We start from the raw sequence: 72,089 nt of genomic DNA, 5'->3' as shown, positions 1-72,089 counted from the left end.
AAGCAGTTACAGTAATGTAGGGACATGTTTTCTGTGGCTAACTAGCCTCCAGTCAAAGCAGAGACTTCATCAGGATTATTATTCAACATCAGTTCATCACCCAAGAGGATCTCATTAACAGAAAAATGATGGGTGGTGGGAGCTATACTCTGTCCTTGTCAAAGCCTGGCCTGGAAGATAAGGATTTAATAAGCAATGGCTAGATTCTGTGCCCACCAATTACTGTGCTACTCATTGTCAGTTTTTGTTCTCTCATTGAATTCTCCATTCTTATTAATGCATATACTGCTTTCAGATGGAGACTGTATCTCAGCAGAGTGGATGGCATATGGATGAAGTCTGTTCTCTAGACATTAATAATGATTCAATCTATATATATAAAAGAGTGATGGCATCACGGCAGCGGACAAAACAACAAAAGTAAACACCCCACAACCTCGAAAATTGACATCACAACCCCTCATCCATGCCTCTAGGTTGATACAACAAAAAGAAAAGAAAAACAAGGTCCTAATTAGAGGGAGAGGAATAATTGTTTTTATCCAATTGCTGCCAGTTAGAAGGCTAAGCTCTGCTCACTTGGTCTCCTAGCAACCCACTCAGCCCAGGGGACCCTTTACCTTAACTACCACCAATTCCTCAATACTTTATTTCCCACAACACCATACTTCGCCACAGCAACGCGTGGCTGGGCACAGCTAGTAATCAATAAAAATGTAAGAATTGCCTTACTGCATTAGACAAAAAAATCCATACAGGCCATGAGTTTGGCCTGTATGGATTTACTTAAGCACAATACTTAAATACAATTCAATTTTTGTCATAGCTAAATCTCATAATGATCTATTTGAATTATAATTTCTTACTATTATAATTAAAAGCATATGGCCTCTCAACAATGATGCCTCATCCTACAAACCAGTGATTTATAGGACTCTGATTTTAGAGTAACTAACTACAAAGTAACTAAAACAAGTGATTATGCCGTGAGATTTATGCAGAGAGATGTCATTTAAGTAAGATACCCTTTGCAACTCTTCTTGGGAATAACAAGAAAGCATACTGTTACTGTACTGTTGAAGGCTTTCATGGCTGGAATAAATGGGTTGCTGTGAATTTTTTGGGCTGTATGGCCAGAAGCATTGTCTCCTGACGTTTCGCCTACATCTATGGCAGGCATCCTGAGAGGTTGTGAGGTCTGTTGGAAACTAGTCAAGTGGGTGCTAATCAAGGTGGCCAATTGCAACATTCACACTTGCCTCCACCAGACATGAGTTCTTTCTCCCACCCTGGACATTCCTCAGATATATAAACCCCTCTTGCCTAGTTTCCAACAGACCTCACAACCTCTGAGGATGCCTGCCATAAATGTGGGTGAAACATCAGGAGAGAATGCTTCTGGAACATGGCCATACAGCATGGAAAATTCACAGCAAATCATAGGTTTACTGTTTCATAAATGCTTAACTGTAATAGAAAGAAGGTACCAGAATGGGGAAGTGAAATTGTAGCTATAATTTCTGAAAAAATAACATCCAGATTTAGTGTCTAGTCTACTATCTTGTTTACTGGCATTCGGCTTGCTACATAATCCCTAACTGATTTATTCATTAAAAGTTATCTTATCTTTGTAGGGAAGAACTCATGGTAACAAATCTCTAAATGAGGTTTCAGACAGAGGACATGATGACATATTTATTAAAATCCTACTCCCAGTAAGTTGTAGTCCGATGTTCTGGTTTGATAGATGCCAATTGGTTCCCTAGGCTGAATTTGTTAACGACCTTCAAAAAACCAAGCGTAAATGCAACGTCTCTGACTATCCCCCAAGGGAAGGTAGAAAGGTAGCCAGTTAAGGTCCTTCATTCCAACCCAAATGAAAATGATTTATTAGTACTATCTGTGTCTTCCTTTTTGGAGATTCTGTTCATTAACAGGCAACATGAAATTTTGTTACAGGTTTATTAGCTTTCCATTTCTTGGTACTGAAAAATAGAAACCCTCCAGGTACCCAAAGAGTTTCCTTCCCTTTTTCTGAGAAATACTTATCCAAAGCTGTGTTGATTAAGTGTTTTAAAATGAAGTGACATTTATCAAAACATACATATGAAAAGATTTCACATAGTCTTGAAAGACTTACAGTATCACAGGAACAACTCTCCCTAGAGTAGTTAATTGAATGGCATAAACACCGTAAAAAGTGTCAAATCAAATAAGCTAGATTGAAGAGTTAAACCATAAACAAGTCCTTATATCCTTCTAGTTTAGGTTGTTCAAGCTTGGGAAGAGCCTCGTTGTTAACAGAATACAGTTAACATTGCATTGTGCCATTAAATTAAACTTCCCTTTTTGTTTCTAATTGCTTAACGCCCTTTGGTCTGTGATCTCATTCTTTCTGCATTTCATGCAGTGGCTAAGATATAGATCCAGGAAAGTCATGCTATCCCGTTATTCTGCCTTGGTCAGATCACACCTGGAATACTGGATCCAGTTCTGGGCACCACAATTGAATGGAGATGTTGAAAAGCTGAAAGGTGTCCAGAGGAGGGTGACTAAAATGATCAAGGGTGTGGAGAACAAGCCTTGTGAGGAGTGGCTTAAAGAGCTGGGCATATTTAGCCTGCAGAAAAGAAAGCTGAGAGGAGACATTATGTCCATGTATAAATATGTGAGGGGAAGTCATGGGGAGGAGGGAGCAAGCTTGTTTTCTGCTGCCTTGGAGTCTAGGATGAGGAACAATGCCTTCAAATACAGGAAAGGAGATTCCACCTGAACATTAAGAAGAACTTCCTCACTCTGAGAGCTGTTCAGCAGTGGAACTCTCTGCTCCAGAGTGTGGTGGAGGCTTCTTCTTTGGAGGCTTTTAAATAGAGGCTGGATAGCCATCTATCAGGGGTACTTTGAATGCAGTTTTCCTGCTTCTTGGCAGGGGGTTTGACTGGATGGCCCATGATATTCAATCAGTGTTGCTTCCAAAAAATCCTGCAAATTTCTTGAGAAGGCAGGTGGACAAATGTCAGCGTGCTGGAACAAGCAAAGACCAAAGCGTTGAAGCAATGCTCCTACTCCATCAACTCCACTGGACTGGCCACTTTGTCCAAATGCCCGTCTCCCAAAGCAGTTTCTATACTCCCAACTCACGAATGGAAAACGGAATGTTTGTGGACAGGAAAAGCAATTTTATGATAGGCTTAAAGCCAACCTTAAAAACTGTGGCATAGACACCAAAAACTGGGAAGCCCTGGCCCTTGAGCACTCTAACTGGAGGCCAGCTGTGACCAGCAGTGCCGTGGAATTTGAAGAGGCACAACTGGAGGGCGAAAGGGAGAAACATGTCAAGCCAACCCCGACCAGGACCACCTTCTACCTGGAAACCGATATCTTCACTGTTGAAGAACATGCGGGTCAAGAATAGGGCTCCACTACGTCAACTACGTATCCACCGCCAGGACACTGCACTTGGAAGACAATCATATTCGGACAACGAGGGATTGCCTAAGTAAGTAAGTAAAGCAATGGTTGAAAGGACCTTGTGTTTTGTTTGAAGTAAAGGGGAATTGTTTAAATGCTTTTCGTAACTGATTCCCCAATTAATGCTGAACCTTAAAAAGATGCTTTAGTTACTAAGTTGTTAGAATATAATAAGGTGAGTGTCTCTCGCATAATTTCAATTCAGAAAAACAAAACAAAAAATAAAGCTCTATTGTTAGGCAGGCTAATCTGTGTGATTTATTTGAGATAACAGCAAGAAAATGAGGAAACAGAACTTTCTGGGAACTCTGGACATAGCAGAAGATCTCAGTTTTTTAAGCAGAAGCACAGCAGAACTGAATTTAGGAAAAAGAATAAAGAAGAAGAGGGAAAAGAAAAATGTAAGTCTTGGAATGGCATGTGTGTAGAAGACGTGGCTTGAGCAGGAGAAGGATTCAAGATTGCTTAAATCCAAAAAGCTAGTGCTTATATGGAAATGAGCTATTTGGATTTTTTCTGATACATGGGAATGCCTTGTAACGCTCTTCATTAACCTCTCATCTGCTTATTCTAGTTTCTACTCTATAGCCTGTAATCTTATATAATTATATTTGGTGTGAGTTGCAATTAATCCCTTCATAATCTTGCTCATATATTGGTATGACCTTGGGCAATTAGGTGAAACATTTTCCTCCATACCGTCCCGCATTTCATTCCCCCTTGGATCTTCTGTTCTGTTCCCATTCAGCTTTTTACCCATTCCTCGTTCTTCAGCCCATGTCCTTTTCATTATACAAATTGATAACATGGGTACAAAGAATTGTGAGCTTGTTAGAAACATGATCATTAAAACTGAAAATGCCACCAAGTGAATTTGGGTTTCCTGGCTACAACATGCAATATAAATGTTCTACCAATGTTTACATCACACTTCTGGAGCAGGAGTCAGAAGGCAGAAAGGGTGCAGAAACTTAATTGTCCAAGGTAAAAATCTCAAAAAATTCAGAATAAGAGATCTCTATTCTTATTTTGATCTTTGTAGTTATCCACTTACTATTGTATTTGTGATGGATTATTTCCCTCTAATTGAAATATACGACTCCTTATTTTAAAAAAACAAGGGTTTTGAAGAGTTAATGAACTATATGATTTTGTGGCTGTCAAAACTCAAGATGCAAATGAGTTACAAACAGAATCAAAGAGATCGTAAGATGAAATTCCACGCTTTGGGAAAGCCTCTCTCAAAGTTTCCAGATGTGTCTGCAATGCCAGAAATACAGCTTAATGGTATAATGTTAGAAAATGTTAACTATTTCCATTACCTTGGCAGCCACCTCTCCACAAAAGTCAACATCAACATTGACACTGAAATACAACACTGCCTGAGCTCTGCGAGTGCAGCATTTCTCCAAATGAAGCAGAGAGTGTTTGAGGATTGGGACATTCATAGGGAGACTAATGTGTTTGTAATATGATTGCGAAACGTGGACTGTCTACAGACATCACACTCAACTCCTGGTACGATTCAATCAGTGTTGCTTCCTAAAAATCCTGAAAATTTCTTGGGAAGACAGGTGGACTAATGTCAGTGTGCTGGAAGAAGCAAATACCACTAGCATTGAAGCAATGCTCCTACGCCATCAACTCCACTGGACTGGCCACATTATCCGAATGCCCGATCACCATCTTCCAAAGCAGTTACTATTCTCCCAACTCAAGAACAGAAAACAGAATGTTGGTGGACAGGAAAAGAGATTTAAAGATGGACTTAAAGCTAACCTTAAAAACTGTGGCATAGATATTGAGAACTGGGAAGCCCTGGCCCTTGAGCATTCTAGCTGGAGGTCAGCTGTGACCAGCAGTGCTGTGGAATTTTAAGAGGCATGAATGGAGGGTGAAGGGGAGAAACATGTCAAGAGGAAGGCACATCAAGCCAACCTTGACCGGGACCACCTTCTACCTGGAAAACAATGTCCTCATTGTGGAAGAACATGCTAGTCAAAAATAGGGCTCTGCAGTCACCTACTTATCCATCACCAGGATACTACACTTGGAAGGTCATCATACTCAGACAACGAAGGATCACCTAAGTAAAGTAAGTAATGTAAAACCCATATAATGTGAGAGGTTCAAAGAGAGTCCTTTTAAAGGAGCCAATAGGGAATTGTGACCCTGGAGTCAAAAATGACAGTTCCTATACCATTCTCTATAAATCCCCTGGGCTGACTTCACACAAATGTTCCCAACAATGGGTTAATGATAACTCAATTAAATGATTTCAATCATTAGTGTTCATGGTAGTGAATTAATTTTTCAATTTGCAATATTTAATATTACAATGTATATAATTATTTTTAATCCGATACTAAATACTCTGAAATGGCGTTGATATAAATATGAAGTTATCATTCAGAGATGGCAAAATAGTGGCAGATGTTCTTTCAGTGGCATGACTTAACCCTAAAATTGTGTATATTTATTTTTGGTTGCCGAAGAGGTTTGTATTCCCTTCCTCCCTTTACAATGGCCACAATCCCCCTCCTTGACCTACCACAGAACTAGCAGTACTTCTTGCACAGACATCAATTTTTCCTTCATCCTGTGAAGGCTGCCTTGAACTCACCATAACTTTGAAAACAGAAATGTGAAATGATATATTAGGTATACTATAGGAGTATGACTAAAGACACTGGGTTCAGCACTTTAATTCTCAATCAGATGCAAACAGGGCCGGCCGGAGATAATTTTTAATGGGAAGCGGGGGTGCTGAAAAGCGCCCCCGCCACCGGCCCCGCCTCCCGCGCCCTGGCCCCGCCTCCCACGCTGCGTGGGAGGCGGGGCCATGGCGATTAGTGAGGGGGCGGGGCCACAGTTGGCCCCGCCCCCGCCCAGCGTGCCCTGGCCCCGCCTCCCACGCTGCGTGGGAGGCGGGGCCAGGGCACGCTGGGCGGGGGGGGAGCGGCGTCAGAGCTGGCTCCGCCTCCCACGCTACTCCCGCTCGCCCGTCTGGCCTTCCTAGAAGGCCAGAAAGCAGCGGAGGTCCCTCCAGGCCGCGATTGCGGCCTGGAGGGACCTCCGCTGCTTTCTGGCCTGGTAGGAAAGGCCAGACGGGCGAGCGGGAGTAGCGGAGGCGGAGCCAGCTCTGACGCCGCTCCCCCCCCCGCCCAGCGTGCCTTGGCCCCGCCTCCCGAGGCAGGGCCAAGGCACGCTGGGCGGGGGGGAGCGGCGTCAGAGCTGGCTCCGCCTCCGCTACTCCCGCTCGCCCGTCTGGCCTTTCCTACCAGGCCAGAAAGCAGCGGAGGTCCCTCCAGGCCGCAATCGCGGCCTGGAGGGACCTCCGCTGCTTTCTGGCCTTCTAGGAAGGCCAGACGGGCGAGCGGGAGTAGCGTGGGAGGCGGAGCCAGCTCTGACGCCGCTCCCCCCCCGCCCAGCGTGCCTTGGCCCTGCCTCCCACGCAGCGTGGGAGGCGGGGCCAAGGCACGCTGGGCGGGGGGGGGAGCGGCGTCAGAGCTGGCCCCGCCTCCCACGCTACTCCCGCTCGCCCGTCTGGCCTTTTCAAGCAGGCCAGACGGGCCAGGGCGCACTGGGCGGGAGGCGGGGCACCGTCAGGGCGGTGCCCCGCCTCCCGCCCAGCCTGACGGCGCCCCCCCGGGCCTGCGCCCGAGGCGGCGGCGTCAGCTGCCGCATGAGTGGGGCCGGCCCTGGATGCAAAGGAAAGGCAGTGTCTCAGGGGAGAAAGAACAAGGCAATGTGTCAGATTTGTACTCTGGCAGTATTTCTTGTCTTTGTGGAATGTGATATCTGCATCTGGCTCTGAACTCCCTGTGAGAATCCATTTAGCATGTAGTCAGCACTAATGCTTGTGCTCAGTTACTGAGCAATTCATGGGCCACTGTTGGTACCCCAGAGACCTGTGACTCCCTGTCTCCTGGAAATATGTGTTCTCTTATCTAACCTTTGTTGTGGGACATTTTAACCCACATAATTACTTAAATAGAAAGCTCTGTCAGGTGAATCTGCAAAGAAATGTAGGAGGTTGGAGTTCTAAATTCTGCTACTAATCCAAAGCTGGGTATTTCACATGGTCAGTTTGCTACCGATCCTTCCATGATTACCTTATTCTCATAAGTATTAATGAAGGCTCCATAGGATTTGTTCAACACTGAGCTATTGACTATTGAAAATGTGGTTCTTTTTAACCCACAATAAATAAAACTTCTTTTGGAGGAGGAAAGATTAATAGCATTTATGTATGAAGTGGAATGCACTTTGATACTACTTTAACTGCCATTGCTCAATGCTATGGAATCATGGGAGCTGTAGTTTAGTGAGGCACTAGCACTATTTGGCAGAGAAGGCTAATGACCTTGTAAAACTCTGACTCCCACAACTGAATGGTGTCAAATTATGTTAATTTCATTGTGTAATACAGGAGGGCCCAAACTAAGGGCCGTGGGCCGGATGCAGCCCTCCAAGATCATGTACCTGGCCCCCGCCATCAGTTTTAGACTTAGGCTCGCCCAAAGTCTGAAATGACTTGAAGACACACAACAACAACAACAATCTTAATTAACTCGACTATCTCATTGGCCAGAAGCAGGCCCACACTTCCCATTGAAATCTTGATAGGCTTATGTTGGTTAAAGTTATTATTATTTTTAAATATTGTATTGTTCTTTCATTGCTGTTGTTGTTGTTTTTACACTACAAATAAGACATGTGCAGTGTGCATAGGAATTTGTTTGTATTTTTTTTTCAAATGATAATTCGGCCCCTCAACAGTCTGAAGGATTTTGGACTGGCCCTCTGCTTAAAAAGTGTGAGGACCCCTGGTGTAATACATCCTAAAAAATTCTTCACCTGGAAATGAGGCTGACATAGACAAAGGTCAAAACTAGGGACCATCAGAGAGAGCTGGGGAAAACAGGGGAAAGTGGGGGAAATCATCTTCTTTGCATCTAGAATCATCTTCTTTGTGTGGGATTCCATCTTTGAAGAAGATGTAGAATTTACATAGGATCGCTTCCCCCATCACACAGGTTCACCTCCTCTTGCATCTAGCTCAACCATCCATAGGCATCGTTCTGAAGGCAGACACCATTTCTCTGGGCTCCTAGAATCATAGAGTCATAGAGTTGGAAGAGACCTCATGGACAATCCAATCCAACCCCTTGCCAAGAAGCAGGAAAATCTCATTCAAAGCACCCCCAACAGATGGTCATCCAGCCTCTGTTTAAAAGCCTCTAAAGAAGGAGCCTCCACCACACTCTGGGGCAGAGAGTTCCACTGCCAAACAGCTCTTTTCCTGTAGTTTGAAGCTATTGTTCCGCATCCTAGTCTCCAGGGCAGGAGAAAACAAGTGTACTCCCTCCTCCCTATTGCTTCCCCTCACATATTTATAAATGGCTACTATGTCTCCTCTCAGTCTTCTTTTCTGCAGGCTAAACATGCTCAGCTCTTTATACTGCTCCTCATAGGCCTTGTTTTCCAGACCCTTAATGATTTTAGTCGCCCTTCTCTGGACACATTCCAACTTGTCAACATTTCCCTTCAATTGCGGTGCTCAGAATTGGACACAGTATTCCAGGTGTGGTCTGACCAAGGCAGAATAGAGGGGGAGTATGACTTCCCTGGATCTAGACACTATACTTCTATTTATGCAGGCCAAAATCCCATTGGCTTTTTTAGCTGCCACATTACATTGTTGGCTCAAATTTAACTTGTTGTTCACAAGGACTCCAAGGTCTTTTTCACACATACTGCTGTCGAGCTAGGTGTCCACCATTCTGTATCTTTGCATTTCTTTTTTCTGCCTAAGTGGAGTATCTTGCATTTGTCTCTGTTGAGATTCATTTTGTTAGTTTTGGCCCTAATCTGTCCCTAGTCTCTAATCTGTTAAAATCGTTTTGAATTCTGCTCCTGTCTTCTGGAGTATTGGCTATCCCTCCCAATTTGGTCTGCAAACCTGATGAGCATGTCTTCTAATCCTTCCTCGCCTTTCCCTTCCAATCTCCTTACTCTCAATGTGACAGAAGGAATTCAACACAGGCAAATTTGACAGATCCTATCCCACATGTTTCCCCCCACTTTCTCCTGTTTCCATGCACATTGGGAGCTCAGACAATGCTTTATACCTGCTTCAGTTCCCTGTTTCCATTCACATCAGAGTCAGTTCATGAACAAAGCAACACAGGCAAGACGCAGAAGTCCCTTGCGTCGTATGATGGGATACATGTTGCTTCATGTTTTAGAAGTGTGTGGAAATGAGGGGAGGGGGATTGCATGTGATGAGATCTTAGAAATCAGTTCATATCTTTATGTATTTTTCAAATACATGCTTAAGATAGAGTTTGAAAAAGTTACTGTTTGGGTCTAAATCAACCAGAATAAAAGGTTGTTCAATCTGGTTCTTCAGGGATGGAAGAGTATATGTATTTTATGCATTTGCCCACTCATGTTCACTACTTCTCAAAATAATACTGATTCTGCTGACAAGTGGCTGTTGATAATTTATGCTTCCTGAAACTAACTTATTCTCTTTATAGCCTGTGGAGTTGGTGGTGTCATAGCACCCTTCAAAGATGGCCTTGTAAAAGAAAGCAACAATTAGGGGCTCCTGAAGACTGGCTCAAGGCCTCAGGATTTTATAGGAGTTATATCTGTACTTACCGTGGGAAGGGGTGGCCTGCTATCCATACAAATTCAGATCATTCTATGTACCCATAGTGCTTTTTCTGATGAAGCCCACAGAGAATGGAAGGTGCCAACTCTCACTAATGAATCACTTTCCGCCAAGCAGAACAGTCAGAATGCTTACAGCCTAAAAGAAGAACATTAACCTCAGGAACTGGTTCACATGTTTCTATCTGAAGATTGTGCATCACAGGGCATGGCTGCATAAATTATACATACCTTATACTTGCAAGCATTAATAACACATCCGTTGCTTCAGATGCTCCATTATAGAGCGCTTTCTGGATTTGTTCATGCTGGGGGAAATGCAGAAGATGCACAAATGCATCTTCTGAGGGTTTTGATAACTGCATATTATTGATATGGGAGGCAGGGACTGCTCAAACAAGCATAGTATTTCTTCTGTTCCTCAAAAGGTAATTTTCTTTTCCATGCAAAGCTCTCCTGAACTTTAAGTTGGAGGGACTTCTCTCATTTCTCTTCATATTGCACATTTCTTTTTCAACTACTCTCATGGGCATGTTGGAAGGCTAGATTAATCTCCTGTTATCTCACTATCTTTTATTATTTGTGTCACATACATGCCCTAAGTATCACCAAAGGAGAAATTCATAGAAAACTGGGATGTCAATACTACCTAGGATATCTTGTGCTAGCTCAAAGTAGCAAAATGGTTTGGGAAATTGAATGCCTGCTTGACATAATATAAAGCATGGAACTGGAACAACGTTCTAAAAATATGCAACAGAATTGGCTGAGATTCAATATATAGCTTTGTGCAGAAGACTAACCCACACATGGAGGAAACAGCACAACTGTGGAAGAGGATGAGGTGCATATCCCAACTTCAGTTGCCAGCCTTTACAAATAGAGCTGAAACCTGAGAGAGCTGATCCCAAGCCATGTAGATAATCTAATAGCTTGGCTTGATACATGGCAGGTTCCTGGTTTCTAAGGCCAAGTGTAGAGTAGTTTCTTCTATCTTGAGGATATCACTTTCCACACATTTACACTCATGCATCCCAAACACGTGAAAGGGCTCAGTAGAATGTATTGGCTAGCTGCTTCTCCTAAATACCAAGAAATCTGCCTTCATCATTCTGTGTTCATCAGTCTGAAGGGAGTTTATGTAAATAAATATGTCCCTCATCCCCCTTCTTTCAGAATGATGCTTATCTCAGCATGTGGCAGACACACATTGATATTCAAGAAATGGGGCAAGTTGTGTGCTCTAAAAACATTATTTACACATTCTGTACTTATGCATACCAAACATATGAATCATGTCCAGGCCTTCATATCACCTACTCAGTGCATTTTTACAGGATGCAATGTTCCGAACTCATAGGCTCCGAACAACAAAAGGCAACACATTATTTTGCTTTTTACTTTCTGTGCTTGGATTTTGCTTGCCTGCATGGAATTACAGTGTTCATTCTAAATAAGATATGAATGGTGTAAACATGTTTTGAAACAGAAAATATATGTTCTAAATACTTTCACTATATTTTACAATAAGTAGCTGTCCACATTCTCAATCCTTGGGCATTTGGGATTTTGGAATATTGGATAATTAGTTCTGAACAACTGCATTCTTTGCATTTTTGTTGGTTCAGCGAGACACAGCTCCATTCTCCCAGCACTTCATCTCTTTCTTTTTACCATCATTGTAATTTGTTAACCCTCACTGTCCTCAGTGGGCTCAATAAATGATGAGAATTCCCCAGCTTATGCCATCCTAGAAAATAAATTCAGTGTGGCAATCAGAGGCGGTCCAACCATAAGGCGAAATAGGCATTTGCCTGTGGCGCCATCGTCCCGGGGGCACCATCGTCCTGGGAGGAGGGCACCACTCTCCACCTCCTTCTCTTTCGGGCCTTCCAGCGGCCACGCTGGGCCTTCCGGCCAGCGCAGACCCACCTTCGCACCACGCAAGCCCACCTTTGGGGCCTTCAGAGATTGTGAGGTCTGTAGGAACTTGGAAGCTAGGTATGTGGGGTTTATATATCTGTAGAAGGTCCAGGGTGGGAGAAAGAACTTTTCTTTGAAGCAGGTGTGAATGTTGTAATTAATCACCTTGATTAGCATTTAATGGCCCTGTGGCTTCAAGGCCTGGCTTCTTCTTGCCTGGGAGAATCTTTTTTTGGGAGGAGTTAGCTGTCCCTGATTGTTTACTGTCTGGATTTCTTCTGTTTTCAGAGTGTTGTTCTTTATTTATTGTCCTGATTTTAGAGGTTTTTTTTTTAATACTGAGGGCTATCTGGGTTATCTAAGTCCACACTGCCCTATATCCCTGTTAAATGTTTAGTGCTAAATTTGCAAATATAGTAATTCCTACATAACATTACCATGTATTGAACTGCTTTTTCTATTGATTTGTTGTAAAACATGATGTTTTGGTGCTTAATTTTTAAAATCATAATGTAATTTGATGTTTTATAGGCTTTTCCTTTATACTTCCTTATTATCCAACATTTTCGCTTATCCAACGCTTTTATTTTTCAGTGATTGGTTTGGGGGGGGCGCCAAAATTCTGTTCGCCTACACTTGAAAAATACCTAGGGCCGGCTCTGGTGGCAATGAAGTGGAAATTCAAAATTGGCATACAAAAAGCATGCTGCACTCCTTAAAGTTAAAATCTTCTTTGCAAACAGAAACTGAAACCATTGTCACTTCATAAGTTCTGTGCAAAGCTCATTGCTCATGCTAAATAAGTGTTTAATTAATTAGTTGAAGGCTTTAGGCAATAATAACCAGAGCTTGAAACATTACTTGAAAAGAGTAATTTGTTGTGCTAGTTGCTGTGGTTCCCTTTCAATCACTCCCTGTTGTTTCGCTGCAATTACTGTAACACATTTCATCATATGCCACTAATGCATTTGTTTGTTGGTAGATGATTGAGAAAACTACCACCCTGGCTCTCAGTCCAGCAGCTAAGTCTTTTTCGATGGCAAAGAAAATCTAATCCTTTTGTCTTCCTTTTTTTTCATGTCAGAAGTGAATTGCGAATATACTGCAAGTCACTTCTGTTGTGAGAGAATCGACTGTCTACAAAGACGTTGCCCAGAGGGTGCCCAGATATTTTGCTATCCTGCTGGGAGGGTTCTCTCATGTTCCCACATGGGAAACTAGGACTGACAGACAGGGGCTCACTCTGTCTAGTGGATTCAAACTGCCAACCTTCAGGTCAGCAGTTCAGCCAGCACAAGGGTTTAACCCATTGTGTCACTGCATTATTAACTACATCTGAAATCATGTGTAGCAATGCTAACAGTGCTCCAGAAAGTCATTCAGAAGCATTAATCATAGAAAATGGTCATGTCCACATGCCATAGTAGACTACCAAAAAAACTGTGCCTGCTCTACCCCATTTCTGGCTTTCCTCTCAGCTCCTGTTTCATTGTGGGAGAATAAGAGAAAATTTCACAATTGTAGGTTCCCAAAAAGTTATAGTTTAAACCATTGCTTCTTAAATTGTAGATCTCAATGCCAAATGTTCCCCATAGCTTAATGTTGGGGTGGCAAAAAATGGCAATAGTAAAAAAAATTTTGAATGTCACCTAGTGGCTGTTTTAGACATTGACATGTCACAGTTCCATAATTGTTCAGGGAGCCATAAAGAACATTTCAATTTATGAGATAAACCCATATTTTAGTAAAGGAAAGGTTTTCCCCGACATTAAATCTAGCCGAGTCCGACTCTAGGGTTGGTGCTAATCTCCATTTCTAAGGCAAAGAACTAGCTTTGTCTGTAGACACCTCCAAAGTCATGTTGCCAGCATGACTGCATAGAGCGCCGTTATCTTCCTGTCAGAGCGGTATCTATTGATCTACTTAAATTAGCATGCTTTGAGCTGCTAGGCTGGCAGAAGCTGGGACTAACAGCAGGAGCTCACCCTGCTCTCCGGATTCGAACTGCCAACCTTTCAGTCAGCAAGTTCAACAGCTCAGTGGTTTAACCCACTGTGCCCCCAGGTTAAAAGAGAGATAATTTGACTGTATCTGTGACTGCAAAATGAAGAGAAGTATGAGAATACCCCTTGGTTTTGATGGATCTCATGAGTCACTATCCCCTCCCTGAAAGGAAATAAAAAAAAGCAAGCAAAAGACACCAGAGAACTGTGCATTATCATTTATAGCTGTGGATTTACAAGAGAATCAGTTCTTATACCTGAGCATAAGGGAGACAACATGCATGCAAACATCATTTGTTAGTGTACAATGACAAAGCAGCACAGTGTTGTCTGTTTACATTCCATTTGGATGTTTTTTAGTCACAGAGAGTGTGATGGTGGGTGAAGATCGAAGGCAAGATGTGCAACACAGGAGCATAGACGGCAAAAACACATAGCCACAGAACTAGATGATCAGCCTTCAGCAGCTTTTCTGCAAAATCACATACTGTCTCCTTTTAGTATACTGCAATAAACTAGGAACAGTTTCAAACCTGGTGAGTTAGTTATGCCAGTAGCTCATTCTGCAACCCATGTGAGATAAACATTCAGATCTGAGTCAATTTAACACCGCCGGGAATCAAGTGGCTTACCTCCAAACGTTTAAGAATGGATCAGGCTATAAAAACAATCTAAAAGTTCAAACACTTGGCATTTCCTCACTATACACCCATGCCAATATTGACTGGAGGGTAAAACAGTGTGTACAGTGGCATATTTATGTTGCTTTTTCATTTTTATTTTGTTCCTCACTTTTCTGCAACTAATATATCCATACAAACAAGCTTAAACTCCAACCACTTCTTTTTTCAATCATGAAATTCCCTTTGTACATCTCTCAATAAATTGTATGCAGTTTTTCTGAAATCAGGGAGGACAAACTGTGGCTATGAAGTACCTAGGCTTGGGGAATGTGAACATATAGATTAGGCATTACTCCTACATCCACTAACTGGGGAATAAGCCCCACTGTAGGCAGAGTATTCTGAGTAAACATGTGCAGCTCAGGTGGGAAACTTCCAGAGGTCTTGAGGTTGCATGTGTCTTCCCCTGGAACCCAAGGGAATATATATGCTCCCAGAAAGTCAAATTGTAAAAGTGTTTGCTTTGAAAGACCTTTAGGACTTTCTAGTCCTGTTTAGAAAATGGGTTTAGCACCTTGGACAGCTCTTTTCAAATCTAGTGTGGCTTCACCATGGCCAACATGAAAGCCACCAGATACTAATTGGGAGGAAAATTGTGATAAAGCTCAAACTCAAATTAAAACAAGTTGGGGACACATGGATAAATTTCCTTCCTCAGGTCCTGGAAGATACAAAGGGGCTTTTAAAATCAAACTTTAAAATTGATATATTGAGGACACAAAGGTATCCTATCTTTGCAGTATACTTTCCGCACTCCTGGTGTATATAGGCATGTCTTTGTTCTCCCAGGGATAGAGAAATGTTAGCTTTGCTTTTGCCAGTGTTTGGAGTTTCAAGGTCTACCTCTTGAATGTATAAAGAAAATAGCAAATTTTGGATCAGATCAAAATTAACAGAATGAAATTTGCAGCCATCTGCACTGGCCATAGTCAATTGTCATAGGTATTCTATAGTATGGAACAGATCAAGTTGTATTTACCATCTATATTGTGTTAAAGATGAAGAGCCTGTCAAGGGGGAAAAGAGGTAGCCTAAACCAACCACTGACTACAGAGAGAAGCAAAGCTTGACATTTTAAGAGCTAAACATCCAAAGTGTTGTTTGTCTGGATGGGCAAATCTGTGAATTTCATTTTCTCCAGCAAGCCAGTTTTTAAAATCTCAAATATTTTCAGTCAGAATTATGGAGCCCCCGATGGCACAATGGGTTAAACACTTGTGCCGGCAGGATTGCTGACCAACAGGTTGGCTGTTTGAATTTGGGGAGAGCAGATGAGCTCTTTCTGTCAGCTCCAGCTCCCATGCAGGGAAATGAGAGAAGCCTCCCACAAGGATGGCAAAGCATCCAACATCCAGGCGTCCCCTGGGCAATGACCTTGCAGACGGCCAATTCTCTCCCACTAGAAGTGACTTGCAGTTTCTCAAGTCACTGTTGACACAAAATAAATAAATAATAAATAAATAAAGTCAGAATTATGAAGAAGTTTACATATTTTGGAACGTTCTTATCTAAAGAACTAACTGACCACTCATCTACATAATCCTGGTGCCTATAGAAAATAGCACAAAATCATTGTAAAGGGAGACAGAAGGACTATTTGCAGGACAATGGCCAAGTGGGTTGACACTTTTTTTTAGATCAGGAACATCAATGGTTGAATGTTACTTTTAAGACTAGGAAATGTAACAAGATATTGATACCATCCATAACTGAACAGTTGACTAGACATTAAGACTAGTCGTCCGACTCTGGGAGTTGGTGCTCATCTCCATTTCTAAGCTGAAGAGCTGACGTTATCTATAGTCACCTCCTAGGTCATGTGGTCGGCATGACTGCATGGAGAGCCGTTACTTTCCTGCCGGAGAAGTACCTATTGAGCTACTCACATTTACATGTTTTTGAACTGCTAGGTTGGCAGAAGCTGGAGCTGACAGTGGGAGCTCACTCTGATCCCCAGATCTGAACCACCGACCTTTCGGTCAGCAAGTTCAGCAGCTCAACAGTTTATCCCGCTGTGTCATCAGGGACTCCATGAACAGTGTTAGGATGGTGCAATGGCTACCAGAGCATCTTGCCATTACTGCTTGGGGATAGATGGTTTTATCTCAGAAATAATTTTTCAAGCTCTGGATCTTGTATGCAGACCTTTCCTTCTACTTTTCCTTCTACAAGAAGCCTGAAAACAACCATAGGATGTTGGGTACTTCCTTATTAAATTGCCTGTAACAGATTGTGAAATAATAAACACTCTGGATTCATCATAACTACAAATGTCAAGTATGTATAATGCAAACTAAAGCCTATGTTTGTAATTAGTAGTTTGTCCTCTAGATTTCTGTTGCAAAGGGCTTGTAAGTAGATGTTTGCATTTTGTTAACCTTGGGTCCCACTTCAACAGGAAAACAGCAACGCCTTTCTAAAAGCACACAACACAAACCCTTGTGCACCTTGATTTCTGGGGTCCTCTTTTCTCAGAAATAGAATAAGCAAGCTTAAGTTTCAAAAGCAATTTCCATCTTTACCACAAGAGGGTACTTTGATCTTTTAGCCAAAAGGGCTACACTATGTGTTCCCAGCATTCATCTGTTTGTCATCCTCCAACTACCAATGCCTTTTCCCTTCACTACTGTTTTATTTATAGAAACACTGTTAAAACCATCTCAGCTGTGTCCCTACCATATGTGCTTCTGATTTCTTTTTAGGCAACGAGAAATCAGACCGCTCTGTCCTATTTCTTTGGAATTGACCTTCTCCTTGAATAGAAATGGCTGTCTTTTCAAAATGCAGAGAAAAATTCTTCAGCCTTCTCAAAATTTTCTCCAGTTCATAAAAGTTCTTATGTGTCAATAGAGAACCTGCACCAAACTGTTTCCTTTGTCCATATTCATTTCTTTCAGAAGCCACAAAAAAAACATGCAACGGAGATGTGTCAATTCCCCGTTTTGTGCAAATCCAAGCTAGGTGAAAGCGAAATATGAATCAGGACTACATGGAAGTAAGTGCTTAATCCTCTCCTTGTGCACTTATTTCCTAACCTTGCTATATGTCCCCAAACTGGCAAGGGCGTATATATGGGTTTTTTTCCAGCTGGAATAAACACCATCAGGAAAACGGCACAAGAGAAGAGTTACAATACCCTCTCCCTGTAGTTCCAGTATATATTCCCCTGCCCTCACAGTATCTGGTATTCACCAAAAGTTAAAGATGCATTCATGTTTTTCAGCACATATAGCTTATCTACAGAAAAGAATGAAAAGGTGCATTCGTGCATCTCCACCAGCCCATTCAATCTGGCTCTCAAACACTTGTAGGCTGTGAAAACGGTGATCCGTTGCAGAGATTCTCTTTTGCTTCCAGGTTCTTCTTGGCTTTGAGTGCAGGTGACGCCTCGGGGTGGATGGAATCCAGCCGCTGTTCGCAACGGAAAGCTGTCAAGAAAGCTGTTCTGTAGTTGTTATTCATCCAGCCATAGAGGAGGGGATTGGCAAAGGTGGAGCACATTGCGATGACATGAAAGAGCGTGTAGATCAGTTTGTACTCCTGCAGATCCAACACTTTGCTGTCAATATCGCTGACAAGCTGAAAGATGTGAAAAGGCAGCCAGCAGACTGCAAACACCACCACGACACAGACCAGCATCTTGGTAGTTTTCCGACGCCTTTGGTGGTAGTGATCATTCCCTGCCCCCGGACTGACATGATTCTTTAGTTTACACCAAATGCGGATGTAGGCATATGAGATGATCACCAGAGGCAAGACGTACTGGATCAGAAGCATTGAGATGCTATAGATGGTGCCATAACTGACCACGGCTTCTTTTGGCCAGGCTTCAGCACAAACCACCATCTTGAAATCATGATTCAGCTCAATGGAGAAATACTCCCGAAAGATGGCCAGGGGGCTAGCTAAGAGAGCACTGCCAACCCAGGCCACACCAATGATTAGGAAGCTGATTCTTTTGGAGATTTTGCTCTCCAAGTGATACACAATGCAGCGGTGCCGGTCCAAGGCGATGACAGTCAACGTAACTATAGATACCTGCACTGCAAGGCCTTGGGCATAAGGCACTAGGTAGCACAGTACTGGGCCAAGCTTCCATTCTCCCAGTAATGTGTAAACTAATGTGAAAGGGAGGCAAAGAGTGTTCACCAACAGATCGGCCACTGCCAAATTGGCAATGAAAAAGTTAGTCACAGTGCGCATGCTCTTGAATTTGATCACCACATGAATCACCAAAGAGTTGCCCACTAACCCTAGCAGGATAATAACACAGTAGGCACAGATAAGAATGATCTGTACCTCAACCAAATTGGTGCTGTCTTTCAGATCTTGTTTTGGATCAGTTAGCAGATCACCGTCAAAGCCTGGCAAATTCAGTCTCGAATACAGGTCCATTTTAGCTAGGCTGGTCCAGTTCCCTATTGTTTTTGATCCTCCTGTTAACCCCATTTTTCTTCTTTCAATTCAAAACATGGATTAAGGTCTCACCTATGGGGAAAAGCAAGAAAATTGATATGTTAACAAGATGAACATGCAAAACTATAGACAGAAAAAAAATATTCAAAATGAGAAAAATTAAGAGAACCAGTTTGAATTATATAGTGTGTGTGTTGGTGGTGTGGGGCTAGATAGAAATTCATTGCAGAGGAGTGTTTCTCTTTGCAGACAGTGGGATTCGACACATAAGGATTAATGCAGCAAGGATAGATGAGGGGTAAGTCTTAAAAGCTCATCCATGCTTCCTTACTTCATGTGTACAGATTAGGTAAAGGTAAAGGTTTTCCCCTGACATTAAGTCTAGTCATGTCCGACTCTGGGGGTTGGTGCTTATCTCCATTTGTAAGCCGAAGAGTCAGGGTTGTCCATCGACACCTCCAAGGTCGTGTGGCTGGCATGACTGAATGGAGCACCATTACATTCCCGCCGAAGTGGTACCTATACCTATTGATCTACTCACATTTTTTAACTGTTAAGTTGGCAGAAGCTGGAGCCAACATCGGGAGCTCACCCTGCTCCTTGAATTCGATCTGCCAATCTTTTGGTCAGCAATTCAGCAGTTTAACCAGTTGTGCCTCCGGGGCTCCAAAGTGTGTACAGATTACATATGTCTAAAATGTTTACACATATTGTCATTTAATGATTCAGTCTTAAGCTTCTAAGGAGGGCACCAAGATACTGTGAACCTTCCGGTCCCAGGCAAAAAGTTCTACTGCTGTGTCACTTTAAAAGCAGTGAGGCTTGAAACAAGACATTCCAATAATATTTCATTCTGCTGAATCTAAAGCCCTTGCACTCACCCGCCCATACAGAAATACCAAGACACAAAAAAAATAGTAGGGAAAGGGCTCACCAGCCAGTATATATTTCTGTATCTCAGATAATGGTTCTATTGTCTAAAATGATGAGGCCCTCCTTTGCCTCCCAGCATCCTTATTTTGGACCTGGCCCTGAAGCTATTATTTTGGTTGTGTGTCTGCAAGTCATTTCCAACCTACAGTAACCCTAAGGTGACCCTATTATCAAGTTTTCTCTGCAAGATTTGGTCAAAGGGGATTGTTGATGCCTTCCTCTGAGACCAGGATAGTGCGATTTGACCAGGGTCACCCCGTGGGTTTTACTTGCTGACTAAATATTCAAACTCTTTTCTCAGAATTGTAGTCAAATGTTCAAACTGCTATACTATACTGCCTCTCTTTCAGAATATATCAAAATTATATTTCACAAACCTGAAGTCTGCCGACTTCTAATGTTCAATGATGCCTCATAAAAAAATAATGTGGTCACATAATATGCATATACTCATATTTATTTGAGTCTAATGCACTGTGGAATCTAATGCATACCTCAATTTTTAAAATCCTGAAAAAAATTGCTGGCAAATGTAATGTGCAGTGCAGTGGCAAAACGTGCACTCTTTGTAATTTGGCTGCATGCTTACAATTCCTTCTTTAAAAACAAGAGTGTTAGAACACCAAAGCTTTCAGCAATGGAAATGAAAACCTTGGGGTGTATCTATGCTATAGTGTAGAATGAATCCACTTTAACTGCCTCAATATTATGGGGCCATGGGAGCTGTAGTTTGGGATCATTGGGGCTGCCAAAGAATGCTGGTGCCTCACCAAACTACAAATCCCAGCAGTGCATAGCAGTGAGCCATGGAAATTAAATTAGAGGTGACATCCCTCAAGGAGGAGCTCCAGGTGTTCCTGAAGCAGCTTCCCCTTTTACTTTGGCTCAGCACTAAGATTACCATATTATATTGCTCTAATGCATACCCTAATTTTAAGGTGATTTAGCCAAGAAAAGGTGAGCATTAGGTTCAATTAAATACGACATTTACTTCAAAGTGTTTATCAAATCATAAGCATCCTGACATCGACCTCCAATGTTTTATGTTACAGTTCAACTTATACAACTTATTAATACAATGTATAAAGTGTATGGGCAAATAAGTGTCACAGTTGCATCAGGTGGTTTGCACAGTTGTCTTTCCAGTATTTCATTGTCATTTGCTATACTCTAATGCAGCAAAGCCATTCTCTGAGGGTCCTGTCTGCATTCCAAAAATGACTTTTATAACCTGAAAACAGGCATAGGAGAATAAATTACAATGGCAAGCCATGCCTCCAAATGGTTGTGTAGCTTATGGTTTGGTACCAGGTAGCTTTTTCTTTTTACAGGGTTTGAAGAAAGTCAAAAAATAAATAGACAGCCCATGCTTTTACCATTCTTGTCCAACAGTAGGAGGAAAAATCATGCTGTCGCCAAGGTACTGTTGGACTGTTGATGCTCTCTGCATCATCTGCTTTGATGACTCTGGGAATTTTAGTCCAATACCACCTGGAAAATCACAAGACTGCCAACATAATTTGAAGAAATATTCCCAAAATACTCTGCTTTTCACACTGGCATCTCAAGCTTAAGCAATCTTGCTCCTGGAAGATTCCCTGTCCCCAATTCCTCCATCTCCTCCTGTCTCTCTCCGATGGCGGAGTTTATCTCGACAGTCTCCAGATCTTATCACTAATGGAAACTGCATCTTGCTTTTCTTATAAAACAACAGTACATTATCTTCAAATGTATTTGTGCAACTATGAAAGCATCATCCACTTATCTATATTTTGCTGCATGTCCATGCACTGTGGAACAGTTGCCAAACTGTGTAAACACAGCAAAAGAGCTACATATGGCTTCGTCGCATGACACAGAAATTACTTTCCTTGGTTGAAGGACTCTTCATGCATAAAGGGAAATATTGCATCTGAAACATCTCTCAGCCCCTGGGAATGAAGTTGGCCTTTGTGACCAGCAACATACTGTCTTGTCACTGAATATTCAAAAATGATATCCCCGGTCAGAGAGGATTTTAAAAGCAATGTCTCAAGTAGGGGAAAACCAAGAAAATAGTCCTGCTTCAGCCCCCACAGTCAAGGCCCTTTTGACTGACTATACGAATGTTTAAGAGTGATATTTCTGACTATTCAGACAGATATAATATACAAAAGGGCTTTATTTTCCTCCTTCAAATTGCTAGTGTAACAGAGCAGCTTGCTTCAAACAGCAGAAACTGTACCCTCAAATAACCAGTATTTAAAAAGAGAATCAGTGATTTCATAACACATTACCCTTGAAATTAAATTTCAAATATATTTTAAAATAGCCTGAGTTAACTTCAGTGTTAGAATACACTTGAGTTGGTATTTGAAGAACACGACAGAGAAAGGAGAAGAGGTGCTATCTTATTATATTTGTATCCAACAGAACCCTTCAGGTAATGGCCAAAGAAAAGGAAGTCCCAGTTCTTAGTTCTACACACCTTTAATCACATTGTCTGCTGTTTTGTTCACATAATTCAAAAGATGAACAACCTGTGGTTTTCCAAATGTTGTTAAACTGCAATGCCCAGCAACTCCAGCCTAGCATTAGGGACTGGTGGGCCAATGTAAACAGAGAAGTGGATGTCCTCCGTATTTCTCTATGAAATATAAAGGAGCTGTCCAAAGTAGTGAACTGACATTAAGTCTAGTCGTGCCCGACTTGGGGGTTGGTGCTCATCTTCATTTCTAAGGAGAAGACCCAGCATTGTCCATAGATACCTCCAAGGTAATGTGGCCAGCATGACTGCATGGAGCGCCGTTACCTTCCCACCAGAGTGGTACCTATTGATCTACTTACATTTGCATGTTTTTGAACTGCTAGGTTGGCAGAAGCTGGGGTTAACAACAGGAGCTCACCCCACTTCCCAGATTTGAACATTTCCACATTACATCAGGGGAAACTGGGCAACTATTTCTAATATGTCAGAACTCCTTCAACTTTTCAATTTCTGCATGAATCATTTTATCTGGAACTCCCATCATGCTTTCACTCACTCTTTTTTAAAAAGCACCATCATCTGGTGTCACTATTAACCTGTCGCTTCCCAGTGGCTTCTGGTAAAATGTTATAGCAGTGCTTCTAAGAATAGCTTAGGTGGAGAACCAGCAACAATTTTTGTTCAATATGACAGGCACCAGTAGCCAATGGGCAAGAAATTGGAACAGATCTGGGAACCACCATTTTGAGGAGCAGGGTCCTATTGTGTTGGGTTTCTCAAAAAAAAAGAAAACAAAACAAAACAAAAAAGCCTTGAATCATAACAATGCTGTTAAGCATGTATAGCTTGGTTGGGGGATTCTGGGGGATTGAGGTTGGAGGATTTGGGCATTGAATGTTTCCCTTTTATGTTTGGAATCCCTCCAAAGTCCCTCCGGGGAGATAGGGTGGAATATAAATAAAGTTTATTATTATCTAGTTGTTGTTGTTGTTGTTGTTGTTGTTGTTATTATTATTATTATTATTATTATTATTATTATTATTATTTCTTATACCACACCACCATCTCCCTGAAGGGACTCGGGAAGGCTTACATATGGGGCAAAATGCCCACAAAACGCGAATACAAATACAAGCAATCCATCAAAGCAAGTAAGAACATAATAAAATATAACAATCCAGATAAAACACAGTTAAATAAAACATCAGAATATAAAATAGCAGCATGAAGCTCAATAAAAACAATACTCAACAAACCCATTGCCAGTAGTACATAGAGGAAAGGATATCTATAGGTGGCATGAAACTAAACAGCAGAGTATGGCTATTACTCTTATGCCACATACACAATGGAGGACCTTCTTATAGCAACACCAGAGGCACTCCAGGTGGCCAGCTACTGGTCAAAGGACATTTAGGATAATGCCAGGTGTTTTTAAATACATTACAACTGTACCCTCGGTTTCACTTCTGATACATAAATAAAAATAACTCCTACTTGGTGATAATAAAAATAACTCTTACCTGGTATGAAACTTGGTTGAGCTAACAAGCCAACATGGGATGCTTATAGTGGCTGACAACCTGGCACCCTCCAGAGATTTGGGACTCCAATTCCAATAAATGCAGTCAGTACAAGAAGCAAGAATTAGGGATTGTGAGTTCAGAACATCTAGTGCACCATATGCTGGCTACCCCCAACATAAAAGCTGCAACTTTCATCTTCATCTCAGGGCCTGTCACTGAAGATGTCTAGATCATCCAGTTGATGTAGATCCTGTTGATACACTGGGCAGGACTATGTTACCAGAATCCACCCTTTGTGGCAAACAAACATCCCCTGAGCGTTGTTTCTTCAGAGGCAATTTTGCATGCAGGAAGGCAAGTTCTAGTCCAAGTCAATGATAACCTAATGAGCCATCCTAGCCTTATTGAAATTCTATAGCACTTCTCGCTAAGGCAATGGCCTTGGTACAGTGCATTCCCATAATTTACATCTTCTGTTCTTTATGGATACCATATGTGGGAAGCATAGATATTTTACCCACCAAAATAAACGGAACTGCAAAGCATCCCAGTAGCTGTTTGCATTCAGCTGCCTAAGGCAAAAGACACCCATAGTGTTAATAAGAATGGCAGCTGGTTCTTATTTCAACCCTGGCAATAGATTGGCACCTCCCACAACAACTGAAGTTACCAGGGCAACTTAAGAAGAGTAATAAGATGTGAAATGAAATGGGGTGAACTGTTGGCACTTCTTGCTTTGTCTTCCAACTGGCTCAGAAGTGGGAGGGCATGAATCTGCTCCAGATTTCAGTCTTGGTTTGGAAGCAGCTAGCCAAGATTGTGAACCCTTTTGAAGGGCAAAATTTGGCAGGGGTAGCTCCTCCAAAATCTATACACACAATAAAAGTGAAAATATGTATGTATGTGTGTGGCTGGGGTGTCCACTTACACAGACAAGTTCCTGCCTCCACAAACAGCTATAGCTCCCACTATGCAGGAGACACCAATGGCCCTCCCTTCAATGACATTGCAGGTTATAGTGAGCACCATGAATTTGTCTAAGAGCCCTGTCAATGTCCTCCACAAACATCATATTGCCCACTACCCAAATGAAGTCTTTCCTACGGGGACAATTTCATCTTACATTTTATGTTTTCCCTCCACCAAGGGCATCCCAAGGTTTCTTGCTCCCTCCACTGGTGTGGAATTTGCATGACCCCGCCCACTGCCTCTTCTTTAACCCTTTCCTATTCTTTTCTATGGCACACAGCAAGCAGAGGAATTGATCAGCAACAGAACATACTGGAAAGGTTTCAGGAGAATTCACCATGATTTATAGGAGTTGTAGGTACTGGGATGTATAGTTCACCTGCAATCTAAGAGCACTCTGAACTCAACCAACGATGGACCTGGACCAAACTTGGCACACAGAGTCCCCATGACCAGCAAAAAATACTGGAAGTCTTTGGTGGAGATTCACCTTGATTTGGGAGAGTTGTAGTTCACCTACATCCAGAGAGCACTGTGAACACAAACACCGATGAATCTGGATCCAACTTGGCACACAAATCTGATATGCTGAAACGTGATTACTGGAGGGGTTTCGAGGGAACTGACCTTTCTTTTTGGGAGTTGTAGTTCACCCACAACCAGAGAAACTGTGACATCCACTAATAATGGACCTGTACCAAACTTGGCACACAGAACTCACATGACTGACTCAATCTACTGGAGGGGTTTGAGGGGAATGACTCACCATAGTGGAAGTTGTAGTTTACCCTAGCACACTGAGCTTCATTAGCTGTAAATAAAATCCAGAGTAGATTTGGCATGCCACTAGTATGGATGTTCCCCATTGCCTCCCAAAATAAACCATCTGTGTTTGATTTAAGCTACCTACTTTATCTCAAGTTGAAGCAAACAGGACACAGATACTTCCAAAAAGTTTTCACAAGTGATTCAAATGACATTTTAATATAGACCTGTGAAATCTATGTTCAAGTCTCCACTGAACCATAATATTCACTGACCTGACTACTGTCAGTCCCATTTTCACTTAGCCTAACTTATCTTGTAAGGCTATCATGGGAAGGAGGAGAACCATGTACGCTGCTTTAAATCTTCTTGATTATAAAACAGGATCCAAACATAATGAATATACCAATAAATAATTAAAAAGAAGTTCTCTTAGGAATATCACACCCCATCACTGCAGATTTACTATACCTTTCTTGAGACTTTTCAAGCTGGAAATATTACATCTTGACACATGCGGAAACATTTGGAGATCTGTGGCAAGGATGTTATAGGTGCCAAAGCTAACAGTGCACTTGAAGTCATTCACATCTATTGAGAATTGGAAGGAGAGGAAAGCAAATGACAGTTGAAATGCAAATGCAAATCCATCTTTTTACACAACTCAGATAGAGACCGACACCCTGGTATTTAGATAATGGTTATTCTCGTGTGCACCCAAATACAAAGTTTCAAAAGTGACTTATAGGACCAATAAATATAATGGAATACCAATGTCCTTCATAACTTTGTAGCAGGAGGATGCTGATCTGGGTGCCAGAATACTAACTATCTTAACACTTCTCACAATAGATGCTTTCCGCTTGCTATTATATTCATCATCCTTAAAGCTCAGGAATAGAAGCACAATAAACACTAAAAGGATACTAAAATTGTTCTTAACCATTTTTATTCAGGACTTAGCCCCAGTCAGAAGGGCATTATTAAAATAGGAACCAATAATGGTTAGACTGTTGGACTTGTTTAAAAGATGTCCAGATTTCTGTTCGATTGTTGTAAGGATAAGCGAGGCAAAACATCACTCTAGAAGATTGAAAATTTAAAAAATGCAAAACTAATAAAAATATTTTTTCCATGTACTTACATGAAACCTTTCCCAAGATATCAGCTTCAATCTTTTGCACATATTGACAATAAAAAAACATAGAATTGAAAGTTACATTGGCAATTCTTCTGTTTCTGCTGTTGCTATGATTTGATTCCGAATTACGACAACCCTTTCCTTAGGTCTTCTTGGCATGATTAATTGTGGGGAGATTTGTCATTGCTCTCCTCTCAGCCTGAGAAAGCAAAACCTGCCCAAGATAACCCAATAGGTTTTCATTTTTTTTATGTGTATGTGTCAGGAGAGACTTGAGGAACTGCAAGTCTCTTCTGGTCTGCAAGGACATTGTCCAAGGGACGCCCAAATGTTTTGACATTTTTATCATTCTTGTCTCTCATGTCCCCACATGGAGCTGGAGCTGATAGAGGGAGCTCATCCACTCTCTCCCCAGGTTGGATTCAAACTGGCAACTTTCAGGTCAGCAACACAACTTTCAAGTCATCAGTCCTGTCAGCACAAGGGTTTAATCCACTGCACCACCATGGGCTCCTATGGTTTCCATGATGGAGCAGAGATTCAGACTTTAGGTCCCTCGCTGTCTAAATCTAACACTCCAGCAACTATATCACCCTGGATTTACCAGCAATGCACACAAATACATATTGAAATATAGGTTAAATATATAGATTAGATGACCATATACTGTTTCAATACCATCTAGCACAGCGGTTCTCAAATTGTACTCCACGGAGCTCTTGGGGCTCCACAAACCATACTCAGTTTCCTCCTCCTTCCCCTCCAAGCTGGTCCTTCTCTTTCCTGCTCTTTCTTTTCCCCTCTCACCAAAAAGCCTTTTTTTCCTCACCTTTCTCATTACTCAGATCCTCCCCCCCCCCCCCCCGCACCTTTGTTGTTTCCAAAACCCTATTTCCCTCCTACCACTCAGGCTGCTTTGATTGTGCTTGGCAGAAGATGGTTGGACTGGATGGCCCCTGGGGTCTTCCACTGAAATACTGTTAAGTTTATGTTAGTAAAAAGGTTTGTCCATGTCTGGTATATATACATTATAGGTAAAAGTAAAGTCTAGTTGTGTCCAACCCTGGGGGTTAGTGCTCATCTCCATTTCTAAACTGAAAAGCTGGATTTGTCTGTAGACACCGCCAAGGTCATATGGCCGGCATGACTACATGGAGCGCCGTTACCTTTCTGCCGGAATGGTAGCTATTGATCTACTCACATTTGCATGTTTTCGAACTGCTAGGTTGGCAGAAGCTGGGGCTAACAGCAGGAGCTCACTCCGCTCCCCGGATTTGAACTGCTGACCTTTTAGTCAGCAAGTTCAGCAGCTGAGCAGTTTAATCTGCTGTACCACCGGGGGCTCCATATATACATTATGTATTATACTGTATGTAAACATATACATACACACACACACACACATACATATACACACACATACATTATATAGACATTATATATAATATATAAACATTTCTTGGGACTCAACAAGAAACTTTTGCTTCAAAGGGAAGAAGAAACATCCAAGATCTGACAGGAACGAACCGCCCATTCACCAAATCAAGAAGAAGAAATCGGACAGGACCCGGAAAAGAAACAAATGAAGATAACTAAAAAGATATTATGTGACAAAATAATATCCACTGAAGTTGACCCAAAATAATACTTTTCTTCCCCTTCCCCTTCTTCACCTTGCTTACCTACCCTAACCCTCCCCCCTTCTACCCTCTTACCTGCCCCCCCAACCCCTTCTTCCTTCTTTTTTTTATACATGTATATACTAAAATTTAAAATAAAGACTATTTTATACATAAAAAAGAAACTTTTGCTTCAACAAGGGCTACACGGCTGAAAAAGTTTGAGAACCCCTGATCTATTGTGAGGAAGAATGGACATATCATAGTCTAGTCTCAAAAAGTTAACTGGATGTAGCTTTAAGGAACACATTATTTTTTCTAGGTACAATATCATATGTTCCACTGTGCTGCAAGGGTTCTAGAGTAGCGTGGGTTAAAACTCAATGAAAAATTGAGACTTGTAAAGAACTACTAGAACTGTTTTATTAACATTTGTTGATGCATTATTTTGTGTACTCTCCTTGAAAGTTTACCACCATACTGTTGATATTTGGACTGGCCTTTACAAAATGCGACTGTCCAACTGAGTAACTAGAGACTTTGCTTTCCCTTCATGGATGGAGGTCAAAGAGCCCTACATTCATTTCCAATTAGAGAGATAGAAATGTCAACTGTGACCTTTAAAATAAAGCAATGGGATGACATCAAACTTAAAGTCTTCCTTTATTCATTATTTGTTTTTATTTTAGTTTTTCTCCATTGCTTCTTCAAGCTTTCCAAACCCATCAATAAAAAGCGACTGAGTAAGGTCCTCTCTGTTGCCATGAAATTTTTATATCCTTGTTAAAGTGTTCTGTCGAGTTAGCTTCCTCTGAGAAATCTTGGCAGTATAAATTAGGAAGAGAAATACACGTACTTTGGAATCTGAGAAGCACAAGCAGAAGACAAATGGCATTTGCTGAAATGAGCACAGATTGGGATTTTTGGGGCATCCTCAGAACAACACTCAGAAAACAGGGGAATTCCAGACATGAAACAATCAGGGCCACCTAACACATCCCAACAAAGGATTCCCCCAGACAGGAAGCAGCCAGACTTTGAAGCTGTGAGGCCATTCAAAGTTAATCAAGGTGGCCAATTGCATCATTCACACCTGCCTCAAACAGACAAGAGTTCTTTCTCTCACCCTGGACTTGCCTAGTTTCCAACAGACCTCACAACCTCTGAGAATGCCAGCCATAGAGGTGGGCGAAACATCAGGAGAGAATGCTTCTGGAACATGGCCATACAGCCCAGAAAACTCACAGCAACCCATCCTATTTTTTTTGCTAAGAAATCTTATTCTGGGTGGAGCTTTTGCTCAGAACCACAGTGCATTGTGTCCACGATCTATTATATATACTTTTCTCTTTCTTCCGAAACATCCCACGTTTTCAATCATCCTGTTTCTGGAGAAAATTGTGTCTCCTTCACACCTCACCATTCTTATCTATTCAAATATATTTTAATGTCTCATTCCAGCAATTTAAAATATCCCCAATACTTTTCAACTAGTCATTTCTCTATGCCAATGTTTGGGAAGCAGACAAAACTGTCAAGAAAGAGAAGGGATAACAAAAAAAGACTTCAGTTTTGACACTCACAACATTCTGATCCATTATTCATAGTACACAACCCATTTTTTAAAAGACATTAGGGTTAAAAGAGATTATCCTGGGTTTAAATATGCTTAATGCATGCAACATATTTCTATGTGTTGAGCTGTCACTGGAAAGGAAAGTTAAAATCGCTGTAGCTTTCTTCCAGAGCAGCTGACTCAATAAAACTGATAACATGTGTTGTCAAAGGCTTTCCTGGCCAGAATCATTAGGTTGCTGTGAGTTTTCCGGGCTGTATGGCCATGTTCCAGAAGTATTCCTTTCGTTTCACCTGCATCTATGGCAGGCATCTTCAGAGGTTGTGAGGCAGGTTGGAAACTATGCAAGTGGGGTTTATATATCTGTGGAATGTTTAGGGTGGGAGAAAACTCTTGTCTGTTTGAGGCAGATGTGAATATTTCACTTGGCCATCAAGATTAGCATTGAATAGCCTTTCAGCTTCAAGGTCTGGCTGCTTCCTGCATGGGGGAATCATTTGTCTGGCTACCAGTACAGTAGAGTCTCACTTATCCAACATAAACGGGCTGGCAGAACGTTGGATAAGCGAATATGTTGGATAATAAGGAGGGATTAAGGAAAAGCCTATTAAACATCAAATTAGATTATGATTTTACAAATTAAGCATCAAAACATCATGTTATACAACAATTTTGACAGAAAAAGTAGTTCAATATGCAGTAATGCTATGTAGTAATTACTGTATTTATGAATTTAGCACCAAAATATCACGATGTATTGAAAACATTGACTACAAAAATGTGTTGGATAATCCAGAACGTTGGATAAGTGAGTGTTGGATAAGTGAGACTGTATTTTAAAAAACTCTAAAATCAAGACAGTAAATATAGAACTACACTCAGAAAACAGAAGAATTCCAGACATGAATCAATCAGGGCCAACTACCACCTCCCAACAAAGGATTCCCCTAGGCAGGAAACAGCCAGACCTTAAAGCTGAAAGGCTATTAAATGCTAATCAAGGTGGCCAATTGAAACATTTACACCTGTCTCAAACACAGAAAAGTTCTTTCTCCCAACCTCGACTTTCCACAGATATATAAACCCCACTTGCCTAGTTTCCAACAGACCTCACAACCTCTGAGGATGCCTGCCATAGATGTGGGTGAAACATCAGGAGAGAATACTTCTAGAACATGGCCATACAGCCCGGAAAACATACAACAACCCCACTTGCCTAGTTTCCAACAGACCTCACAACCTCTGAGGATGTCTGCCATAGATGTGGGTGAAACATCAGGAGAAACGGCTTTTGGAACATGGCCATACAGCCCGAAAGATTCACAGCAGCCCAGTGATTCCGACCATGAAAGCCTTTGACTCTACATAGTCATACAGCCTGGAAAACTCACAGAAACCCAATCTAATCTATTATTCATTGCATAAAGCCCATTTAGAGAAGACGTTAGTGTTAGCAGAGATTATCCTGGGTTTAAATATGCTTAATGCCTGCCACATATTTTCCTTCCTGTTTGTTGAGCTGTCACTGGAAAGAAAAGTCAAAAATCCCTGTAGCTTTCTTTCAGTTGACCCAATATTAATGGATAACCTTCTTAAGTGGGACAGAAAAGAGGATCCCATTAAAAACATGCAGGGAAGGCAGAGCTGTGTGTTACAAAACCTTGGCTGAAAGTTACATCCTGAGGGAGCGCTTGTAAACACTAAACCCTCCTGCAACCTATAGCCATTGAATTTGATAATAAACATGCCATTCCAAAGTCAACAGTTGACACATTACAGCCAGAGATATCTAAGTACTTTAGGAGAGGAAAACAACAACAATAACAACAACCAAAAGATGCGAGATAGAATTGCCCTATGATAGTTTTTTTCACCTGTCCCTGCTGAAATCCCGGGCTGTCGGTTCTCTTCAATAAATAATTCAAGAAAGGGAGGCAAACGAGAGGAAGGGTCTTCTAAGCTCCCTGCTGTCTGTCGGGTTGGGAAGAGGAAGACGAGGGGCACCCAGACAACATCCCTGCTGCTTCTTTGTTTCCAGAGCTCGTTCTCTCTGTGCCTCTGTCTCTCTGGCAGGAGGCTTTCTAATGAAGCGAGGAGACAATGACAGAGAAGAGAAGTCGCGGCAGGAGCGGAGCCCAAAGTTTCAGCGCGTCGGAAGGCTCTCCAGATGTGCGGGGAATACAACTCTTATTATCGCTCGTCTCCTGATGGGAACCAAAGCCCTGATGGCAAAGGCTGCTCTGCTCGAAAGGGTGGGAAGGAGCGGAGGAAGGTGCGTGAAGTAGCAGCCGGGACGGCTAGGCGGGGATGGGGAGGGAGGCTGGGAAAGGCGGTGGTCTCAGAGTTTCGCGATAGAGGGGGCTTTGGGGTGAGCACCCTCCGCTTGGAGCAGACTCACGGTCGTCTCCCCCTTACCCTTCCTTTTCCCTTCCTGTTCTCCAGGGATCCACGACGTTGGTGGCTAAGCTGCTTCTGTGCGAAAGGAAGCAGCGGCAGAGAGAGAGGTTTCCCCAGCTGAGCCCCGGTGGCGACTCTTGCATATCATGGCTCTGCTCCCTTCTCAGCCCCCAAATGGGAGGGGAGAGCAGGGAAGGAGGTGAAACTTACCTACTGGAGTACCTGGGAGGAAAGAGAGAGAACAAGCCGACCTCATGGGGGGGGGGGGGGGGAGACTTCTGAGACAAAATTGGGGAGCAGCCCCAATAAAGGAAGGGGCCCCGTGGCGCAGTGGGTGAAACCACTGAGCTGCTGAACTTGCTGATCGAAAGGTTGGCGGTTCGAATCCGGGAAGTTTGGCACAATTTTATCGTTGGTAGGATTCAGAATGCTCTTTGATTGTAGTTGAATTCTAAATCCCAGCAACTACAACTCCCAAAGGACAAAATCATTCCCAACCCCACCAGTTTTCAAATTTGGGTGTATCAGGTATTTTTGCCAAATGTGGTCCAGTGAATGAAAATCTATCCTGCATATAAGATAGAATCATAGAATCATAGAATAGTAGAGTTGGAAGAGACCTCATGGGCCATCCAGTCCAACCCCCTGCCAAGAAGCAGGAAATCGCATTCAAAGCACCCCTGACAGATGGCCATCCAGCCTCTGCTTAAAAGCCTCCAAAGAAGGAGCCTCCACCACAGTCCGGGGGAGAGAGTTCCACTGCTGAACAGCTCTCATAGTGAAGAAGTTCTTCCTAATGTTCAGGTGAAATCTCCTTTCCTGTAGTTTGAAGCCATTGTTCCGCGTCCTAGTCTGCAGGGCAGCAGAAAACAAGCTTGCTCCCTCCTCCCTATGACTTCACCTCACATATTTATACATGGCTATCATGTCTCCTCTCAGCCTTCTCTTCTGCAGGCTAAACATGCCCAGTTCTTTAAGCCACTCCTCATAGGGTTCGTTCTCCAGACCCTTGATCATTTTAGTTGCCCTCCTCTGATATTTAAATTACTATTCATAACAGTTGTAAAATTACAGTTATGGAGTAGGAATGAAAATAATTTTAGGGTATGAGGTACACCACAGCATGGGGCCCCTGGTGGGGCAGTGTGTTAAAGCGCTGAGCTGCTGAACTTGCGGACCAAAAGGTCTCAGGTTCAAATCCCGGGAGCGGAATGAGCGCCTGCTGTTAGCCCCAGCTCCTGCCAACCTAGCAGTTTGAAAACATGCCAATGTGAGTAGATCAATAGCAGGAAGGTAACGGCGCTACATGCAGTCAAGCCGGCCACATGACCCTGGAGATGTCTATGGACAATGCCGGCTCTTCGGCTTAGAAATGGAGATGAGCACCAACCCCCAGAGTCAGTCACGACTAGACTTAACATCAGGGGAAACCTTTACCTACACCACAACATGAGGAATTGTATTAAGGGGTTGCGGCATGAGGAAGGTTGAGAAGCACTGCTTTCTCACATTATTTGGTTAAATGCATGAACTGCCACTTGATTTGTAGTGCATCTACACTGTTGAACGAATGCAGCTTGACACCACTTTAACCATCATGGCTTAAGGCTACAGAATCATGAGAACTGTAGGTTTACAAGTTCTTTGGCCTTCTCTGCCAAAGTATTCTGGCATTACACCAAACCACAAATCCCAGGACTCCATAGCATTGACCCATGGCATTTAAAGTGGTGGCAAGCTGCATTAATTCTACAGTGTAGATGCACCCACTGATCTTAGTGGGGTTTTATAATGGTGGCTCCCACAGGGTGCAAATCCATGAAGCATTTGTGTTTCAGATTAGCTCCATTAAGGTGAAATGCAACTCAATTAAGGCAAGTAAATGGCAGACTGCTGCCAAAATAATGTATAACATTACTGGATGCTGTCAAAGAAAAATGAAAGAGACATTGTACTTTCTGCTTTTCAAACTTGACTAAGTGATTGTGTATGCATGGGTTAATAGCCCATGAGTACTACTGTAGTTGTATTAGCTCATGAGCTGCCAAAACAGTGCAGTTGATTGAACTGTCCATTTCACTGTCACGTGTCTGAGAGTTGGAAAATCAAAGGCACTTACAGACAGGAAAAAATAATACTAGTACTGTTGCACAGTGAGCTTTGAAACCCATCCCAGGTCGTGAAGGTATTCCAGTGGCCAAAATCAACCTATCATGAGAATGGGAAAATGTTCACCTTTATAATAATACAATTTATTTATATTCTGCCCTTCTCCCCAAAGGGACTCAGAGCAGATTACAGTATATATAAAACAGACAAAGGCAGACATTCAGTGCCTCATTTACAATCACATACAATGAGACACACAACACAGACAAAGGCAAAGACTTCTCCTTTCATTTCCAGTTTTGGAGGTGACGCTCATCTCTGGCTCTGGGGAGGTGCTCTTCTCCATTTTCAAGCCAATGAGCCTGCATTGTGTGGCCGGCTTGATTGCTTGGATTGCGTCTTTTTTGCCTTTTTCTGCTGAAGTGGTACCTATTTATCTACTCAAATTTTCATGTTTTCAAACTGCTAGGTTGGCAGCAGCTAGGGCTAACAGTGGGAGCTCACCCTTTCAAACAGCAGCAACACAAGGGTTTAACCCATTGCGTCAACGCGGCCCCAGTTCAAACTGCATTCCTAGTTTCTCTCAAATCTTATTTTTCATTTAGAGGATATCTGCTGGAGAGTATCCAACATGTACCAATCAAACCATGTTCTGTATTCCTTCCACCTTCAGTGTGGGTTTTTTTCCCTAGGTGAGAAGCAAGATGAAGAAAGTGGAAAAGCACAAGAGGGCTATCAAGGGAAAGTGGAAGACAACCATTGGACAAAAATCCCATGACTGATGCAGTGTCGTTGCAGAAGAAAAGCCTCCTATTTACTTATTTATTTACAGTATTATACCCCACCCTTCTCCCCCTAAAGGGAACTCAGAGCAGCTTACAGAACACACATACGGCACACATTCAGTGCCGATTAGATAATTAACAAGGACAGACAACACAAACAGAGGTAAAGGCAGTTTTCCCCATCTTATTTCTGGCATCTTAGAGGCTGTGCTCGACTCCAGCCACAGCGGGTGCTATTACTTCATCTTCCATGCTGAGGAACTTTCCTCCAATCGATGTCCTTAAGGGCGCCTTTATTACCTTCCCGCTAAAAGCAGTACCTATTTATCTATTTGCATTTCTGCTTTCAACCTGCTAGGTGGGCAGGTAAGCTGGGGTTAATGGTGGGTGCCCATCCTCAACCTGGGCTTGAACTATCCTGTGCTGCAGGATATTTCTGCTGCATAGTGGTCTAGCCGGCTGTGCTATGCCTGGCCCCTCATAGTTTACTGCATACACGTAAGTCACCCTTATAGTTTACTGCATACACTTTGCATTAATGCTAGTGGAGGTCCCTGAACCACTGCCAGTTACTGAGCCATTAGTAGCAAAGCCCTGGCAGGATTCCAACAGTGAAAGAAACCATTGTTACCAATGGACATATATATGGTGCTGGTCTCTGTCCCAATGGAGAATAATAATAATAATAATAATAATAATAATAATAATAATAATAATCATCATCATCATCATCATCATCATCAACTGATGACCCAAAATGCAGACTGTGCAAGGAAACCGACGAAACCATTGATCATATCCTCAGCTGCTGTAAGAAAATTGCACAGACAGACTACAAACAGAGGCACAACTATGTGGCCCAAATGATTCATTGGAACTTATGCCTCAAGTACCACCTCCCAGCAGCAAAGAACTGGTGGGATCACAAACCTGCAAAAATATTGGAAAATGAGCACGCAAAGATACTGTGGGACTTCCGAATCCAGACTGACAAAGTTCTGGAACACAACACACCAGACATCACAGTTGTGGAAAAGAAAAAGGTTTGGATCATTGATGTCACCATCCCAGGTGACAGTCGCATTGACAAAAAACAACAGGAAAAACTCAGCCGCTATCAGGAACTCAAGATTGAACTTCAAAGACTCTGGCAGAAACCAGTACAGGTGGTCCCGGTGGTGATGGGCACATTGGGTGCCGTGCCAAAAGATCTCAGCCGGCATTTGGAAACAATAGACATTGACAAAATTACGATCTGCCAACTGCAAAAGGCCACCCTGCTGGGATCTGCACGCATCATCCGAAAATACATCACACAGTCCTAGACACTTGGGAAGTGTTTGACTTGTGATTTTGTGATATGAAATCCAGCATATCTATCTTGTTTGCTGTGTCATAATAAAATAATAATAATAATAATAATAATAATAATAATACTGTAATTGCTGGTACCCCACATTTGATCACCCAAGAAAAACATTTTTACAATGTCTGAGGCCATATCTATACTGATCATTTAATGCAGTACAGCGCTAGCTTCAAAATGCAGTGACCAGACAACAAACTTCCACAAAAGCAGGTGAAAGAAAGCCCTTAATGCACATCAGTGTTCTGTGGTTCATGTAATCACCATCCAGGCCTCAAACTAGTTCCAGGATTTCTTATGTTATCTATCTGGATAGCAAAGCCACTTTCTTCTATTTTGTTTTGAAACTGCATTACATGGTTTCAATTAATGAGATGTTGCCTCTGTGTGTGTGTGCCTTCCGATCTCCTTCATGAATTTAGCTGGGTTTTCGTAAGCAGGAAATACTCAGTTGGTTTTGCTAGTTGTTTCCTCTGAAATACAGCCTACAGCACCTGGAGTGCGGTGGGGGTCCCCCATCCATGTACTAACCAGAGACGGCTCTACTTAGCTTCCAGGACCAGATGCCTTTGGTGCCTTTGAAGTCTTTAAGCCAGCTGGGAAGCTCTTACAGAACTGCAACCCTAAGGACAAATCCTAATGGCAATGAGCCCAATGTGCAGAGTGCTCCAAACTAGAAATCTGTTGTTAATAGGGCGAGTATATAAGGAGAGTAAATGATCAAATATCAGCTCTTTTTCCTCCCTCTGGGCTTGCTTTACACTTTAAACAGAGAAAACTTTGTTTTTGACACATCTTGAGGCATGTCTCAATTTCTCCCATGTTTGAACAGAAAGGGAAATGTAGTCTGAAGCTGACAGCAGATACAAATCCTTTCCTTCCTAACCATTCATTTGCCCCCAAAATACCCATAGAAATATGAAGAAAGCAAATCTGGATGGTCAAATTTGTGTGGGATGCTTTACTTGTGAAATCACCATATTGATTTGTGGGCTGAGTTAAATGACATGGGAGTTCTCAGTAATCAAATCCCCTAAATCAATGGAATATAAATAAGCATTGTTTCCCGCTATTAGCCGCAGCTTCTGCCAACCTAGAAGTTCAAAAACATGCAAATGTGAGTAGATCAATAGGTACCGCTCCGGCGAGAAGGTAACAGCACTCCATGTAGTCATGCTGGCCACATGATCTTGGAGATGTCTACGGACGATGCCAGCTCTTGGCTTAGAAATGGAGATGAGCACCAACCCCCAAGTCGGACATGACTAGACCTAGTGTCAGGAGAAAACCTTTATCTTTTTACCTTGACTCTATATTCAAGAACTGATTTAACCAAGAGGATTTGGCCATTGATTGTTTATGAGGTAGGGTTCCCTAACCTCTGGTCCATGGACACCTAGAACATTTTTCTCAAACTCTGCCCATATTTTTGGGATTAGCCATACAAATAAGACTTCTGGGGACTGAAGTCAAAACTTTTGGAAGACGAGAGTGTGAGAACCAGTGCCCTTTACTGATAGACAGATTTTGTTCTTTTCCATAGTTTCCTCCTCTTTGTTAAAATTGTAGCCTGACATGGTGGTTGCTAGAGCGGTCCAGCATTTCTGTGTTCTCAAATAATATGCTGTGTCCAGGTTGGTTCACCAAGTGCTCTGCTATGGCTGACTTTTCTGGCTGAATCAGTCTGCAGTGCCTTTCATGTTCCTTGATTCGTGTTTGGGCATTGCTGCATTTGGTGGTCCCTATTAATTACTGCTTGAAGGGAACATTAGACATGAGAAGCAAGAATATGAGAAACTCTATAAACTGATTAAATAAATAGAAATATGCAAGTCCTTGTTTCAACTCTGAGCTATTTTGGGCTACTACAATTCCAATCCTCCATAGCAACCATGGAAACTCTTTCTCCATCCTATTGAGGAGTATGATATTTGTAGTTCAAGACATCATGGGGCACTTTGTTGGAGAAAATTGCCTTGCATACTTATAAATAAGCTGCTCGTATTATGGCCAATTTGGATAATAGAAAACAATTATTAGGCAAAGAAGTATTACCTTATAATTTGGAAATAATTACTGGAGTTGTTTAAGTATTTATGTGACGCAGAGTAATTAGTTTCTTTTCCTGTGGACAAAATGTCTTCATCCCCACCGCATGCAGATTAATTACAAAGACTGCAGAGTGACACATGCAACTTCCCTGCCCTCATCTGTGTTATCCTTCAGTCTTAATCTGAAGATGGCAAAGGAAGCAAACCACTAAGGTAGTTTTGAACACAAGTGATTCTCAACATTTCAGCTAAGACAAGAGAGCATTTTCAATTGGCTCTTATGGATGTAAAGCTCAATTGTTCAGAATCTGTTGCTTCAGATGAAATGTGTGTCCTTGAACTTTGAAAGGGCTTTTAAAAATAATCACTTGTTCACTAAAGTAAATATGTGGATGTGATATTATGAACCCACCGAGATAGATAAACATCCAAACTGCACTTGTCTTTGTTGCTTCCTTAAATGAAAATAATCTTTAGGTCACACTGAAGACCTTGTTATTTCAAGTGCCTGAACAGGACACCTAGTTTGCGACAAGGAATAAAACCACATAAAACTCATTTGCCATGGTTGTTGTATCTTAATACCAAAGAGTTTACATTCCTCTATTAAAGCATGATGCTGTTGCATTATACTACAGCATTATACTGCAGCAATATCTTTCATAGTGTGTATCTATTATGTAATGTAAATGTAATGAAGTTGACCCCACCTTAAATGCCATGGCTCAATGCTATGCAATCATCAGAGATGTGGTTCAAGAAGACCAAAGGCTGTGTAAAACTATAACTCCCATTTTTAAAATTGTGTCAGAAGCAGCTTGAGAACATACTGCAAGTAGCTTCTGGTGTGAGACAATTGGCCGTCTACAGAGACATTGCCCAGGGGACGGCCAGATGTGTTACCATCCTGATGGGAGGCTCCTCTCATGTCTCCACAAGCTAGAGCTGACAGCCAGGAGCTCTCCCCATCTTGCAGATTCAAACCGGCAACTTGCAGGACAGCAACCCAACCTTCAGGTCAGCAGTTCAGCCAGCACATGGGAGTTTTAAGGTGCCACCGTGGATCTTACAACTCCCATGATTCCATAGGACTGAGTCATAGCAGTTAAAGTGGTATCAAACTACAGTATAGCCACAATGCCACAAAAGTGTGTGCTATCCTTTGAATTCTTCATCGGGTGAAGAAGTATCAAAAGAGAGAGGAATTAGTGTTTAAAGTGCAAGAATGAGGATGTTGTGGCTATAAATATATACTGTATATGTAATCTGAAGATGGAGACTGCAAAGTCAATGAATTAGTCACTGGTTGTGGTTGTATCCGTTTCTAAAATAAAGAAGCAATGACATACTCCCGTTTTTAAAAGTGGGAAAGGCAGCCGTCACCCAGATCTGTCTTTTGCTCTGGAAGAAAAAAATGCACAGATTCCTGGAACAGGCGTAGAGCAGATGTCAGAAGGAATATGAGTCTAGATCGGCAGAGTTGCATTTCACACAAAAACAACAATAGAAGGCAAACTCCGCTGTGTTACTGAGTAACACAATGCATAATTGAAAACACAGAGAATGCAGAAACTGGAGGGGATTTGTTCAAACCACAGATGAAAGAGATGCAGCTCAGAATGAGATGATTTTTAGTGTTAAAAAGCCCAGGTTTTTAAATAGTGCTACAATTGTGTAGTGCAAAGGGGCTATTACATAACCATGATTGCTAGAGGGTTTGAGGAGTTACAGTCCAAAGGTAATATTTTTGAGCTCAGGGGAAAAATGTATAACCTACTTTTAATCACCAGTGGAAATGCCCAGAGCATGTGAATTGGCACAAGAAAACCAGGATGGGTGAAGCATAAACAATATAATGTATCACAGCATGCAATCTGGATGCAATGAGTATCAGCAGCAAGTTATGTAAATGGCAAGGTGCAGAGTTCTCATCTGAGACAGGATCTTTCAAAGAATACATCTAGTTTTATGGAAATACTCCTCAAATGAAGATGCCGTTTTGAATTTCAGTTGGTGGCAGATTGTGGTAAGGACTTGAGTATTAACAAGCTGTATTCTTCTTCTGGTAGATGCACACAACACTACTTTCCTTTCTGTATCATCAGTCAGAGCAAGCAGTATATAAAATTAGCCTGAGGTGGTTAAGAAGGTCAGGCTAAAAATGACATACTGTGCATGTACTTCCATGTGCCCGCCACAAAAGAAGAAAGGAGTAGTTTAGCAATCATAAACCAATTATTTTAAATGCTGTCAGTCCACACAGAGTGCATCTATACCAGACATGGGCAAACTTTGGCTCTCTGGGTGTTTTGGACTTCAACTCCCACAATTCCTAACAGCCTACTAGCTGTTATTCTGTAATCCTAGACAGCACCCTGGCTACTACATAACTCCTGTCCTGCACTTTACCTGCTCCTTTGATTTTGTTATGGTGTTTACTTTTATTAGTTCTACCTAATAGCTATACAAGAGGTTGAAGTGGTGTAATCCTGGCCTAGTTCCTTGCTATTAGTTACACTTCACCTCTGGCTTATGCCAATTTTTACCACGTGAGTCCTACCCTGGACCATATTGCCATCTTGTTCGATTTATATTTTATACCCATTGGCTGTAGAATCACCCAAGGGAGCAATTGCATTTGCTTTTATTAAGGTATTATTGTTTTAAAATGTTGGAATTTTAAATGTTTTGTTAATTGCTGTTATATTGGTTTCTTGTATTTTGTATGATGTATATGTATTGAATGTTTTTATTATGTGTAAACCGCTCAGAGTCCCCACTCGAGATAGAGTGGTATATAAATAAAGTTTGTTGTTGTTGTTGCTGCTGCTGCTGCTGTTAGGAATTGTGAGAGCTGTTGTCCAAAACACCTAGAGGGCCAAAGTTTGCCATGCCTGAGCTATACTGTAGAAATAATGCAGTTTGACATCATTTTAACTGCCATGACTCAATACTATGGAATATGGGAGCTGTCATTCTACAAGATCTATAACCTTCTTTGCCTAAGAGTGCCGGTGCATCACCGAACCACAAATCCCAGGATTCCATAGCATTAAGCCATGGCAGTTAAAATCGCATCAAACTTTATTAATTCTACAGCCATGAGGCTGTTAGGAATTGTGGGAGTTCAAGTTCAAAACACTGGAGGGCCAAAGTTTGCCCATGCCTGAGCTAAACCCTTTGACTTGATTTTATCGCTTCTATGTGTGAAGACATTCCTCAGAAACAAACTGCAGAAATGAGGATGTTGTTTTTAGTCATGTTGCCCTCATATTGTAGTTTTTTGTAGCTGCTGCCATAAAGTGGATGCAATGAAACGTATTGCAAGGCACCTTTTACGTTATACGGCATTATCTTCCATTTTCACACTTCTGAGTTCATCTTTATATGCTCACTCAAATCATCCAACTTCATTTCATTTGGCCATATTTTCTGTAAAGGTCATATTATCTCCATAAGGAACAGATATTTCCCAAGGTTAAGTTATAAGCCTTAAATCGCTAAGCCTCCTCTTTAAAGCAAGCAGTGATTTGGAAAAAAAAAAAAACCCTTCTCACTCTTTCAGGTCAATGCCAATTTTGTAAGCTTTGAGAAAGATATATTGTATTCTTATTTTTCCTTTATTTTTTGCCCACTTTCATCTCTTTCGGCTCCAGAAGTGGCTAGTGACACATGACTACCAAATCTAACTGAAAAGAACAGGCTGAAAAAATAATATTGAAATAGAAAAAAAGAATAGAGCAGGTTGTTATGAGAAAATATGATGTTACAAGTGAACCAAAAGCTTGAGAATGTTATATAATCTGTTTAGGAGCAGAATATTTTGGAAAATGGAAATCTCCATAACTTTTTGGAGATGTTATGATCTTTGGATAGGTATAACCTTGTTAGAATTCACAACCTTTTGAAAATATCATGCTTTCAAGGGACATAAATAAGCAGACTTATTTAAAAGTTGCACATTTGGTTTACTCACAAACTTTATGTATTCAGCATACAGGTACTTTGTTAATGTATCCAGTTACAAATAGGATTTGAAGTAGTTTCCCTGTGTAGGTAACACTGGGCATTTTTCTCAGCATCAGTAGTCCATAGTCCAAAGCATCTCGCTGTTCTGAGAGTCTAATAGAGTCTCTGTCTACATTGAAAGTCTAGTGAAGTCTCTAAGCATACTGTTCTTACTGAAGTCTAAAATGAACAGTTTCTGAAATGGAGTCTGAGCCCTGAACAAGCCCAGACCTGTAGCCGCTCACATAACAAAGACTTATGGTAAAATTGCATACCATTACACACATATACAAAACATTAAGCAATCTGAATTATATACACAACATATAACGAGGCTTGAGAAGGTTGCTATTTCCAACAGAATATTCAGGTCACATAAACAGGAGTGACAAAATCTCAAATACTCCAAAAACCAATATTGTCCACATGGATGGCTGAGATGGTGCCACCTTTGCTTTCTGATGGTTCGATGTACACAAACTTTGTTTTATGCACAATTTTTAAAAGTTTTTAAAAATAAATTACCTTCAGGCTATTTGTATAAGATGTATATGAAACATCAATTATTATTATTATTATTTATTATTTCCAGAATTTATACCCCGCCCTTCTCACCCGGGGGGACTCAGGGCGGCTTACACAGTTGGCAACATTTAATGCCAAGAACATAATTAATTTCAATTCAATTAACGAAACAATTAATTTCACATTTAGACTTGGGTGCCACCTCTGACACGTCTCATTATGTATACATATGCAAATACATATATTTCAAAATTTAAAAAAAAAACCAAAATCTCAAACACTACTGATCTTGAGCATTTCAAATGAGAGATACTCAACTTAGTATAAGTTTCCCATCAGTTCAGAACTTTATGGCTGACATCCAACATTGAGACTGTGTAGCATAAATCTCTACATTCACAACCAAATATGTCACTAATTGCACAGCCACATGTATGTAAAATTCTCAACTTTCAAAAGAATATATACGTTAGCCTTCAAATAACTTGTTTCCCCTAGACTCCTTTGCAATATGTAGTAACCAGTTTAAATAAGAAGTTCATTAGAACTAAGATTTCAGCAGTACAATGTCCCTTTAATTATCTCTGAATTTCACTTATCAGGATTTACAAGAGTAGCCAAATAGTTCCCCAAACGTTGCTCCAATGATTTTGGCTTGCATTTGTGTGGCGAAGCACTTTTTCACCAGTCTGGATTTTGCACCCATTTATGTTTTTGCTGTATAAGGACTAAATGTGTGGTAGCAGGTTCCTTGATTATTATTGCTCATTTGCTAGCAAATCAGGCCTGCAGAATGAAATTGTTCTTTATGGAAAAATCAATGGCTTAATTGCATCGACCTGCCAAAAAGATATAAAAAAGAGAGAAAGGTTAAACTGACTTTGTATGCAGCTTTAATTCCTCTGCCTAAAAAGCCTGCCTGTTTTGGGTGCTGCTTGTTTTTGTCTTCTGTTAAAATCCATACATTTTTTTCAAAAAAAAATCATTTACTGTTCTATATTATAGCTAGTGTAATCCTTTAATAAAAATGCAAAGGGGGTTGGCCAACAATTTAATGGAAGTTAGGCATCTTTTTAATTAACCTCTTTATATATCAATTTAATTCACTTAGGTCCCTTCACATTGCCCTATATTCCAGGATCTGTTCCCAGATTATCTGCATATCCCAGATTATCTAGCAGCGAAGACTCATATAATCCAGTTCAAATCAGATAATCTGGAATCAGATCCTAGGATATAGGGAAATATAGGGCCCTTCCAGACAGGCCCTATACCCAGGATGTGATTCTACGTTGCTTGCTTTAAACTGGATTATATGAGTCCACACTGCCAGATAATCTAGGATATTATCTGGGATATTACACTGCCATATAAAACCCAGATGATTTGCTTTGAACTGGATCATATGGCAGTGTAGAGTCAGCCTTAGAATGATCACAGAGGATTCATGATCAATTATCAAATATCCCATCAACTTTTGTTATTTGACAAAGTTGCCAGAATTCCCAAGTTACCATAAACTTTTAGCCCAGTGGTTTCTGGCAGCTGTAGTAAGTTTCCCAAAGTCAACTGTGAAGTGACATTTGAATCAGTGTGGTGATGTTACATCTGGTGCACTTCAGATGAACTATATCTGTTCACTGCTCCGAAAAATCAATGCCGGGAGCGTGGTGTGAGACTGCAAGTGTTCCTTTGTGCCCATCAATCAATGGAAAAAGCTGGTGTAGGTGATGTTGCATTCAAAACAGCATCTGCCTTTCACATTCTCCACACCAACAATGCTTGCGAGCACTGTAAGTGTGCTTTTATCAACACGTGTGAAATTGTACACAAACTGTTAATAACAACTCAAAATAAGCACCACTGGTACGGAAGACTGATTTGGGAAAATTAGTTGCTGTTTTGTGTTCCTTCCTTAGAATTCCTCCTACTAACATGATCAATCCAAACAGAAGAATAGGAAAAGGTGACATAATACAGTGGGCCCTTGTTATCTGCTGGGATTTGGTTTCAAGACCCCCCCCCCCCCATGGATACATTTGTGGGTGCTTAAGTCCCATTATATACAATATATACAATGGTGTAGTAAAATTATGCCTCTTATAAAAATGGCAAAATCAAGGTTTGCTTTTTGGAGTATGATCAGTGGGTGGTGGAATCCATGGATGCAGAATCTGTTGATATGGAGAACCAACTGTAATGACAATGTCTGGATCCTAATTTAACACAGAGACCTAAATTTGTCCTAACTAAGTTAGATCTGCTGAATCAATGGGATTGCCATATGTCTTGATTTACCATTGAACAGTATCATGTAGTTAGGAATGTCAGCTAGGACAAGGCTTCTTAAAGTTTTTCTATCCATGACCCCTTTCCACCTGAAATACTTTGTCACCCTAGGTATATCTATCTATACACCTAATAAAAGTGAAAATGTGTATGTGTGTATGTGGCAGGGGTGTCTGGTTACACAGACAGCCTCTGGCCTCCACAAACAACTTTAATCCACAGTACTGGGAAGCTACCAAAGCCACTGAAATTGCAGATTACAGTGAGTGCCTCATCCCAGGATTCCTTTCTCTCTCCATTGTTGTGGAATTTGCATGACCCCGCCCACTGCCTCTCTCTTAACCCTTTCCTATTATTTTCTATGACACATGGCAACTGAACATACTAGAGAGAGAGGTTTGAGGAGAATTCACCAAGATTTATGCGATTCATCCTGACTAGGTTAGATCTGCTGAATCAATGGGATTGATATATGTCTTGAGTTATCATTTAACAGTTGGCTGAGTTGGGAATGTCAGTTAGGACAGAGCTTCTTAAAGTTTTTCTATCAGTGACCTCTTTCTGCCTGAGATATTTTTTATGTCCACCCCAGGTATATAGGTGTATAAAATAGGCATGAAATAAGACATTTGCTGATAATAAATCAGCATTTTCAAGGCTTGCTAAACAGACTGATTTTCCTTTTTTATAAAGTATAGCTGAACAATGCAGAGTAAACTGTTAACACTGAATTTTGTTGCTAACAGATTCATGTAAATGTCTAGGTGTTATTCAGAATCCTTTACTGTTGTCAAAATGTTAGTGACCCTAGCATTGAGCTAAGGGGACCTCGTTTACGGTCAGGATCCACAATTTAAAAGCAGTGCCCTAGAATATGTTTGCTTTTTGTTGAGACTATCTCCTTTTTGTAGACCATGTCTCAACAGAGCTAGAGAAAGTTTGGAGAAACATCTTCTGGAGTACCTCAGCCAGTTATGCTTCAAAAAAAATATATTTTGAAACTCTCTGTCCCACCCTGAGCATCTAACTAACCACTTATTAGATATTTTTTCCAAAAATAGAAAACTCAAGGTATCTTATAACAAATAAAACAGACAAAAGATAAAAATAAAATCATAAAAACTATATATCAATATCAATGCTTCTCAGGCCGCATAGAAACTTTGGTTTCCCATGTCATATTATTTGGAACAGAGAAAAACGTGCAGAACGCAAGCCCAAGAAATAAAAAGTACAAAGTTGTGTAGAATTGTTTGTGCATCATTCCCTAGACAGGCATTGGCTTTTGCTGACTTTGCCCGTAATTGTCTGGTCTTTCATTGTATTGTATAGTTATTGGTTCCTTCCCTATAGGAAGAGTACAAAGTCCACCAAGCCAGCACAACATCTCTCCCACACTTTTAGTCCTTTGTTTACTATTTAAAGCTACTTTCAAAGCACCTCCTGTGGGAATACAGTATTTTCCGGTCTTCAAATGCTAATAATGGTAAATTTGAGATGGGTAAGGGGAATAAAAAGGAACAATGTTAATGAGCAAGGTTTGCCAGACTTTTGTATTTTAAAAAAGTTTTTTTAAGAGAGTTACAAAAAAGAGCCTGGGATATTTATGAAGGCCATGAAGTGTACTTTACTAAACCTTAAAGTATCCAGATGATAATATATTATTGCATCTGTGTATGTGAAAAGTATTTTGATTTGAAATAAGTATAGGAATACCAAAATGAATAGGAGTAAGGTGATATTTTTATTGGAAGATAATGCGTTTCCCCTTCCAAAAATTACCCTGCCAAATATGCTAATAGGAATTGCAAATGTGCAAATCCACATGTATGATCTCAGATACATTTGTAAACAAAGGACATGCAATTAGATTTCGGTTCATCCATGTTTACGACTTCATCACATGAGGTCCTTTTCAGTGACATACTCCAGTTCACCTACACTTTTACAATGGAGCTCGTTGGCTCCCATCACACAACATAGAGTAACTTCTGATGGGCTCCGTCGTAAAAGTATAGGTGAACCGGCACATGAGAGGCTTTGCATGCTGAATAGAAGTCAATGGGGGGAAGGCAGTCAGTCAGCGTTTTCCTTCGTGGGATGGAGACTTGGGTTACTTGGACGATGCAGGTATAGTGTGATGGGTTTCCCGGGCCCCATATGGGCAACGCCAGATTTTTCACAATGCGTGGCAGTTCAGGCAGCCCATCTGATGAGGTCACTAATGTAATCCCAGTGATATCAAGGAAAATGCTTCCTAGGTTTCATAGGTGGCTAAATATATTGTGGGTTTAGCAGGCAGAACTTTCTCATCTACAGAAAAAATTAGTTGATATTCTTTAACATTTCAGAGATGAAAACCAAGCCACACAAGGTCAAACAACATCAGTGTGGTCAAGAAGGCAAAAGTTATTAATGAGGAAGGAAACTCAAGCTAGAAGAGGCTGCAGCAGTTTGCTTTTGCATGAGTCTACTGGGAAAGATAGGATTCTGTCCTCTCCTGTCCCTTCCCCCTGATAGGTTAACTGAGCACAAACTTATTTTGGAGAGAGAGAGAAAAGCAGCTGAAAATGTGGGACAACAAAAGACAGAGGGTACATTAGAAGTCAATAATATATCCAATTCAAGGGTCCTGCCTTTTCCTTGAGTTGCAATTGGACAACAGTTGATACAAACTTTTGCAAAACTTGTTAGCCTCTGGCAATCATATTTCTTTTGATGGAACCCGAACCAGACACTTCAAAGTAATTTCACCTCAATTAATTTTGATTGGTGCTCTGCAGGCAGTAAATGACTAAGAATTTGTCTTCACTAAAAGATTTCAGGTGTAATTCAGTGACAGTTCTTGTGTTTGTTTCTTTTGAGTGGGTGTCCCGCGTGGTTTTAATAGTTAGAAGAAAATAAAGGTATTCTGTCAACGGTGGTTCTGAGTAAATATTTATCCATTTTCTTTTGTTGTGGTGGAGTTGGAGAAAGAAAAGTCCTGTGCATTTGAAGAGATGGGAGAAGCAGCTCCCAAGAAAAGAAGGTCCAAACAAATGTACACCTTAAGGATGATTGGTTTTTGTCCACAGTTGGAACTCAGATTTGTTGTTTATTCATTCAGTCGCTTCCAACTCTTTGTGACCTCATAGACCAGCCCATGTCACCTCCAGCTCCTTCAAGGTCAAGCTAATCACTTCAAGGATCCATCCATCTTGCCTTTGGCCAACCCCTCTTCCTTTTTCCTTCCTTTTCCCCCAGCATCATTCTCTTCTCCAAGAGAGAACTCAGACAGCAGAACACTAAAAAAACTTTAAATCTCTTATTGCATGTAAGTGTTCAAACCACACATCAAAATCAACATGGTGGGCTCATTTGCTCATCTTATGTGGCTTCCATTGTAAGTAAAAATGTGTACATTTTGAATAAAATATGTACAAAAGTCTGCATGCCATCCAATGAAAAACTGAAATGAGAATATAATGCCAAGCAAACACAGCAAAAGAAAAATGTTAGATTTCCACATATTTGCCCTGTGTATGGATGGAGCAACTGTTCTCTCAACAGAGAGAATAGGATGAGGTCAAATGAGCAGAAGGAGATGGCGGGATGGAAGAAACATTTGCTATGGATGTTTATGGTAAGTATGAAAACTTTTCTTCTTAACATTTTTCTACAACTAGCAAAAACATTACAATCTCCTTCTGAAAACTCTCACCATTGGTATCATAGTTTCTTTCACAAGTCCTCTTCTCAAGGAACATGAAATTCCCCCCTTACCCACATTTTAATTGCGCTCCCACACACCATATGTGAAGGGGACAATTCCAGATGCAAAGGCTTGTTTTTACACTCTCACAACTGCCAAGAGCACAATAGTAACCCACACACAAAAGACTGCTGAAACAAACATACCAATTTTCCTCTCTGTAAAACAAGGATTGGGCTGAAAAGAATCTACCTCACTTTTCCTGAAATGAGAAACAAATGGAATCCACCGCTACCATGGATATAGAAAGGTGCCATGCTTCCCTATTCTGCACAGTAATAGGTTCACCATGGCTTGTTCATGAAAAATAATCAAATGCCAATTAATGGTGCATCATTTGTCTGGTATTTCTCTATAGCAGTGGTTCTCAACTTGTGGGTCCCCATATGTTTTGGCCTTCAACTCCCAGAAATCCTAACAGCTGGTAAATTGGCTGTGATATCTGGGAGTTGTAGGCCAAAACACCTGGGGACCCTCAGGTTGAGAACCACTGCTCTATAGGGAGACAGGAGCTATGGCCATGCGCTGTAAAGGTACAATTGGTGTTTCTCTCATCATGATGCTTAGAAGGCAAGCCTAACTCAAACATTGATGCTGCATCATCTGTTCACTGTGTGTAACATTGGAGTTCCTGCTGTGTGTGACATTAACTATAAAATCATAGTCAATATGGATATGATGACTGTCTAGATATTAATTAATGGTCTATAGGTACATCCTTCCCTTTATATTCATCAATGCTATGACTATAGATTGTAAAGATACAAGTGATGTCTTTCTCATGATAGAAGCAATTCTAGCCAAAGCATTGGTGCAACATCATCTGTTGACTGTGTTTAGCATTGGCATTCCTGCTGTTTGTGCTATTAACATTTAAAAGCATAATCAATATCGATGTGATGACTGCTTAGCTGTTAAGCTTCTAAGACCTAACTAGTCTTGACTAAAATTGATTTGTTAATTTACATAAGTATTGGTTTTTATTAAGTAATTGATTCAGCACAAGGCTACTCTTCTCCCAGAAGGTCTATGATTTGGCTGCAAAAAAATGACACTCATCCATTTTCTTTCAAGTACTTTTTGAAAGTTGTATTTCAGGGAGAAGAAGAATCCAAATATTTAGGACTATTACTCCAAAATGGTGAAGAACTACTGGACCTGCAACTGGATGAATGGCTTGTTCTTTAACATATTGATATCATATCAACTGCTATTACTGGAGTCCCTGGTGTCTCATGGGGTTAACCTTTGTGCTGACAGGACTGATGACTTGAAGGTTGGGTTGCTGACCTGAAGGTTGTTGGTTTGAATCCAACCCAGGAAAAGCATGGATGAGCTCCTTCTATCAGCTCCAGGTCCATGCAGGGACATGAGAGAAGTCTCCAACAAGGATGGTAAAAACATCAAAACATCCGAGCGTCCCCTGGGCAATATCCTTGCAGGCAGCCAATTCTCTCACACCATAAGTGACTTGCAGTTTCTCAAGTTGCTCCTGACATGAAAAAAATCTCCTATTATTTGATCTGAATCTGTGACTCATTTGTTTATTTTAATTATTGATTATATTACAGATTTTTACCTGGATTGATTCCTTTAATTTGTTATTAGGTGCCCCCGGTGGCACAATGGGTTAAACCCTTGTGCCGGCAGGACTGCTGACCAAAAGGTCTGCAGTTCGAATCCAGGAGTGGGGTGAGCTCCTATCTGTCAGCTCCAGCTTCCCATGTGGAGACATGTGAGAAGCTTCCCACAGGATGGTAAAACATCCAGGCATCCCCTGGGAAACATCTTTGCAAACGGCCAATTCTAACACACCAGAAGCAACTTGCAGTTTCTCAAGTCGCTCCTGACATGAAAAAAAAATGTTATTGAAAACAAATATTTTGTATATATTTGTAAGCTCTCCATAGAGCACAAGGTAGGTGCTACCTAAACATCTTAAGTAAATAAGTGGGAAAAGTGTGAGATAGTATTATGGATTTGATACATCCACTGACTGAAGCAATATCCATTTAAGGAACACATAAACACGCATTGCTTTCTTTAAAAAACAAACCTATCTCCCAGTCTAAAAGCATTTACAATTAGGAACACTGAGGAGAGAATCAAATTAACTAATGGCTTCAGACTAACTAAAATGATATATACAGGGATTCTGCAAACAACAGGGATTTCTGATCCCTTAACATACTTCTGTAGCTTCAAAGTACAAGGCCACTGGGTACAAACCCCCACACACACATACTCTCAGATATTGGTTCTCCTGGATTTAGTGCTCATTTCTAAAATGTAGCTGATGACTGGGCTAAATCTCAAGAGATAATATAGCATAGTACATCAAAGTAATTTAAATATAATATGATTCAGGGCCTCAGCTTGTTTCATATTCATGACTAATATGGTAGCAACACTCCCAACACAAATTGAAGTGTTTTATTGTGACATATTTCAATGCTTTGGGTTTTAAATTAACAACAATGCAACATCATTGCAAATCTATGTTTATTGCATGCAGTGAATTTCTTTCTACCAAATTCTTGCAAAATGTGAGACGCAGTAAAAGTGTTTCTCCGTTACTGTAATTAATTTTTACAATGGCTTCAAAACAAAATATGTATGAAGTGATACCAACAGCTCTGTTAATTCTTTGCCCATCCCTAAATTATACCGTAATATATTTGAGGAAGTTTTTGTTTGGACCTTAAGCATTCTGTTTTAGGCCAATTGTTGGGTTGTTTTGGTAATAAAAAGGAAGGGGATAAAAGAAAGACAAGTATCCCTTCTTGGAGGAAAGGCAGAATAAAAAGCTAATCAAATTAATGATTTTTAAAATGAATTTTTACAATGGAAAACAGATCTGTCTTTTTAATGAAGTAGTTAAATTGGCCTTCAGTTCATTTCACAGAGGGTACATTCATAAGCAACGTAAGGAAGATAAGCTAAAAATACAGAGTTTAAGCAAATACAGAAAACCCTAGCAGTGGTTCTCAACCTGTGGGTGTTTTGGCCTACAACTCCCATAAATCCCAGCCAGTTTACCAACTGTTAGGATTTCTGGGTGTTGAAGGCCACAGGTTGAGAATAACAATAATAATAATAATAATAATAATAATAATAATAATAACTTTATTCTTATACCCCACCCCATCTCCCCAAAGGGACTCGGGGCGGCTTACATGGGGCCTTGCCCAGACACAACAATAACAGTAGAGTCTCACTTATCCAAGCCTCACTTATCCAAGCTTCTGGATTATCCAAGCCATTTTTGTAGTCAATGTTTTCAATATATCATGATATTTTGGTGCTAAATTCGTAAATACAGTAATTACAACATAACATTACTGCGTATTGAACTACTTTTTCTGTCAAATTTGTTGTATAACATGAAGTTTTGGTGCTTAATTTGTAAAATCATAACCTAATTTGATGTTTAATAGGCTTTTCCTAAATGCCTCCTTATTATCCAAGATATTCGCTTATCCAAGCTTCTGCTGGCCCGTTTAGCTTGGATAAGTGAGACTCTACTGTAAAAGCAAAAGCAAAACAATAAAATAAATTACTCAACAATAAAACATCAACATCGATAAAAACAGTCATAAAAGGTCAACATACAAAATAAAATGTTAAAACAAGAGATGAATACACGGATCTGGGCCAAAGTGCAAAATATGTCAAAGGCAGGGAGAGGTAGTTACACAGCTGACATAGTCAATAAAGTGCTAAATGTAATACTGAGAGGGCATACCAGTGGATCTATTGTTAAGTAGGCAAACAAATCGAACCTACAAGGATCAATCATCAAACTACTACCAAACAGTAATGGGAACACAGGCTGGAAAACAGAGCATCTACCCTGCTGCAATTCCAATGTAAATTTCTTGGTAGTCATTTGAGAGATAAATACATTGCCAGACTAGAGACTTTATCACACCAATCCACTGTTTTACAACAGTCATGCTAGCGTAGATAATGGAGACACACTGAGTTGATATTACAATCCTCTTTACTAGCACAACTGTGCTGGTTCACTGATCTATAGCTGTCACAGACAGAACGCCACCAGATAAGATTCAACACAGTTTATTAAGGATACAGAACCAAAAACGCCCGTAAAAAACAAAGGGCTAGGCAAACACTCGCCTTCAATATGAAAAGATACTAAAAAACGGTTCAGAAGATAAACCGGATTAAACAGGAGTTTAATCCGGGTTAAACCAAAAATGCTTACTTCAGCCTGGCACTTTAAACAAACAAAAGCTGGTAAACAAAGATACAATGAAACGTAAATAACTGGCAGCAGATTCCTCTCTGCTACTCAACAGCTGTGGTTGAATAACTAAGTTGTTACTCCTCCGTGCAGCAAGCGAACTCCGGGTCCAAACACATCAATCAGGGTAGCAGCGGTCAGCGGGGTCCCAATCCGGTCCAAGGTCGAAAGCCAGGTACATACGTCTTTAGTTCACCAGTTCCACCGATAATCACAGAAGGGATAGTCCGAGGTCGTAGTCAATCAGTCAGTCCAGCGTCAATCCAGAGTAGGCAATTAATGTCCGTCAAAAAGACGACGGAGGTCCAAGGTATTAAGATTAAACACAAGTTGCACAGGAAAAGCCCACACAGTTCCTCCCGCCGTCTATGCCCAGTGTCCTTGGTAACTTACGTATTCAGCAAACGAATCACACCCGTCTTCAGGAAATTCCCAACAAGAGCCCAAGCGTTCGTCCAGATTACCTTGCCCAACGCAATTAGCCCTGGATTCTAAACCCCATTTTATGCCAGTTTACAACTCCTCATCGCTGTCAGCTGTTACCCTAATTCCAGGTGTCTCATCATCATCCTCCTCATCAGAGCTAAAACACCTTTGACTACGCCCCACAGCATCCCCAGCTGTGGATCCCGTTCCATCCCTCCAGCTCGTCCACGGGTCTAATCCTGAAACCCCCAGTCGCCTCCCACACTATTATTGCCGGTGGCACCCAAATCCTCCCTCACACGAGTCCATTCCATGTCATCCTCCTCTGAGCTAACCATCTCTTCCTCCATTCCCTCGGTAAAACCCTCAAAGGAGTCTTCGTCAGTTGGTTCTGCAAATAAGTCCCGCAGCCGTTTCCTTTCTCGCTCCTCAAGAGAGTCTGACTCCCGAGGAGTCTTACGACCACGTCTGTGATGACTCATGGGCCTTGTAGTCCTGCTCATGACATTGTGATGCCTGATGAAGAAGAAAACTTGGGTTTTTTACCTTCCCAGTCAGAACTGGATTCTTCCCAGACAGATTCTTCCCAGCCAGATCTGGGAACCTTGCACCTGCAAGAGGATTATGTTCCAGAAGTATGTCAAACAAATACTGAGGCTACATCTCCAGTGTTTTCTCGCCATGAGTTTTGTAAACAACAGAGAGGTTTGGAAGCAGCCTCGCGCAGGAGTGCGAGAATAATTGCTAAGAATTTGCCAATTAAGCCTGCTTTCCATGAGAATCTTTAAGGAGTCAAACATCTGGTCTCAGAGATTAGCTTTCGTTTCTGGTTCCCAGAGAACTGCTCTCGGCGGGAAAGTTAGACTCTATATAGGTGTTTTACCCGCGGAGTAACTTTGCGGAGTCAATTCGTCAGCCTCCGGAGCGAGTTGTGTCTGGACAGCGCGCTCCGTTTCAAGCCTCGTTCCTGCTCAAGCCTTGTCCTTGTTTCCTGCCTTCGCTCCTGCTTCCCAGCCTTTGTTTACCTACGGACCTTGCCTTGTTTCCCAGGACTAAACCTTGCCTTGTTTCACGGATTTTACCAAGTTATTCCACGGACCTTGTTCTTGTTCCTCGTTACCTTGTTCCACGATTCAAGCCTTGTTTTCAAGTATCAAGTTATCTCCTAGCCTTGCTCAAGTTCATGGACTAAAGGACCTTGTCATCTCCCCTCACTTTGCCTGGCAAAGTGAGTGTTTCGGTTATTGGATTACAACTTTGGACCTTAATATTTCATATTGGACATTGTTTCTTTGGACTAATTTTGACCTTTCCTGAAAGGTCTGCTTCTGGACTAACTTTTACATTTGCTTTTACTAACTTTATATATTTCCTTAATAAAGATATTAGATAGAATCTGGCCTCTGCGTATGGTTATTGGTGCTCTGTAGCCTGGGTCGTGACAACGTCTCCCAGTATCGGAGCCATAAGGCTCAACCATAACACTATCCCCTCTCACAAAGGCCTCCTCCTCCAAAGGTGGAGATACAGCAGTGATTTCTTCAGCTACAGTGTTACGGCGCCCAGAAGTATCTAACTTCAACAAAGAACGGTGAAAGACAGGGTGGATCTTGAAAGAAGAAGGCAAACGCAATCTAAATGCCACAGAAGAAATCTTTTTGACAATAGGAAAAGGTCCCAAATACCGTGGCGCAAACTTTCCCCCAGCATGTTTAATATATTTAGAGGATAACCAGACCAGATCCCCTTCTTCCAACTCTTCCCCGGCTTGTCTATGGCGGTCGGCTTGAGTCTTCTGCACTGCCTTAGCTTCTAATAGCAACCGACGAGCAACATCATGTAAGGCAGCCATTTCAGAGGAACGGTACACCGGGTCAGAAGAAACCACATTGGTTGACGGCGCCACCCCTCCCCGCGGATGAAAACCATAAGTTAATTCAAATGGGGTGTGTTGACTAGACGTATGTACAGCGTTATTATAGGCAAATTCAGCCACCGACAGCCATTTTACCCAAGCACTTGGTTGTTCCAGACAGAAACAACATAAATACTGCTCCAATAACCCATTAACTCTCTCAGATTGACCATCCGTTTGTGGATGAAAAGCAGAGGAGACATTCAATTTGGTTCCCAAACATTCATGGAAATGCCTCCAAAAACGAGACACAAATTGAGGAGCTCTATCAGAAATAATAACCTCAGGAGCCCCATGCAAACAGAAAATATGTTTGGTAAATAGTAAAGCCAATGTAGGAGCCGCTGGAATTGTTGAACATGGTATAAAATGAGCCATTTTAGAAAATAGATCCACCACCACCCAAATACATGTATAACCCCCAGACCTAGGCAAATCAGAAATGAAATCCATGGAAATAATCTGCCATGGTCTCTCAGGAACAGGCAAGGAAGATAATAAACCCCTAGGGCGCCCGACAGGCGTCTTACTTTGTTGACAAACTGCGCAGCTATCACAAAAACGGAGAATGTCCTGTCGCATTTTTGGCCACCAATAGTTTCTGGTAATGAGTTGTACGGTCTTAAACCTGCCAAAATGCCCAGCCATTGGTTCATCATGATGTGCCCTAATAACTTCTAACCTAAGTGCACCCGCCGGTACATAAACCTGTCCATTGCGTACCAATACCCCTTCCTGGTCTTGTAAATGAGGCAGCATAGTTCGATTCCCTACCGACAGTAGTATGAGTTGCTCTTGAGTCCGGTTATCCTCCTTCTGAGCCTCTAAGATTTGAGCATGTAACCCAGCCTCGTTTTCCACCACACATAAAGAGGCAGTAGGCAAAATTGTCTGACACACTGTCTGCTCACAAGTTTTAAACTCAGGCTTACGAGATAGCGCATCTGCCCGTAAGTTTTCCTTCCCTTCTACAAACTGAACTTTAAAATTGAACCTAGAGAAAAACAAAGTCCATCGAATCTGACGTTGATTCAATTTCTTGGCATTTTGTAAATGTTCCAAATTCTTATGGTCAGATCTGACCACAATTTGATGTCGTGCGCCCTCTAACCAGTGCCGCCACACCTCAAAAGCCACCTTGATAGCCAACAATTCCTTTTCCCAGATGGTATAATTTTGTTCAAAAGGTGTTAGTTGTCTGGAATAAAATCCACAGGGACGCAAAGTCCCTGATGAATCCCTTTGAGACAATACAGCCCCCAACGCATAACTAGAAGCGTCTGCTTCTACTATGAATGGTCTATCAATGTCTGGATGGATTAGTATATTGTCAGCCTGGAAACTAGACTTCAACTGTAGAAATGCATCGTGAGCCTCCCGTCCCCACACAAACGGTTGTTTCTTACGCAAAAGTTGCGTTAAAGGTACAGTGAGTTTGGCAAAGTTTGGGATAAACTCTCGGTAATAATTAGCAAATCCCAAGAATCGCTGTACATCTTTTTTAGACTTGAGTTCTTGCCATGAGTTGACTGCGTCAACTTTGTGCGGATCCATTTTTAGTTCCTTTCCCGAAACTACATGTCCCAGGAACTCAACTTCAGACACGTGAAAAACACATTTGGAAGCCTTAGCAAAAAGCCCATTACCCCGTAGACGGTGTAGTACCTGCTTAACATGCTGCTGGTGTTCTCTTTCATCCTTAGAGAAAATTAATATATCGTCCAAATAAACTACTACAAATTGATCAATTAAATCTCTAAACACATCATTTATGAATCTTTGGAAGACCGCAGGCGCATTACAAAGTCCGAAAGGCATTACACGGAACTTGTGGCATCCGAAACACGTGTTAAATGCCGTCTTCCATTCGTTACCTTCCCATATTCTAATCAAGTTATACGCCCCCCGTAGGTCAAGTTTGGTAAAAATCTTAGCCCCTTCCACTCTCGATAGTAATTCCGAAATCAAAGGTAGCGGATACCTATCACGAATGGTGTGCTTGTTAAGAACCCGGTAGTCACATACTAACCTGAGCTCTCCTGTCTTTTTAGCTACAAAGAACACAGGTGCAGCAGTTGGAGAGCTAGATGGGCGAATAAACCCTTTAGCCAGGTTCTCGTCAAGAAATTCCCTCAAGGCTTGTCTTTCTGGTACCGTTAAGGCGTACAACCTTCCTGCTGGCAACTTAGCGCCTTCTACTAGTCTAATGGCACAATCGTATGGTCTATGAGGCGGCAACTTATCCGCTTCCTTCTTACAAAACACGTCTTGAAATTCTCTATATTCAGCAGGCACTCCCTCCATGTCAAGCTGAGAAGGATTTAGAGCAAAACATTCCTGCCTCTTAAAAGCTATAGTACGCTTTACCCAATCCACTTGAGGATTTACTAAAGTTAACCAATCCATTCCCAGGATTACATTGTATCTTGGTAACCGTGTAATATCCCATACAAACTTTCCAGTTACTCCTTGTACCTCCCACGTTATTTCTGAGGTCTCACGATTAACCACCCCAGACTCCAGTAGTTTCCCGTCCGCTCCTTCCACCCATATATCGCATGCTTTACGTACTGTAGGAAGCCCATGCTTCCTTGCAAACCCAACATCCACATATGAGACCGTAGCCCCTGAGTCCAGCAGTGCCAGAGTAGAAGCAAGTTCTTTTCCCCCAACAGATAAAGAAATGGGTACAAAGACATGTTTCTTCCCCTCAAATGACTGCTTTAGAAGCCCTAATGCGTTGGACTCACGTCTCACTAGGGCTGGCCTTTTCCCGAAAGCTGAGAAGGCTTAACATTACAATTCCTGGCAAAATGCCCAGCATTCCCGCAATACAAACACAATCCCAATTGTCTCCTACGGTCTTTTTCTGCCATAGACAGTTTTCTAAACACCTCGAGTTTCATAGGTTCCTCCCCTTTTGTCACAGGTGCCCTAGGCGCAGATACAGATGGCGCATACATTGCCCTAGACTGTTTGCGAGATTCGAACCGGGCGTCCAAACGCAACACTTTAGCTACCAAAGCGTCCCAGTTTTCTGCCGGCTCTAAACGTGCCAATTCATCCTGGAGGTAGTCATTCAAGCCAGCAATAAACAAAAGCATAAACGCGTTCTCCCCCCAGTCTAGTTGATGACGATAAGAGTTAAACTTGTTTAAATAGTCCAAAACAGACCCCTTTCCCTGTTTTAACCGATAAAGAGCCCAGCTAGCATTTTCCATACGGAGGGGATCCCCAAAAGTGTCAGATAATAATTTTTTGAAATCATTTAAATTGTCCTTGACTGGGTCGTTTCCCAAAATCAAATTAGTGGCCCATTGTCCCGCAGGACCTGTCAGTAAACTCAAAATAAATGCCACCTTACTGGTGTCCGTAGGAAAAGCTTGTGCACTAATCTGGGAAAAATAAAGTTCAATTTGTGCCAAAAAAGTAGGCAGTTTGTTTCGAGACCCATCAAAACGTTCGGGAGTCATTACATGTCCTTTAGCTGGCTGTGCTGCTTGTGCAGCGTAAAATGCAGCCTGCAGCTGGTCAAAACGAGCCTTAAGCTCCTCCATCGTCTTCTTGACGTAATTACCTAACTAGAAAACTTTTTCTGGCGTTGGGCAATCTGTCACAGACAGAACGCCACCAGATAAGATTCAACACAGTTTATTAAGGATACAGAACCAAAAACGCCCGTAAAAAACAAAGGGCTAGGCAAACACTCGCCTTCAATATGAAAAGATACTAAAAAACGGTTCAGAAGATAAACCGGATTAAACAGGAGTTTAATCCGGGTTAAACCAAAAATGCTTACTTCAGCCTGGCACTTTAAACAAACAAAAGCTGGTAAACAAAGATACAATGAAACGTAAATAACTGGCAGCAGATTCCTCTCTGCTACTCAACAGCTGTGGTTGAATAACTAAGTTGTTACTCCTCCGTGCAGCAAGCGAACTCCGGGTCCAAACACATCAATCAGGGTAGCAGCGGTCAGCGGGGTCCCAATCCGGTCCAAGGTCGAAAGCCAGGTACATACGTCTTTAGTTCACCAGTTCCACCGATAATCACAGAAGGGATAGTCCGAGGTCGTAGTCAATCAGTCAGTCCAGCGTCAATCCAGAGTAGGCAATTAATGTCCGTCAAAAAGACGACGGAGGTCCAAGGTATTAAGATTAAACACAAGTTGCACAGGAAAAGCCCACACAGTTCCTCCCGCCGTCTATGCCCAGTGTCCTTGGTAACTTACGTATTCAGCAAACGAATCACACCCGTCTTCAGGAAATTCCCAACAAGAGCCCAAGCGTTCGTCCAGAATACCTTGCCCAACGCAATTAGCCCTGGATTCTAAACCCCATTTTATGCCAGTTTACAACTCCTCATCGCTGTCAGCTGTTACCCTAATTCCAGGTGTCTCATCATCATCCTCCTCATCAGAGCTAAAACACCTTTGACTACGCCCCACAGCATCCCCAGCTGTGGATCCCGTTCCATCCCTCCAGCTCGTCCACGGGTCTAATCCTGAAACCCCCCAGTCGCCTCCCACACTATTATTGCCGGTGGCACCCAAATCCTCCCTCACACGAGTCCATTCCATGTCATCCTCCTCTGAGCTAACCATCTCTTCCTCCATTCCCTCGGTAAAACCCTCAAAGGAGTCTTCGTCAGTTGGTTCTGCAAATAAGTCCCGCAGCCATTTCCTTTCTCGCTCCTCAAGAGAGTCTGACTCCCGAGGAGTCTTATGACCATGTCTCCCAGTATCGGAGCCATAAGGCTCAACCATAACAATAGCTGATAAGTCTTCATCACATTCTCCATAACCCCACCTTCCTACAACGTACCTTGAAGCTCATTAAAAAAAAATTATTGTTAACAGGATTGTGCAGTTTTGAGAGTATAAAAAAGTAATCAGAAATAGCGGTATAAAGATAGCGCCACACTCAACTCCGGAACAATTCCATCAGCACCCAGCACCATCTTAGACAGCCATGGAACATCAACAACGAGGAGCTTGGAGGAAAGGGTAGGGTTTGTTTGCTGCAGGCTGCCTTTGACCTCAGCTCCTGGTGAATGGCTCCTTGCAGACTCTGGCCCTGACTGCCTGGCTGAAGCAAGGCCCAGCTGAAACCCCTGCTGCCTCCTGAGGCTGGGGCATAAAAGGAGGATGCTGGTGGGGGCCCAGTCACCCAGCACCATCTTAGACAGCCATGGAACATCAACAACGAGGAGCTTGGAGGAAAGGGCAGTGTTTGTTTGCTGCAGGCTGCCTTTGATCTCAGCTACTGGTGACTGGGTCCTTGCAGACTCTGGCCCTGACTGCCTGGCTGAAGCAAGGCCCAGCCGAAACCCCTGCTGCCTCCTGAGGCTGGGGCATAAAAGGAGGATGCTGGTGGGGGCCCAGTGCATCCAAGAGAGTCAAAGAAGACATTAAGACCATGAGGGGGGGGGGGAGGTGTACTCAGATGCTGTTTTTATATATATTTTTTAATATCTTAATGTTAATGGTTTTAAATTATATTTATATTTTATTTGTTTCTATTGATTTTTTGTTATGTTTTATTTGCATGGTATAATGTGGCATTGCATTTTTGTCTAAATATATGTTGTACGCCGCTCTGAGTCCCCTGCGGGGTGAGAAGAGCGGGATAGAAGTGAAGTAAGTAAGTAAGTAAATCAGTGTTGCCTATGAAAAATCCTGCAAATCTCTTGGGAAGACAGGTGGACAAATGTCAGCATGCTGGAAGAAGCAAAGACCACCAGCCAATGCTAGTGAAGTGATGCTCCTACAACATCAACTCCACTGGACTGGCCACGTTGTCTGAACGCCCGATCACCATCTCCCAAAGCAGTTGCTATACTCCAAACTCAAGAATGGGAAACATAATGTTGGTAGTCAGGAAAAGAGATGTAAAGATGGGCTTAAAGCCAATCTTAAAAACAGTGGCATAGACACTGAGAACTGGAAATCCTTGGTCCTTGAGCACTCTTACTGGAGGTCAGCTGTGACCAGCAGTGCTGTGGAATTTGAAGAGGCACAGATAGAAGGCCTAAGGGAGAAAAGTGTCAAGAGGAAGGTGTGTCAAACCAACCCTGACAGGGACCGCCTTCCACCTGGAACCCGATGCCCTCACTGTGGAAGAGCATGCGGGTCAAGGATAGCTCTCCACAGCCACCTACGCATCCACTACCAGGACACTACACTTGGAAGGCCATCATCCTTGGACTACGAGGGATCGCCTAAGTAAGTATATTTATAAAGCAAGTCAAACACCTTGGGAATAGTAATAGGGAGGGGGAAAAGATACAACATTAACTGTTTTTGCCCATCAATTAAAAGGGATGGTAGAATCATGGGGCAGGGAGCGAACCAGCAACATGATGCACACACCATTGCACAATAACTACTATCGCCAAAGGTGATGGTCCAGTTGCCACACCAATTTTCCTGCCTTGTGTGATACAGTCCTAGGATTGGAGTGAAGGACAGGCACAACTTCAAACTCCCACTCAGCCATTAAGGCTAACCGTGGCTTGTCAATGGGTTACATCAAGACATGAACAGATTCCCCCTCCATTAGCATTATAAGGATGCTTATAGAAGGAGATGATGAATGCCTTATTCCACTCAATTCTAACTTCATTAAATTTAGATGTTTCTACTTTCCAAGAAACATTTATATACTCAACTTGATTGTTTCAGGGTCTCTGAGGATATGACTAATGCTTCCAACACAACAAGGGTGCTTGAGTCACTCAGAGCATATAGTTCTTATCTAGACAATGAAATGTGTTGTCATAAATGGTTTTTGAGGTGTTCGCCCATTGCCCTATCCTCTTATTTCCTTCCTTGTCTATGGAATGATTTATTTATTTATCGTATCAGAAGTGAATCGAAGGTACAGTTGTAATGCATTTAAAAACACAAAGAAAGTTAAAAACTTGGCATTATACTAAATGTCCTTTGACCAGTAGTTGGCCACGTGGAGTGCCTCTGGTGTTGCTATAAGAAGGTCCTCCACATGGAATGATGATATCTGCTGAGACTACACGACTTATTTCTCTTCCTGCAATCTTGTGGTCCAACTAGATGTTGCACAAAGACCTTTTTGTTGTTGTTTCAGAGATGTATTTCCAAGGGATGAAAGGTGTCTTTTTGACAAACCAATTACTTTTTCTCACTGAAACATCTTGCCTTTAATGTGCTTTTTTGTGGCTGAGCAGGGAAAGCTGAAAATTGGCTTGATTTGCAAGTCTCATTGCTAAAGTAGGTTGTGTGCCAGCTGCGACCATTCCTCGAGATGCCAGATCTAGCTATAGTGACACATGCCTATGTCGGTTCCAAAAGCAGCAGCTAGAAGGAATATATAACTTCTTTGCTAAAATGACTTCACTGACAATGGGTTCATCACTGGGTAGCAGGATTTGGAAATTACTTGGCATTTTCTAAGTGATAGCAAAGTTAATACCACTAGCTTAACTACCTGTAAAAGGGTTTAGCCACTGTAATTAGAGTGTAGCGGTTGTAATTAGAGTGTAATGGGAGTTGTATATAGCTTGTTGTTATACTGAGTAAGTTTGATGAAAGTTGATGGTGGTTTGGATAGTGTGTTGGAGAACTGCTGGTTTTTGTGTGTGTCAGGAGTAACTTGAGAAACTGGTATAAAAAAGATTTGGTATAAAAAAGATTTCCCAAGACTTGAAGCACCTGTTTTCATTTTCCAAATATTTTGGAATATTTTTTCCCCTAGAGAATATATTCACCACTATCTGTAGGATGAGCACTGGTAAGTGGGAAAGAACACACTGGTGAATGGGTTGAATGAGTTTTCCAGGTTATATGGCCATGCTCCAAAAGCATTTTCTCCTAACATTTCACCTATATCTATGGCAGGTATCCTCAGAAGTTGTAAAGTAGGTTTGTTGGAAACTAAGCAAGTGGGGTTTATATATCTGTGGAATACCCAGGGAGGAAGAAATAACTCTTGTTTGTTGGAATCAGGTGTGAATGTTGCAATTCACCACCTTGATTAGCACTGAATAACTTTGCAGCTTCAAAGCCTGGCTGCTTCCTGCCTGGAGGAATCATTTGTTGGGAGGTGTTAGCTGGCTCTGATTGTTTCTTGTCTGGAATACCCCTGTTTTCTGAATGTTGTTCTTTATTTACTGTCCTGATTTTAGAGTTTTTTAAATACTAGTAGCCAGATAGTGTTCATTTTCATGGTTTCCTCATTACTGTTGAAATTGTCCACATGCTTGTGGACTTCTCTGAGTAGTCTGACAGGGTGGTTGTTGGAGTGATCCAGAATTTCTGTATTCTCAAACATTATGCTTATGGAACATGACCATACAGTCAGGAAAAATCTCAGCAACCCAATGATTCTGACCACGAAAGCCTTCAACAACACACTGGTGAATTCTTGGTAGAATATAAAGTAGTAATAAATAATATTGACCCTAAACAGGGATGGGAATAATGTGACTCCTCAATTGTTGTTGCCCTGCTTTTCCCACCATTTTATGCCATTGCCTATGCTGACTGGGATGAATGAACTTCAGCAATATCTGAAAACGGCATAATTTCCATCTCTATTCTCAGCAGTGACCTTCATCATCCTCACACATACAATTCTTGATAGTAGAATTATGTGGGTGGTAACCCATTCTTTGATATGCCTTTTGTCCATTTGACTATAACACATACACTCCAGGGGTCTTCTACCACAAATCAGAACTGATTTAAATAGCCATCTCAAAGGCATGTCACTGTTCAAATTAAGCTTCACATTAAATAAGTCTGTAAGTACCTAAACCCAAAGTCTGGAAAGCATGCTCCATTTTTTTTCCTTTTACAGCTGTGCTCTAGTCCACTTTTATCTTTCTCTACCTTTTTGAATGATTCTGATTCCATTATTCCATTGCGATCCTTTGGATATAACACTGAACTGATTAAAAAGCTTAATTCAGGACACATAGAGATAAAACTGTCTTGTGGAAAACCCAAATAGACACACACACATGCATGTATATGATTGATACTGGTGTTAAAGTTACCAAGACAGATGAAAAGTGGAAGTGTTTGGGAAATGTGTACTACAGTTTTATTTTTCATTCTCTTTGGGATTACAGCAGACCATTGTAAAGTTGAATGTGAAGTTATACCTGAGGCCCCTGGTCTGCTTTGGGGGCCCTTTCAGCAATTTCAGTGATAATGTCGTTTTCTTATACCTGACCTTACCATACATTCCCTCCATCCAATACTATTGGGAAATCTAAACAGCTGCAACTTTTATGTTTTTTACTACATCTAGATGAAACTTGGATGCCTGCTAAAATTTAGAGAGCAGATTGATTCTGACCTATTGTAGACAGGTTGCCTTGAGGGGTTTTCATTTTAGGCAGCATTAAAGGTTCATTGTCAAAACTTTTAAAGTTCCATTGTTTTGCTGGAAAATGTGCTTCAGAAAACTGTGGACTGCTCAGTCTTGTCAATTCATGTATTTTTGATCTTCTTGACATGCTCTCTGCTGTGATGAAAGCCAAAAAAAGGTTCCCAGCAATCCCTCCAACCATCCAACACACACACACACCTCTCTCTGTCAGTCAAAACAGGAGCTCAACTCACCTAAATAGTTGAATAAACCATTAACAAAGTAATAAACTGAATAAATAATGTGGTGGGAAATCTCTCTAAACTCACATATAGATGAAGCAACACAACTCTGGAACAGCTAAATTAAGTTTAATCCAAAGAAAATGATAAAACTCTTTTCCTGTGATATTTCTCATAAACACACATTCATAAGTAATTCCAGAACAGAAGGATGAGAAAAAATTGCCTTCTTCAGACATCAGCAAACAAATAAAATGCACACACATGTACTACCTTTAGATCTTCCTAGTCTCTGTCTAGTTTCTACCTAGGAGTAGAGCTCCCTCTGTCAGCTCCAGTTCCCCATGCAGGGACATGAGAGAAGCCTCTCACAAGGATGGTAAAACATTAAAAAAAAAATCCGGCCATCTCCTGGGTAGTGTCCTTGCAGACAGCCAATTCTCTCACACAAGAAGCGATTTCCAGTTTCTCAAGTTGTTCCTGACACAGAAAAAAAAATCTAGCCCTAAGCAGACTTTTTATAAGTATAGTTGGTGGGGATTTGACATTACCTGCTTTGAACTGGATTATATGAGTCTACACTGCCATATAATCCAGTTCAAATCAGATAATCTGGATTTTATATGGCAGTGTAGACAGGGCCTAAGAAGATGAGAACATCCTTCTGTCAACAAGTAAATATTACTGACAGGATTTTAGGAAAAGGGATATTAAACTGGATTACTGCAATGCAGTAATAAAGTTATTAAAGTTATTATTATTATACAGTAGAGTCTCACTTATTCAAGCTAAACGGGCTGGCAGAATGTTGGATAAGTGAATATGTTGGATAATAAGGAGGGATTAAGGAAAAGCCTATTAAACATCAAATTAGATTATGATTTTACAAATTAAGCACCAAAACATGTTATACAACAAATTTGACAGAAAAAGTAATTCAATATGCAATAATGCTATGTAGTAATTACTGTATTTACAAATTTATTGTATTGAAAACATTGACTACAAAAATGCGTTGGATAATCCAGAACGCTGGATAAGCGAATGTTGGATAAGTGAAACTCTACTCTATTAGGAAAGGGGCTGTAAAAGAGTACTGTGTGGCTTTAAATTGTATTGTTTAACCATTTTTAAAAGCATATTGTTTAAGTTGCTTTTAGCATGGCTAATTCTATTTTTATATTGGCTTTTTGTATGTTTTCAATTATATTATCATAATTTTAATTTGTAAATTGGCTTGAGTCTCATTTCGTGGGGGGGGCAAGATATGAATAAAGATGATTAGCGATATTCTGTATGGATTTCTTTTTTTACTTATGGATAACTAATGCAGCTATACTTTAGATTTAATGCAGTTTGACACCAAATTAACTTGAATGGTTCAATGCTATGGAATCCTAGGAGTTCTAGTTTTATGAGAAACCCTCAAGCAGTCTTTGCCAGGGAAAGGTAAAACCTTGTATAACTACAACTCCTGTGATTTTATAGCATTGAGCCATGGCACAATGGACTACATGTGGATATGTGAAACAATGGATAAAGGTGAATCATATTAAAATGAAGGATTCCTGGACCACGAATATTCTAGAATGATGGTGAAGGACCTAGGAAATGCCTAGAGAAGATATATTTTGTCAGATATGGATAAATGAAACTAACTTACTTTACTTACTTAGGCGATCCCTCGTTATCCGAGTATGATGGCCTTCCAAGTGTAGTGTCTTGGTGGTGGATACGTAGGTGACTGTAGAGACCTATTCTTCACCTGCATGTTCTTCCACAATGAGGCCATCGGTTCCCAGGTGGAAGGCAGTCCCGGTCAGGGTTGGCTTGACATGCCTTCCTCTTGGCATGTTTCTTCCTTCCACCCTCCATTCCTGCCTCTTCAAATTCCACAGCACTGCTAATCACACCTGACCTTCAGCTAGAGTGCTCAAGGGCCAGGGCTTCCCAATTCTTGGTGTCTATGCCACACTTTTTAAGGTTATCTTTCAGCCCATCTTTAAATCTCTTTTCCTGTCCACCAACATTCCATTTTCCATTCTTGAGTTGGAGTATAGTAACTGCAATGGGAGACGGTGATCGGACATTCAGACAAAGTGGCCAGTCCAGTGGAGCTGATGGCATAGGAACATCGCTTCAATGCTAGTGGTCTTTGCTTCTTCCAGCATGCTATTTGTTCGCTTGTCTTCCCAGGAGATTTGCAGGATTTTTTAGAGGCAACACTGATGGAATTGTTCCAGGAGTTGACTGTGATATCTGTAGACAGTCCACATTTCACAGGCATATAACAGGGTTGGAAGGACAATAGCTTTATAAACATACACCTTGGTATCCCTACAGATGTCCCGATCCTCAAACACTCTCTGCTTCATTCAGAAGAATGCTGCGCTCGAAGAGCTCAGGCGGTGTTGTATTTCAGTGTCAATGTTGACTTTTGTGGAGAGGTAAGGTAGCAGAAATGATCAACATTTTCTAATATTACATCATTAAGCTGTATTTCTGGCACTCCAGAGAAATTGGCTGGTACCTGCTGGAAGAGCACTTTTTTTGATGTTCAATGAGAGGCCGAGCTTCTCATATGCTTCTGCAAAGGTGTTTAAAGTGGCTTGTAGGTCTTCTTTTGAATGTGCACAGACTACGTTATCATTGGCATATTGGAGTTGTTGTTGTGACCTTGGTTTTGGCTTTCAGTTTGTTGAAGTTAAATAGCTTGCCATCTGTCCGATAGATTATTTCCACTCCGGTGGGAAGCTTCCCACCAACAAGCTGAAGTATCATAGTGATGAAGATGGAATATAAGGTTGGCATAATAACACATACCTGTTTGACACCTGATTCCACCTTAAATGGGTCACCTTGAGTGCCATTGTTGTCCAAGACTGTTGCCATCATGTCATCGTAGAGGAGCCGCAGGATGTTCACAAATTTGTCAGGGCATCTGATTTTTTGGAGGATGGTCCAGACAGCACTGCGATTCACTGTGTCAAATGCCTTTGCAAGGTCAATGAATGCCATGTACAGAAATTGTTTTTGCTCCCTGCATTTTTCTTGGAGCTTTTGTGCAATGAAGATCATGTCCACTTTTTCTCTGGAGGGGCAGAAGCGGTATAAATCCCATGGATAATGTGGTGGTGGGATGGGTGGTTGTCATGTTGTAGATAATCTTTCATATCCATTCTTATCCCTTAAAGCCCCAAAACATTATTTTCAAGGTCCCGAAGGCACACAGATTCTTCTACAGCAACTTAAACTCTTTCAATTAATAACTGGAGCTTCCTGTGAAGTTTATCCTGTCATTATTTCACTCTTCCTGGTAATAAATTCCCCAAACATCCACCATAAATTCATCTTCAGTACAAAAATATAGAACACGGAGCAGGGGGAGTGAAGAATACAGGTAGAAGATAAAAGAAGAAAGAAAGGTATTGGTAACAAGCCAAAAAGAAACAAATGTTTTGTCATACACTCTAGCAGAGAAAGTGTTCCACCAGGAAAGAATATTAATCAATGCCTCTGGAGCAGAACGCCAGAAAATGCCATCAAAATTTCTGACTATGAAAAATGTCCTTTGGTGAAAATAATAATTATCGATGTCATTTAAATAATGCAGACACTTTGAAAACATTGAAATACCTAGTTATTACAGAGAAGAGAAGAGATGCAATTTTAGGATTAGAAAAAACAACAAGCTGACTGTTTAAAAAAGATAAGAATACGGTTAGGTCGGGGTGAGAATTGCACCCAGATGTTGCTCCCAACAGCTCTATTCAGAATAGTCTATAATGATGCCTACTGGGAGTTGCAGCCCAACATCTGTAGGGATACTTAATTCACATAAATGGAACTTTGCTTACAAAAGGTGAATACTAGAGAAGGAAAGGTGAACAATTCCTCCTTCTGCCAGCACTCCATAGTGACTTCTGAAATTCTGCACGGGAGGGTTGAGGGATCTTCTAAAGAACAATATGGGAGTTGTAGTAGGGTGCCTGTGGAAAAGGTGAGCATGTTCAAGCCCTGTTCAGAAATGTGGTTGAATCAATAGCATAGAATCATAAAGTTGGAAGAGACCTCATGGGACATCCAATCCAAACCCCTGCCAAGAAGCAGGGAAATTGCATTCAAAGCACCTCCGACAGATGGCCATCCAGCCCTACTTAAAAGTCATCCAAAGAAGAAGCCTCCACCACACTCCGGGGCAGAGAGTTCCACTGCTGAACAGTTCTCAAAATGAGGAAGTTCTTCCTAATGTTCAGGTGGAATCTCCTTTCCTATAGTTTGAAGCCATTGTTCCATGTCTCCAGGGCAGCAGAAAACAAGCCTGCTCCCTCCTCCCTATGTTGTCCCTCACGTGTTTATACATGGCCCTCATCATGTCTCTTCTGCAGGCTAAACATGCCCAGCTCTTTAAACTGCTCCTCATAGGGCTTGTTCTCCAAACCCTTGATCATTTTAGCTGCCCTCCTCGGGACACATTCCAGTTTGTCAACATCTCCCTTCAATTGTGGTGCCCAGAATTGGACACAGTATTCCAGGTGTGGTCTGATGAAGGCAGAAGAAAGGGGTAGCTTGACTTCCCTGGATCTAGACACTATACCCCTATTTATGCAGGCCAAAATCCCACCGGCCTTTTACACCACCGCATCACATTGTTGAGGGGAAAGGAACTTGCTAGACCTCTCCTTGTAGTTATGTAAATAATGAGAGCCTCTTTCACTCATGATGGGCTTCCACACAATCCATCACACAGATTTTCTGGATTTGAAGAGATGATTGATGTGTAGAAGAGGCTCTCTCCTCTTCTACATTTTTATATGAGGAAAGCAAGAACGCACAGACTGAACTATTATTTATTATTTTTTATGTCATTTCTATCCTGCCTTTCTCACCCGAAGGGACTCAAGGCGGCTTACAGACAACAATCCAATACAATAAAACATAAAACAGTTTTAAAAAACAATTTACATTAGGCATCAAAATACATGAGACAATATACAAAACTTAAAACATATAAAGTGCATAAATCAATTCATCCAAAAATCTTGCGCATAATCCTTGATCCTGACTGTGTCGAAGCCGTAAAAGCTTATTTGTTAAATGCTTGTGTGCACAGCCAGGTCTTTAGCTTTTTTTCTGAACTAGCACTTTTCTTTCTCTATGGATGATATTAAACTTTTATTGGATGCTTAAGTAGGGCTTGGACCTTGGGGTACATCTACACTGACCATTTAAGGCAACTTGAAGCCAATTTCAAACTGTGGTGGCTCCAAACCACAAATGATCAAAGTGTGCTGCTATGCCGATTAAAGGGTTTAAAGCACATTAAGCAAAAACTCAGAAAAGTCTTAATTACATTAGGTAAGTCCCAAATCCGAATCAGCTTGGCAGAATGCAAAATGCATTGTGGACACCATCTGCACTGCAGTACTTTGTAGAATTCAGACCTAGAGGGTGAGAGCTGCCAAAAAGTGGCCCAAGGGCATAGCTGGGTGGCAGGGGTCTAATTTCACTCTTGGGACAGGTAAATTTATTCTTTCCCTCCCCCCCCCCTCCACCTTGTATGCCTCTGGAGCACTGATGTGCATATTGAGCAGCAATTGGGGATGGAGGTTGAAACATTCTGGTGTCTCCCAAACAATTGATACTGTAGATTCAGGAACCAGTTTGAAGCCACTTTCCATGGTTAATGTCATTACCTTCTTTCTTTCAAACCTGTTCCAGACAAGTCAATCTAATTATCTGAATTGCCAAACCATCTCCAAACTGATCCAAGTGGTCATTGTAGACATGCCTTTGGTCATTTCTGCCAACAGATGACATCCAGTTGGATACGATTTTCAAAGTTTGATTTTTACAATGATGACTCAATGTGTGAAAATCACATTTTCATGTTCTCACATTCACAGTCCTTTCTTCTGACAGGAAAATAACTCCTCTTGCTATAAAAAGTAAAAGAAATCTGGACTGAGTTTTGCTAAAAAGCACAGAACATCTGCTTCTGAGCACAAGTATGGTACATCACTCAAAGGTAATTGAGGATGATACATCAATGTCATTTTAGCTCTTTTTTAAAAAAAAACATAATTTTGTTGCTGCTCTTCTGTGCCTTCAAATTGTTTCAGACTTATGGTAAGTAAATGCAAAGGTTTTCCCCTGACCTGAAGTCTAGTTGTGTCCGTTTCTGGGGGTTGGTGCTCATCTCCATTTCAAAGAGCTGGCATTGTCCGTAGCCACCTCCATGTGACCAACATGACTGCATGGAGCACCATGACCTTCCTGCTGGAATGGTACCTATTAATCTACTCACATTTGTATGTTTTTGAACTGCTATTTTGGCAGAAGGGAGCTCACCCCACTTCCTGGATTTGAACCGCTGACTTTTTGGTCAGCAAGTTCAGCAGCTCAGCGGATTTATTTATTTATTTATTTATCACA

The 72,089-nt window shown here is 41.4% G+C and overlaps 1 protein-coding gene and 1 long non-coding RNA gene across 8 annotated transcripts; one reads left to right on the top strand and one right to left on the bottom strand.

The window, feature by feature from the left end:
• Positions 1-14,281: 14,281 nt before the first annotated feature.
• On the bottom strand, positions 14,282-32,187 carry npy2r (neuropeptide Y receptor Y2). Of its 7 annotated transcripts, XM_062981195.1 has the most exons (5): positions 32,048-32,187; positions 26,309-26,428; positions 24,101-24,353; positions 21,487-21,601; positions 14,282-19,249 (listed from the first exon to the last, which is right to left on the bottom strand). In XM_062981195.1, the coding sequence occupies exon 5, from the start codon at positions 19,208-19,210 to the stop codon at positions 18,059-18,061; it is 1,152 nt and encodes a 383-aa protein (XP_062837265.1). In that variant the 5' UTR covers positions 19,211-19,249; positions 21,487-21,601; positions 24,101-24,353; positions 26,309-26,428; positions 32,048-32,187; the 3' UTR covers positions 14,282-18,058. The 7 variants fall into 7 exon arrangements, with proteins under 7 accessions (XP_062837265.1, XP_062837266.1, XP_062837264.1 ...); XM_062981196.1 differs by having other exon boundaries at positions 14,282-21,601; positions 24,101-24,394; XM_062981194.1 differs by having other exon boundaries at positions 14,282-21,601.
• Positions 32,188-32,309: 122 nt separating this feature from the next.
• LOC134299177 (uncharacterized) lies at positions 32,310-40,229 on the top strand. Its single transcript, XR_010006334.1, has 2 exons — positions 32,310-32,445; positions 35,372-40,229. It is a non-coding gene; the product is annotated as an uncharacterized LOC134299177 (long non-coding RNA).
• The last annotated feature ends 31,860 nt before the right edge of the window (positions 40,230-72,089 follow it).

The sequence above is a fragment of the Anolis carolinensis genome, chromosome 5, assembly GCF_035594765.1.
Source record: "Anolis carolinensis isolate JA03-04 chromosome 5, rAnoCar3.1.pri, whole genome shotgun sequence".
NCBI lineage: Eukaryota > Metazoa > Chordata > Lepidosauria > Squamata > Dactyloidae > Anolis > Anolis carolinensis.
The sequence above is the reverse complement of the archived record's forward strand: the minus strand, read 5'-3'. Positions and strand labels throughout refer to the sequence as shown.

Excerpts from the sequence above, each read along its gene's own strand:
- npy2r (XM_062981196.1), bottom strand. The coding sequence starts at position 19,210 with ATGGGGTTAACAGGAGGATCAAAAACAATAGGGAACTGGACCAGCCTA.